This window comes from Halichoeres trimaculatus, unplaced genomic scaffold (genome assembly GCF_033239565.1).
Source record: "Halichoeres trimaculatus isolate MK-OKI-2021-1 unplaced genomic scaffold, fHalTri1.1 fHalTri1_scaffold_4, whole genome shotgun sequence".
Lineage (NCBI taxonomy): Eukaryota > Metazoa > Chordata > Actinopteri > Labriformes > Labridae > Halichoeres > Halichoeres trimaculatus.
In genome coordinates this window covers 24,846,081-24,916,334 of record NW_027437182.1, presented here as the reverse complement: position 1 = coordinate 24,916,334, position 70,254 = coordinate 24,846,081, and the positions used below count along the sequence as shown (strand labels likewise).

General features: G+C 39.3%; 6 protein-coding genes across 8 annotated transcripts; 1 reads left to right on the top strand and 5 right to left on the bottom strand.

The window, feature by feature from the left end:
• Positions 1-31,957: 31,957 nt before the first annotated feature.
• Positions 31,958-43,199, bottom strand: hsd11b1la (hydroxysteroid (11-beta) dehydrogenase 1-like a). 3 transcript variants are annotated; one of them, XM_074667727.1, is made up of 7 exons: positions 43,046-43,199; positions 40,858-41,114; positions 36,088-36,218; positions 35,727-35,930; positions 35,530-35,623; positions 35,003-35,168; positions 31,958-34,849 (listed from the first exon to the last, which is right to left on the bottom strand). In XM_074667727.1, the coding sequence occupies exons 2-7, from the start codon at positions 40,940-40,942 to the stop codon at positions 34,666-34,668; spliced, it is 864 nt and encodes a 287-aa protein (XP_074523828.1). In that variant the 5' UTR covers positions 40,943-41,114; positions 43,046-43,199; the 3' UTR covers positions 31,958-34,665. The 3 variants fall into 3 exon arrangements, with proteins under 3 accessions (XP_074523828.1, XP_074523827.1, XP_074523829.1); XM_074667726.1 differs by lacking the exon at positions 43,046-43,199 and adding an exon at positions 41,513-41,685; XM_074667728.1 differs by lacking the exon at positions 43,046-43,199 and adding an exon at positions 41,513-41,685 and having other exon boundaries at positions 40,858-41,091.
• micos13 (mitochondrial contact site and cristae organizing system subunit 13) lies at positions 42,351-44,714 on the top strand. Its single transcript, XM_074667730.1, has 4 exons — positions 42,351-42,768; positions 43,208-43,364; positions 43,916-43,973; positions 44,212-44,714. Exons 1-4 carry the CDS (start codon positions 42,740-42,742, stop codon positions 44,307-44,309), a joined length of 342 nt encoding a protein of 113 aa, XP_074523831.1. The 5' UTR covers positions 42,351-42,739; the 3' UTR covers positions 44,310-44,714.
• Positions 44,715-44,801: 87 nt separating this feature from the next.
• LOC141788714 (spindlin-1-like) lies at positions 44,802-50,630 on the bottom strand. The gene is made up of 5 exons (XM_074667729.1): positions 50,452-50,630; positions 49,696-49,737; positions 49,217-49,464; positions 48,887-49,120; positions 44,802-47,224 (listed from the first exon to the last, which is right to left on the bottom strand). The coding sequence occupies exons 2-5, from the start codon at positions 49,713-49,715 to the stop codon at positions 47,019-47,021; spliced, it is 708 nt and encodes a 235-aa protein (XP_074523830.1). The 5' UTR covers positions 49,716-49,737; positions 50,452-50,630; the 3' UTR covers positions 44,802-47,018.
• Positions 50,631-51,765: 1,135 nt separating this feature from the next.
• On the bottom strand, positions 51,766-63,515 carry LOC141788831 (uncharacterized). The gene is made up of 11 exons (XM_074667919.1): positions 63,458-63,515; positions 63,221-63,365; positions 63,000-63,132; positions 62,184-62,447; positions 61,923-62,079; positions 54,390-54,440; positions 53,831-53,878; positions 53,576-53,729; positions 52,880-53,009; positions 52,521-52,766; positions 51,766-52,155 (listed from the first exon to the last, which is right to left on the bottom strand). The coding sequence occupies exons 1-11, from the start codon at positions 63,513-63,515 to the stop codon at positions 52,003-52,005; spliced, it is 1,539 nt and encodes a 512-aa protein (XP_074524020.1). The 3' UTR covers positions 51,766-52,002.
• On the bottom strand, positions 58,049-59,975 carry LOC141788995 (granzyme B(G,H)-like). Its single transcript, XM_074668232.1, has 5 exons — positions 59,915-59,975; positions 59,687-59,837; positions 59,436-59,571; positions 58,309-58,575; positions 58,049-58,210 (listed from the first exon to the last, which is right to left on the bottom strand). The coding sequence occupies exons 1-5, from the start codon at positions 59,973-59,975 to the stop codon at positions 58,049-58,051; spliced, it is 777 nt and encodes a 258-aa protein (XP_074524333.1).
• Positions 63,516-65,783: 2,268 nt separating the features above from the next.
• On the bottom strand, positions 65,784-67,110 carry LOC141789362 (mast cell protease 2-like). Its single transcript, XM_074668751.1, has 5 exons — positions 67,053-67,110; positions 66,820-66,967; positions 66,575-66,734; positions 66,030-66,263; positions 65,784-65,945 (listed from the first exon to the last, which is right to left on the bottom strand). Exons 1-5 carry the CDS (start codon positions 67,108-67,110, stop codon positions 65,784-65,786), a joined length of 762 nt encoding a protein of 253 aa, XP_074524852.1.
• Between the last annotated feature and the right edge of the window lie 3,144 nt (positions 67,111-70,254).

The following is a 70,254-nucleotide window of genomic DNA, read 5'->3' as shown; positions in this document are numbered from 1 at the left end:
TCTTGTTCGCTAAATGTGATGTTCATGTCATGTTTGCCTGTTTGACATGTCTGTGAATAGCATGACGCTACTTTGCCCTCTGGTATTCACTCTAGTGCTGAGTTAGCACCACTAGCTAGTTCATACTGGAGATAGATCTTACATTCCCTTTAATGATGGGTGGAGCGACAGGTCGATGTCATCTTTTCTTAGCTCACATAGCAGTACCAGCATATCGTCATCACCTTCTTCTCCTCAGCCAACAGGGAACATTGGGCCTAACACCGGTTAGCATCCACATGCTGCAGGATGCTAACAGCTAAAATCTTGTGTCTAAACAATGCGACCATGGTTACACTTAAGCTGCGTTTCCACCAAGCGGTACGGGTCGGTTCAGTACGGTTTGGGACGGTTTGGGACAGTAAAGTCTCATCCTGTTTGCGTTTCCACAGCAAACTGTGCCCTCTCGTGGTGGGCGGCGTGTAAGACGGATGCCGGAAGCCACAGCTGGTAAATAATAGCGCGAAGCTGTAGCAGCTTACCCCGCGATTAAATCCAACAAAGAAGAAAACGCGACACAGTAAACAAAGAGCACGGATGGAAGACATGCAGCATTTTGTCCTCTCTGTGATTTTCATGTAACTCTCTGTTACAAAGTGCAATCAGGCTTCGTTTCAGAGAAGTTTGTGTGCCGCCAGGAGAAATGCAGCCGCTGTCGGGGTGAGTGACGATTCTTTTGACCAATCAACCATCTGCAGTGTTGTTGCTCCACCTCCCGAGAGCGGATCAGTTCAGTCTGGCACCCATACGAAAGGGTCCCAAAAAAGTGGGACGGCTCGTCTCGGTTTTTAGGGATCCGTCCCGGGATGAGTCTGTGGAAACGCCACTAAAAGCGCACCGTACCGAGATGAACCGACCCGGACTGCTTGGTGGAAACGCGGCTTTAGGCTCTCTGGACACACACAGGAACAAGACAAGTAAAAACCTCACTTCAGAGTTAAGCAATTTGGTGTCTATGGCCAGTAAAGGAGCCATAAAAAGTAATGACAGGCTCCAAATATGAGGAGAACTGATGTAGAACAAGAGAAGAAAAGAACAATAAAGAGAGAGCTGCTGTAACAAGCTGCCACTCGAGTGGCAATTAGCAATGGAAAAAAAAATACTGACAACTTTTGAGAAACTCAAATTTAACGGAATATAAATGTTTTCCTAAACCGCTCTTCAGTAATCGCCAGTAACCATCACACAAGAAACTCAAAACTTCAAAATTATTTTGATCGATTTGGATAAGATGTTTTTTTTTTTTTTTTTTTTTTTTTACATTTTACTTTAGGTTAGTTATATGTTCTCTTAGATGGTAAAAGCTCATACTCAGTAAAGAAGATGTGAGATTTGTCAGAAAGTGCGCAGATAGTGCTTGCCACAGGACCAATTGTGAGTGTGTTGACGGAAGGTTTCATTCCTCTTCTTGAACTTCATGGCAGATAGATGAGCTTAGATCTTGACCTAGCTTTAATATTGTGCTTAACTTTGCCACATTACTGTCTCACTTTTACCGTGTCACTCCTGAGGTCTATTGTCGATCATTATCTCCACAAAGATCTCGAGCCAAGTGGCAGATAGCTGGAGCCTAAACCTTTGGGTATGATAACCAATAAACTACAATCTGAAGGCAGAAAGGGGGAAAGTGAGTAGAGAGCAAGGAATTTAAGAAATCTGTTAAATCCTCCAGCTGCATGGAATGTTAAACTGAATCACAAACATTTGTCTCTCCAACAGAACAATCTTGTTTGTTTCATCATTGTTTTCTGCCACAATAGCTGTACTGTCTTCATCTGTTAAACAGATAAGAGTCGCTCTCTTGAAGTTGAGACAGAGCATTGTGTGAATAATCTTTAAACCCCTTAAATTTGTGGTTTGTTAGTAAGCCATTCATTAGTTATGTCAGTTGTATCATTTTTTCAGTGATGAGAAGAAAAATAGAAACCTGAGGGATCACTCACACAAATGTGAATCACTAATATCTTCTCTACATCTTATTGCATGAGTTTTAAATTAATGCCTGTCCTGCTTGTGGTGTTATGCGTTCACATTCTGCATCAAGATTTGTCATTTTTTCAATGCTAAAATGGCAGACAGTCTTCAGAAAGTATGTGTTAGTAATTTGGAAACTTAGTTGTGGGGGTTACGGTGTCATATCCCACAATGCACCGCGGAATTCCTTTAACATGTGGTGAGTCAGGAAAGGGGTGGTTGACCTATGCCTTCCCATGAGCCCCTTGGGAGCAGCTTTGCTCTGTTGCTCAAGAAATCTCGGATCACAGCACAAACTGCTGCGAAAGATGTGACTGGAATTTTAATCACTATATTCTCCTTCCTCCCTTCCACACGAAACTCACATTTCTGCTTCCCTCTTCGCATTTGAATCTAACACTACACAATCCTTTATTTGTGCCTCTTTTTCTCCCTTGTGTCTGTTGTATTCTTTTAGTATTCAGAACAACACCAGCTCCACATGTGCAATCCATTATGTGAGGTAAAAAGAAAGGGGAAGTGCAGGAAGCTGAAGGTGAAACTTGTTTCTGTACTTTTTTCTGTTTCCCTTTTGAATGTATTTCTAGTTTTTTTTTCTCTTTTTTCCACAGACAGGAGATTTTGTCATGTGAGTCTCTTTTTTTTACTCCCATCAAACTAGGATATCACAAAGTTAGTGTTATAGTAACCTAAAATTTCTGTAAGTTTCATGCCATCTCAGTTTTTCTGTCCTAAAAGCCTCTAAAACACAGTTTTAAACCTAAATTTTTCAAGAAAGCATTAAAAAAAATCACACTAAAACCTACTTTAAAATTTGAGGCCAGTCTTTGTCTTTATAATTCCATTGTGGAAAGAGAAAAAAAGACACAAATGTATTCCTGTAGCGAGGAATAGTTAAAAAATTTTGAAAAAATCTTGATTTGGACATGAGAGCAGAAATTTCCTCCCACTGAGACAGGCCTTTTAAAGCAGGAGTTAACCAAGATAGCTTTAAAGTGACAAGTTTTATAACTTAATATTGAGGAGTACAGTAAACACTCTACAGATACCCTGCTTCAATCATGGTTTTCTTTTCAAAAAGACAACATTTAAAAGCCTCTGTTTGTAAAAGTTATTTTGTGGTTGTGCTCCAAAGCAGCTGTCAGTTGGTCCACCACCTTTCACAGCTTGGCACCCTAAGGTTCAGTTACATATAATGAAATGGGCCTGAAATAAGACATTGAGGTGATTAATATGAGAAGTGTTGAATAATATGTTTAGAAAGTAAAAAACACCATCATGCCTTCAGTTCCTTAGTATTATTTTGGAGAAACACTACAAGGAAGAGTGTTATCCAACCAATATGCCAAGTACTTGAATGTCATACTCTTTTAGGTTAAGCCCCTTTCGTTGAGAGGATGAACATTAAGGCTTCCAGGGCCGGAGACAAAGTGTAAGTTCATTGACAGTCAGAGTGACGAGACAAAACAGTGTGTTGAAACATAGAACAATAAATCTACGGTTCAATGGCAGTTGTAGCCTGGTGGTAGAGTTGGTGGTCTCTTGACGTTAACACGACAACATTTCATCTGAAAACACTGATACACAGTGAAAAAAATCTGCGTTTACACCACAGACTGTATAAAACATGGACGTAGTCTCGCCGACGTCACCCAGCTGTTTCTGAAACCGAAAATGAAGCACATTGGCTATAGCGGCCATATTGGTAGTGGCAATGGCTTTCCGTACAGCCATAAGGCGCCTGTCGATCACGTGACCCTCAGCTGTGCCTCTTATTAGGGGAGCTTGCGATCTTAATATCCTCTGAACTGCCGAGTTAGAAAAAAATTCACCCCCGTACAGTGGGGTAGTAAAATTAGCTACTCAGACAGGAGACGATTTTGAACCAGGCTGTAAATAGGTTAATTTCTGCTTTGAAAATGGTTTATTTTTGGCTTGGTGTGTATGTGACTCCAGCTACTTCCGGAGCCAGCCTCAAGTGAACACTTGAGAAACAGCAGATTTAAGCACTTCTGCATTGTCTCATGTTCCCAGACCGGAGGTTGCCACTTGGTTTACACGGGGAACGCCAAGGAACTGAAAGCGCTGTAGTAAGCATTCCAGGCCTGCAGTCGGCGCTATATCTGCCTTGTCCAGAAGCCGCTTTTGGGAAATCTCCACCGAAGTAAAGATGAGCTGATCATCTGGTATATTGGGGAATACTGAGCACAAAAGTGGAGCAACAGATGCACATTTTGTATGAAGACAGTCAGCAGATTCAGCAGCACAAGCACAACACGGTAGTTGTGACGATCGTAACAACGGTACTGTTGTCCTGTTGTATGTGCTCACGTAAAGCAGAGTGTGACGTCAGCGTTTCCACTGAAAATGCCGGCTTACTGTTTACGCGGCAACGGTGTCGGCAGCGTTTTAGAAAAATCCCACTCTGGAGGCCGTTTTCAAAAGTTTGCGTTTAAGGTCGGCTGAAACGCCATTTCCATGAACGGGAAGCTGAAATGCAATAAAACTTTTGCCTTTCACCCTAAAACCGTTGTTGTGTTAACGACCCTTTATGGTAGGGGCTCCTGCAGTCACATACTGAAGTGTCCTTGAGCAAGACACTGAACTTCAGATTGCTAAGGCCTAAGGAGACCTGAAGGAGCTCTGGTTCAGGGTCATGAGTAGCATGTGTCTATATGACTTTACCATGGTAGTGCAAGGGGCTGTGTTATTGGGGATGAGAAGCGACTCAGCTTTTCTCCAATGCCACTGATGACTGGGGAAACTGTTGGAGGAGACGCAGCTTGTGGGGAGCAGAGATGGGAGAATGGGACGTAGACAGCTGCACAGGGGTGAATAGGAGGTCCCTTTGTGTCCTGCCAACAAAAATCTGTGACCAATTATCTGTGTCTGTTCCTCAAGGGGGAATTCTCCAACACTTTGGGTGGGTGAACGGAGAGGATACATGAGGGGCAGTTGTTAGTCAGGGGGAGCTTGGGTGCACTGGTTGTTTGGTGGTTACAGACTGGGTGTAGCATTTGTCATTTTCAGATCTCATCTTTTCTAGAAACTTTTTTAGAGGGATTAAGGAAACATAAAGCTTTTGTTTAAGCTCCTACCAAGCAAACTGGAGCACAAATAGCCAGTTACATGAAATGCAGTGCATGCAGACTAAATAGACTCAGTAAGAACTTCATTTTGCATCTCCTGTGTGCCTATTTTAAGCACAGGAAAACAATAATTTGTCCCACAACTACTGAATTACTCCTGCCTGAGCCTAACCCCCACCCCACAGAGAGAGCTTCCTATTTGTGTGGTTAGATTTCCAGCTATGTGAAAAGTGTGTCCTACAGAGTGAGGGAGAAAGTGGTTGCAAGAAGGGAAGTTGGGTCCATGGATGGCTTGTAGGCCATGTGTTAGACATTAAAGGGCTAATTACAGTTTTAAAAGCCCCGTGTTTACCACTGAGAAAAGCCTTGTTAGGTATATTTTACTGTCTCCCCTGAAATTATTCATCCTTGACAGGCTCAATTGACATTATCATAATTACAAATGCGATTGCTGCTTAATCGCTCCACCCGGTGTTTCCCCGTTTTAACTGTCTGCAGCAGAAGTCAGCGAGGCTCAACTGCTGCCTCCATGACCATTCATCAAAAAACAGGATGCAGGATACAGGAAAGTTGTCTCCTCAAAATGCCATGCTTAAATGAGGCACTTACACACTATTTAACACAAGTATGCACCCATTCATCATTTCTCATTGGCATGGTTCCTCATCAGGTAAATAAGCATGTGTCTTATTTATTGTTGCATAGGAGCTGAACCGATGGATGCTGCAATGTGTTTGCAGGAAGAGGATAAATCTACATCGTGAACTCTGCCCTCACCTGTTGTGTTATTGCACAGGTATGGATTATCTCTGCTGCCGCTGACCCCGCTCCAACCTCTTCCACCTCTTTCCCACAGATCCCATCCTGCTGCCAATAGATGTGACTCCGGCTGCTGATCTTCACCTGTCAAAGCAAAACTCTGACTAAAGACTTGCAGCTTGGGGAGAGGAAAGCAAAACAAGAAGAGAAGAACAAACAAGCCAATAACCTGCTCTGTTTGACCCGGGGAGGATTGTGTTTGCATTTATCGCTTATGTTTACACTCACTAGTGCTGATTTACAAAAGCAGAATATTGTGGATATTTAGGAATTGCATGAAAAAGCATCTTACTTTTAAAAAAGATTTTCAGTCTTAATTACTGAGTTTAAGCATTGCCTTTTGTATTTGAACTTTTTGAACTTAAATTCATTAGCTTTAGCTTACAAAAGTATAAACATACCAGTTTAACACTCCCCATCATTGGCCAGCTGTAATGGAGTGTACATCAGTGTTTGAAAAATGCACAAATGATTTTAATGTATTGTATTTTAACTTACTTTCCTTAAAGAGTTGTTAAGTATTGAAATAAACTCTAAATCCCATTTAAAGTCATTTTACTCCTTTTTGCAAGGTCCTGGTTTTGACTTCTGCTGTCCGAAACAATGCTTGGACATAAAATGTACATTTATTTGGACAATCCTACTCAAGTATCATCCATAAGTACGAAAAAGAGCAAAAGAAAACATATTTAAAGGTCCCATATTATGCAAAAATCACTTTATAAAGTCTTTTAGTGAAATTTGTGGGTCTTTGGCTTTCCTCCCAGCCCACAAAATGTGATATTTAATGACAAAACCTGTACTAAGTAGTGCTTGTGAAAGTAAAATCCTGACCTAAAACGAGCCGTTTGGATTTGGGGGATTTGCTGATGTCAGCAATTCCCTTTTTTGACCAATCAGGAGCAAGTCTGACCTGATTGGTCCACCGGAGCAGATACCCCCGGTATCACCCAAGATTTCTCTCCAGTGGGCATGGAGGAGAATGCCAAAGTTGAAGAGCCATCACTGCTCTGTTTTTGGCTGTAAACAGCCACATAGTTCCATGCACAAGCTTCCCATCTCGGAAGAAGACAAGACTAAGTGGTTGGAGTTCATTTATTAAGGAAATGTGCCAGCTACACTCAGTAAAACTGTGCATGTGTGTGCTAGTCACTTCACGGCCGACTGCTTTTCCAACTTTGAACAGTACAACAGAGGGCTAGTGAATAGACTGGTCCTGAATCCAAGCGCATTACCAACCATCCACCAACAAACCTCAGACCCTGGAAATGTGAGTATTTTAAATGCTGTGTGCTGTGGAGCAGATGTAAGAGCTTTTTTCAGTGTCCCCCTGTCTCTGTGTTAGCTTCAGGATGCTAACTTCAGCTGCGGTTAGCCTGTTGTTTTAGCCTGTAGTATTACAGTAAACGAGCTTTGCTGTTTTCTCAACATTGTGCACTCAGAGCTCATGGCGCCGCTCTCAGTGACGTGGAAGAGCAGGGCGGTATCAGCGGTGGTTCATTTACATATGGAGGTCATGCCCACTAAATCAGACCGTTCTGAACAGAGGGGCTATGAGAGCCTGGAAACAATGCTGCTGTGCTTGATTTATTGGCTTTTTGGACCAAAACATGTAACTACCATTTCATGAAGACATCAATGACCCATATTAAACTGCAGAAAAGGAGCAAAATATGGGACCTTTAAATTCTCCTTCCGCTTGCCTACTTACTTGTCGTTGACAGACAACAGTTTTAAACAGAGACACAAACCCAAACACAGTTCAAATTCATTATAAAGAAATGACATATCACTTTACAGATCTTTTTAAGCTGTAAAGATGCATGAGAACAAGAGTGAGACTATTTCAAAATCAGTTAAAAACTCCTTACAGTTTAGGATCTGCCCATCAGGCTAGCCACATTGGTGCTCTGCTGGGTGATGATGTTGTGGAAGCAGAAAATGCCAAATGTAATGATAAACAAGGCAATCTTCACACCCACACGTACACACGTTGCTGATCTCTCCTGCCGACTCTGCCTTTTATACACATGTCCTTTCACAAGCATGCCTTTACAAGTGCCTCTGATGTGAGCTCAATGAGGAGACGACTTCATCACATCATCCCACCTTTGTAACTTTAACTCAGGAGGCATGACAGTGGCATACACGTTCTTGAACCAGCTGTGTGAAAGGGGGTACATGGTCTGGCTCAGAACAAGAAAAAATCAACAACACAAAGAAGAAAGTGTCATAAATGTGAAAATATTAGTTGATATAGTTTGTATTGTAAATAGTATGAAAAAGTTGTAGATTCCAAGAAAATCTTGTGGATTTTCAAAGCTTTAATGTCTGAAGGTGAATTAAGACAAAGATTTGTTCCTTCCATACCTTCAGCCCATTGAAAAGAAGAGAAATGCGACAAGTCTCCATCAATCAATCGTCAGGCAGCAGGAGGCCGGGATTGTTTTGCATTTCTTCAGTTTGTTTCTTCCTGGGATTTTTCTTCTCTTGACAGGAGGTGCCGCGAGCATACCAACAGTTGAAAGAGGAGCCACATTCTTTCAGCACAGATTCCTCCATCCCTCCTTTGTTCAGAGTTTGTGTTTGTTTTTGAGGGGCTTTCCTCACCTTGAACTCTTTTAAGATAACCAACCACAGACAGGGTGAGGCTTGGTAACAGCCGCCTCGTTGGCATCTGATGCACAATGTGTAACACTTTGGTTTGATTCATGTTATCAGAGAAAACCTCAGTGTTACTGAGTTACAGATGATTGGCAGGAGTCGCTTGTTTTAATTTAGTTATGATTTGTGGTCACATTGTGCTGTCATAATGTTAGGCCAGTATTAGCATGTGGGCTGTTTTATTGGTTTTTCACAATTACTCCAGTCATGTGGTTTCTGTCTGAGTGAAAGTACAATGAAAACTTTCCGTGTTTAAAGGAGGAACAATACTCAGGAAACTTGATTGAAGTAGTCAGACTTTAAGAGAGAAGCCTCCTCGTAAAATTCCACTAAATCCTCAGTTCTTCTTGGCTCACTACCAACCCCCCTACCCCTAAACTCTCAGAGAGATGGGAGTCAAACATTCCAGTCAGCCAGTCCCCCCTCCCTGGCAATCTTTTTAGAATTAAAAGACAAATTTGGCCCCGGATCCTTTCCCTGGGAGCTCTATTTGTCTTGTATCAGGGTTAAGAAAATAACCTCATGCCTTTACCTCAGCGTTGGTCGGGGTCAGGGAAGGGGAGGGGGGGCTGGAAGCTTTGCATTCAACCAGGGGTCATTGTTACAGTAGAAAGCAGCATGGGATGATCACAAAAGAGCTGCAGGCTGAACGGACTCCCCTCTCCTCCTCTGTGGGTTTGTTCGCAGTGAGAGATCTACAGAATGCCTTCCTTTTTTGACAAAGTGGCGAGCATTGAATGTGGAAATGGAGGCTACCTGTTGCATGAAACAGCTCAGGCATTATGCATGCTGCCGGCCTGCCACCCTCGGGGGAAGGAGAGGGCAGGCTGCTGATGGAGACTTGGCTGTGGAGCTGAAAAGCACATCTGGTACAGGTTGTGTGGACTTTAACTTTTTTCCCCCTTACAAGTGCAGATGGAAATGCTTTTTTAAAGTTCTCTCCTAAAAATAATCAAAAGAAAAAAAGAACTTGGGGGAATTCTGACTTTCTCTGGAAGGATTTGTTCTCTCTGGTTCGTTTCTGAAGAATAGAAAACTTTCTAAAAGCGAACAGTGATACAACTGCAAAGTTACCAATATATGCAGCAGGATGAAAAAACATTTGTGTTCTTGAAAGGTTATGTAATGGGACCTGAGGTGGTGTATGTGTGGGCAGAAAAACTAACCTGCAACCCAGCTCCTGTTGATTTTGGCCAGTCAGTGTCTGCTGGACCAGACATGGGCCTGTTTTTTCATACATCTGTCTCATTCTTAAGAACAAAACTTCTTAAAACTTGCCCAAACTTTTGGGTGAGCTGCATGAATATATACAAACAGATGGAAATTTCAACCCAGCTAATTCCTGACGGCCCCTTAGTAACATCTGAATGAAGTCAAGGTGAAGTCCATGTGAGGATACAGCAAGAAATACTGGGAAGAACTCTCCAAAAAAGGGTTTGATGGCATGTATATGCCATGTCAGTGGTGCAAAACCCTAAAGAATGACTACTGAGGTAAACAAACACCCAAGGTTGATAACCATGAGTCATTTGATATGAGAACACAACCATTCATTTGCCTGTATTGTTGTTATAAATGCAACAACTGCCATCACAGTGGAGGTCTTAGTTACATTTCAATTAGTAATAAAACACAATGATACATCACAACCTGTCAGCCTCTGCTATTGATTTGTGCCAGTATTTCTTGACCAAGCACCAGAACCAGAACCCAATGTGGTGACTGATGTTAGCTCAGTTAGCCATGTCTGTAATTAGCATGATGCTACTCTGCCCTCTGGTATTGCCTCTGTTGCTGGGTTAGCACAGCTAGCTTGTCCATCTTATTGGAGATAGATCTTACGTTCCCAATAACGATGGATGAAAGGACAGGTCCATGTCGTCACTTCTTAGCTCACACCTGAGAACCAGCACATCATCCTCACCTCCTTCTCCTCACCTTGTGGGAAGACATCAGGCCTTACACCAGTTAGCATTAACATGCTACAGGCTGCTATCAGCTGAGTTCACTTGTAAACAATGCAGCCATGATTACATGTAGGATCTCCAGAAAAACACAGGTGAAAAAGTAGTAAAAATATCACTGAAGCCACAAAAAGTTTGGTGTCCATGACCAACAAATGAGCCAAACAAAGTAATGATCCACTCCAAAAACAAAGATTACAAAAAGAGACTTAAAATTACAAGAAATGGACAAAGAAGAGAGAGCTGCTGCAAAAGGCAGCCATAGCTAACAGGGCGGCGCCTAGCAACAAAACATCATCCCTGCTGACTGCCTGCTTGCAGTGAAATTTCCTGCTGTTTCCCAGATGATTTCACCACACTTTACCCTGAAATTCTAGTGGAGGAAATATGGAGACTTTTGGAGGGAGAGCTTTCAGAGATTTCCATAATATTTCAGGAGGGCATAATAAACGAATAAATTACACCAAAACTGAGCTTTGCATTATGCTCTGCTACATAAGAAGCTTGTAACACACACAACCAAAAATTGTGTGTTAATGTATCATTAATAAAAGAAATCACATGAAAAGCTGCAGAGCTTTGAAGCTAGAGTTAACAACCCTGACTAACTCGACTAGTCATTACCCCACACCACATGGTCCTTTTTTTGGCAGAGCCTGATGTCTGTTGACTCACCGAGGTGCTCCCTGCCAGCTATTCATACCTTCTTCCCACTCTCATTTCATTTCTCCAGCAGAACAGCCAGTTAGCCAGCTAACAAGGCCACCAGCAAGCCAGCAGTCCAGGCTGGAAATATGGGACTTTAACATGATGTTTGACTGCATAATGTACACATTGCAGACAGTTTTAATGCCAGAGGGAACTCTAGTTAATAATTTTGTATATAATTTTTATCTTTTTTTGATATTCTTTTAATTTGTCATCATGACTGACTGTTTTTAGGACACTATTTTATATCATTCTCACACTGGCAGAAAACACAGACTTCAGTTTGAAAATAAATAGTCTTTGTCCGTTCATCTCCAGGGAAGTATCACGAGACTCTATATTTAATTGACTTGAACACCCTCTATGGACTGTCAGCAGGTTAGGTCTCCGACTGCAAACCCTCATTTTTTCTTCTGATCCTCATATTTGTTGACCAATCACTGCTCTCAATCCAGTGCAGGTTACCTTGAAGTTTATCTGAGCTATCCTGTCCCCTGGATAGTGACTGCATAAATAAATATGACTGAATGGATGGATGGATGGATGGATGGATGGATGAATAGATGGATGGATGGATGGATGGATGACAAAAGATAGCCTCCCCTTAAAATCAACTACTTTATGCTCAGCCCGAAAACTCTGAACTAAAATTTGCCATTATTTATACAACAAAAATATGCTGATATAAATGATATACATACATGTAAAAAGTGAATGCTTTGGTTTATTTTTCCTCCTTGTTTACCAGGACACTTGAAACCTGAAGTCTTTGTTTTATGGCCCAGCACTCACAGCTCATGTGCTGTTACATTGTGGTCACTTACAGATTCGGAAGTGAAGGCCACGATGACGATGGTGATGATGGTCCTGCGGAATAAAGCTTTGTCAATCCGTCCCCCTTGGAGAACCATAGGGGAGCAAAGAAGCTCAAGGAACTGAAGACCCTATCTGGAGTGCAATCTGCTTGCCATCTGCAGGCCTCCACAGCTCTGTTTGATATTCAAACAAACACCTGTCAAAAGTCCATGTCTCATCTCACACAGCTCTTGGAAATTGGCAGAAATCTCGACTTCTTCCTCGCACCAAAAGCAGAGGGGAAGAGGGGCGAATGTGGCTTTTATTCCAACCATCTGTGCGTGTGTTAAATATAGATTTTTATGGAAGGCTCAAAGGACTAGTTCTACTTTCCACTAAAATGTCAAAGAATAATAGGCCAGTCAAGGTGCTGCACACTGAGGTGTTTGCACTATAAATTATTTCAAATTCAATTTGTTTTTTTTTCTCCCTAGCATCAGCTGGCACCGCTGATTGAACCGTGGGTGTGCAGTCACAGTGAAACGATGCCAAGAGCTTTGCAGGATGTTCTCAGATGGAGGAATAGTCATGGGGCTTTTGTAAAAATCTATCCGTGTCCCCCTTTTCCTCCCCCTGCTCCCTGCTGCACACCATATCTCTCCCTTCTTTCTGCCTCACTCATATTAAGATGAAGGGTCTACTGTTGGATGACGGGATGCTGCTTGGCAGCCATCCAGGCTCCACATCTGCCTGACTGCTGTTCCCCGCTTTCTTTTTTCTCCCCAAACAGCCCCCAACAGTATTGGTTCAGTTGTTGGCCCATTTCAGGGTCTGTCTCAAGGTCTGCAGATGTGTTTCTCAGAGCAGCAATGATGGACTCTCACAGAGATCTCCAGTGTGAGTGACTAATGGTGCGGAGACATCTCCGAAGGCATTGAGGAATGGATTTATCCAGTGTCATTTATCACAGCGCCTGTCAGTGCCAATATAGATGCCTGATGGAAAGCACACACTCACCTTTGAAACTGACACAAACCTGTGGAAAAATCTGGAGCGGATCACCGGATAAAGTATGTGTCCAACATCTGAGGGAGAACGATTTGTACCTTTTTTTTATATTGGAAATAAATTAAGATGACAGAGTCATATTGAAGAACATACTCCTGATAAACTCTGGGAGAAAAAAAAAGTTCACATAAAGAATTCACATTTTATAAAAAGGCATAAACTGAATTTGTACTAGAAACTGACAGCTTCAAGGCTGCCTGCTTTTTCTTTGCCAGTGGCTTTAGTTCATACAGTCTATGTGTGGAGGCTGCTCTAGTCCTCCTCATCTTTTCTCTTTGATGGATTTTATGACTTCTTGTGTTTGCTATCAGTGAGGCTGAGAATCCTGTATCTTTGCTGTCTCCACAACTGTCTGTCTTTGTGGACGACCTTGACTTATGATCGTGTTCAGGTGGATCAGCAAAAGGAATGTCAAATTGCATTCTTCAATTATCCATTTTCGGTTAATAAAAGCTTTCTTGCTCTTTAATTTTACCTTTCTCTGTCTGTGAAATAATAATAATAAAAAAAAGTGATAGTGAAAACATGTTCCTAACACCCGATGGCAGAACACTGAAGGTGACACAGGTGAAATTTTAGAGAGGGGATCTCATTGCAAGATGTCCCATTTTTTCTTTGCTTTGAGGGAAAAATAAATGTGATATATCTGTTATTAATATATTTAAGAAAACCCCAATTATTATTATTATTATTTTACAATAAACACAGTGCATTGTTTCAGAAAAGATGCTCTAACTGGTGAGGGGAGGGGGAGACAAAGGGGGGAGAGAAAGGTAAAAAGGAACAAGGAACTGACAATTAGGGACAACTAATCACCAAGTGTGTAGCCAAGCGCATCCCCCCACGCTGGTGCCAGCGCTTGCACTGTGCTTGAACCTGTGCTGAATGCCAACGGCAGATAATTATAAACCCGCAGGGCAGGCCTCCTCTGTGCAGAGGGAGGGATGGAGCCTCAGCCAAGCCTGAACTCTTGACCTTCTTCACACACCAAGCGTCTGTTGTGGGCTCCGGGAGGTGCAAGATGGGTCACAGCAAGCCGTGAGGCAACAGGGAGAGCAAGAGGGAGGGAGAGGGCTTCAGGAGAAGGGGGAGCAGGCTGGAGGAGAGGGGGGATGGGGGTGGGACACAGATCAGGGAGGGAGAGGTGGGGGATGGATGTGCTCACTGGAGGGTCACTTTTTTGTTGGCATTCTTTGGTGAGGGCTCCTGACCAATCAGAGGCGGGAAGAACTACTTGACGAATCAGAGAAAAACCCTGAGTGAGAGAAATCCCTTTTGTCATGCCTGTTTGGTTATCTCCTTTTCACTTTATCAGCATTCATTAGGTGGGAAATGTGCTCTGCTCCTTTCTTTTGTTGATGGAGAGAAGCCTTTGTTTGAGCTTGACCATCTTTCTAAGCCTCCTTAAATCCCTATAACATTGATACATATGATCAACAGTTAATTATTTAAATACCCAGTTATAAAAGCTTTTTAAGTCCTAATCTTTCTTGCTGTTGCATTCTTAAACAATTAAGCCAGTAGAAATATTACAAATTAAAGTCGTGTCATATCTCCTACATAATTTTACAGACAGAAAACACAATACTTGAAGTTAACTTTAAAGACAGTCGATAATTTTGTTGACTTTAAGTTCAACAAATTTACGTGTATGATTCTTTTTTTTTTTTTTTTTTTTAATTCAACCACCATTCAGACATGTTTCTAAAGCCAACCTAGCTGAATTGTTGTTGGTGAAAAAAGACAATACATACTTTCATTACTATAACTGCTTTTATTTCTTATCTGGTTTTTGCATGGCAAATGACTGATACCAACAGCCACAGATGGTAGATATAGTCATCAAAACCTGCATTAAGAGACAGATTTCTACAACAGTTCTCGTTACCTTCATTTCTAAAGTCTCTTTAGTTGATTTTGCTGACTTGAAGACATTAGCATACATCTTCTTCTTAGCATTGTTTTTTTTTTTTTCAATCTGTGACCATATAAGAGGTGAGCAGTGATCTGCCAAGCACCTAAAAAAGCATTGTTGACTATATCCAACCCACATTTCTCTTGGGTTTAATTTCAAGACAGCTTTTATGCTTTTCTTACAACTGACAACAAAAGGTGTCCTTAAATGAACAAAGGTCACACGTTTCTGGATCATTGTTTGTTTCCTGTTTCTACCCACAGATGCATCTAGTGTCTATATGTTCCTGATACACTGAAATAGAATAGAAAATAAAATATTTTATTTATCCCTGAGGAGAAATTCAAGAGTCACAGAAGCAATCAAGAAAAAGTTAATTAAAGAAAGTGCAAAAAAGGTCTATAAGAAAATAGATGATGACAGCTTATCTATCATTGTCCAGTTCAGCCAGCCTCCACCTCCACAGGGTCCAGGACTGAACTTCTTCATCAGTCTGTTCAGTCTCTGTCTCCTGGATCCTGTCTGCTCACAGCAGGTGAAGCTCTTCCAATGTGGCGTTGGTGTCTGGTGTTACCTCAGTTATAGGTCTGTGAATGGCATGATGCCATGATGTCGTCACATCTTAGCTCACACCTGAGAACCAGCACATCATCCTCACCTCCTTCTCCTCACCTTGCGGGAAGACATCCGGCCTTACACCAGTTAGCATTGACATGCTACAGGCTGCTAACAGCTGAGTTCACATGTAAACAATGCAGCCGTGGTTACATGTAGGATCTCCAGACAAACACAGGAGAAAAAACAGTAAAAACATCACTGGCGACATAGCCAGTTTAGTGTCCGTGACCAACAAATGAGCCATACAAAGTAATGATCCACTTCAAATACAAAGATGACGAAAAAGAGACAAAAAAAAAATTACAAGAAATGGACAAAGAAGAGAGAGCTGCTGTAACAGGCAGCAACCAACAGGGCGACCCCTAGCAACAATATAGAAATTAAGTGAAGCGAATTGTCGGATGGAGCCATATTGGATATGACGCGGGCTTTGGGGTTCCTTTCCAACAGCTGAAGGGTGCCCGTCAGTCACGTGAGATGAAATTTCATTGGACAAACTTGTGATCCTAATTTCTTCCAAACCACTGAATTAGAAAAAAAATCACCCCCCAATACAATGTTTGCTGATAGCGAAATAAGCATTTCAGACCCAAGCTGGTTTTTCAACCATGATCTTAATAGGGATTGTGATGCCATGAAAGTTGATTTTTTGGCTTGGTAAATATGTGGTTCCTGGTCTCTTTGCAGCTAGCCTCATGCAAATTCTCAATAAGCAGCGGCTTTCAGCACTCTGAACTGGTTGTTGCCCCTTGGGAAATACATATATAACCACTGTGAAAAGTGGAAAAACAGAGTCTGAAGCCATATTTTTTTGTTTGTTTGTTGCTTTTACTACAGTTGTATGTGAAATCAGATGTAACCACAGGATACTAAGAAGACTGGACAGCAGCACTCATGTGCATAGTACTCACAGTATGAAATGTCACCTGTTGTAAAGTGGATGCATGATGCAAGCATCACCACACCTGGATTTCCCTGGCTTTAACCCACTGCTCTTACACATCAGCTGGCACTGACTACACATGGTTTTAGTAGAAGTCTGGTGAGAAAATTGTTTGTTTTCAGACACAGATTTCACTCCACAACTTTATGTAAGTTTGAAGTGATGAGTATGAGGCAACCATTTTTCTGCAATGTCTGACTTGTGGTGTGGCTTCTCAGTTTCGCTGTTTGTTTTATGTAATCATTTTATGATTGTTTCTGCTAAAAAAAAATACATCAATGCATTGTGGTAGCTAATTTAAAAATGTCATTTTAAGGTAGATGTCACTGTGAAGTGAGGGAAAGGAAAAGGGAAAACATCTTACTATCTTCATTTCTCTGTTGTCTCTGAAGTCAGAAATGTCAGAGGACCACCTCAGCTCATCTGGCCTCCTGCTCTCATCATGAAGATCTCTTGCTATGCACTTTGCCAATTTCCCATGATTGAATGTAATTGGGACCAGATAACCACCACCCCCCACCCTCTCCCCTCCTCTGTAGCCTTTGATCACTTCTGACCTGGCACAGGCTCAACTCTCACACACACAGGCAACTATTTCTTGGGTGGCTTGTGATTGCTCACAGACAGTAAGATTCACCGAGTATTGATGTCTGAGCTTCAAAATCCAGCGTTCTGTGGTGAACATTACGGCTTCATTCTCTGGGATTGAGAAGAGTCTGCTTTTCTCTCTTGCAGCACACCTTGCAGGAGAAAAGTGTGTGTTATCTTTGTGCAGTTTGTTGATCATGTGTGCACGCATTTCTTCAGTTATTGTCTTCAGGGAACTGAACAAAATGTGCGTAAAGATTCCCAAATTTGATTCAGGAGATTTGTAAATCCTGTGCAAATTGCCGTTGCCTCCTTCTTCTCTGTTCGCCATACTTGTCTTTGAAAGTCATCCTCTGAGGCAATCGCTCCCAGATGGAGGATATTAGACGTAATCACTTCCATTTGCCGGCTCTTTTACTCTCACTGCGAGGTGACATGTCTTCTCCCTCTGACATCTCCTCACAATGGACAATTACCCAGTACTCATCAATCACTTTCAGAAGAGCGCTTTGACACACAAAATCTGGTTGAAATAATTTCATTTGATAACCTTGGGATCTCAGTTAGTCTGCTTATACATAGGTTTACCATATTGTCCACACTATGTGAAAGTGTCTCAATCAGGGCCACTCTGATGCATTTCAAACCTATAAAGTGCATTAATATAACTTTAGAGAGAGATTTGATTAAAAAGTAGACCATGAACAAACTGGGAAAGCTGGATTTGATCCAATGGTTGATTAACCTATCAAACTTTTGGCTTAGTGTTACACTGTAAAACTAAAAACTTAAAACTGATGGCCAGAAAATTATTTTATAGTGAGGAAAAGAAAAAAAAAGGTTTTTTGTGCTGCATGAATGTGACTTAAAAGTGGCGTAATTGTAGTATGCAGGTCAGAAAGCCGAGAAAAATGCTAGAAAAGTACCGATCCATTTACCATTACTGGTTTATGAAGCTTTAGTAGTTTGTTTTTCCTGCAACCATGGTATCAACAGTACTGTTGTACTGTAAAATGCGCATGCACAAAACAGAGTGTGACGTCTGCATTGAAAACTCCAACTCCAGCTCGCTGTTTACAAGGCAATGGTGGCTGTGGCATTTCAGGAAAATTTCCCTTTGGAGGTCGTTTTCAAAACTTTCGTTCAGGCCAGCTGTAACACCATTTCTGTGTAAAGGAGTGGCCAAAATGCTACATGACTTTTATGTTTCATTGTAAAACTATTGTCATGTTAACAGTCCCTTAGACTTAGCTATTACAATTAAGCTAGAGCAGGGGTAGGCAACATGGCACAGGTGCCTAAACTGGCATGAGAAGCTATTCATGTTGGCACGCGGACAATAATTACAATGAGGCAGAAGACAAAATAACAAATAAATACTTAAATAAATAAACATATTGTGTTGTATTCTGTTTAACTCTTCACAATAAATAGAGCACACTATAAATGGTCTTATGCAAAAATTCAACAAACAACGTTTGGGAATAAATTTAAATAATGACGTTACAACTGAGAGAATGTGTCTTGCAAGTGCATCACTGCAAATCTCTTGGGAGGTCAGTCTGCTAGCTTGGAATTGCATCCATTTAGTGGTGTAATCACGGCAAACAAACCAAGTTCCAATCGTTTTTCCAGCATAGTTGAACAAGGGAGAATGAATTTACTGCCAGAGATGTCCAGAGATCTGTGAAGGTGTGGTATGTTAGGACATAAAGTGTGCAGTGTCTTTTTGAGACCAAACACAAAAACAGTGTTAACAAATACTGTGAAACAGAGCAACACATTCAAAACATTCTGCACTGTTTAAGATCAGGCAGCTAAAACAACACTAGCTGAATAAGGAAAACCATTAAAGTAGACTTCCTATCAACTGCCGATGATTTTATGAAAGAAAAAAAGTACTGGCACTTTGGGCACGAGTGGATTTTAAATTGATTCTAGTCATGGAAAAGGTTGTCTACCCCTGAGCTAGAGGCTAATACATCAGCTAGCTGCCTTGCAAGTGTGGGACTCAATATATATATATATATATATATATATATATATATATATATATATATATATATATATATATATATATATATATATATACAAAGAGTACAATTTCTGAACAAAAATAACAATGCAACATTTTGAAATTTGTAGTGTGCAGCACTCTAAACTTCAAGTTACATTATATATGAATTATAAGTTATCTTAACAAAAACTTATAAGTTAGTTCAGATAAAACTTTTATTGACATCAAAACTTGAAAATCCAGTGTGGACAATTTCCTTACAATTTTGAGTTAATACAACTTTCTCATTTTTACAGTGTACATGTGTTTAAACTGTCAGTTGTCTCAGTCCGTATGGAAATACTGAAAATTGAAGACAAAAAGACTGACATCAGCAATTAAAGACTTCAACCAGTCTCATTGAGTTTACATATTTTTTCCTTATATCTTTCATCTTTCATTTACAATCCTTATCTTTTTATACATTCCTCTGTCTCCTTGGTCATCTCTTTCCCTACCCAAACACCATCCTATCTCCTCTCCCACCATCCCTCTCTTTTCTCCCTCTTCCCCCTCTATCCTTCATTCTACGAGACAGACAATAAAGCAAGCTTTTCCATGGCTGACCTGCCGTTCACCCCTACCTCCACACCATCCCAAACCACAGACAGAGGGTGAGTTACAGCCTGAGATCCACTGTGGTGCAGAACGACCCTGGATCCTGAGCCAGATCTGGGTCCCACAGGGCTCTCGGCCCCTGTGGCTGGTCTGCTCTGTCCTGCTTTCTGTGGATGGGGTCACACAGACTCCAGACATACACTCACCAATCACATCACGACCCCATCTGAGGAAATTCCTCTGGGTTTCAGGAGGAATAAGGGATGCAAGGTTAACCGGGAAAAGAGAGGAATGTTGAAATGAAGCAAAGAGGAAATCCTGTTTCTCTGAGAGAGACCTGCAGTTGCACTTTTCACCGAATGATTCGTCTCACGTGTCTCTATTACTGAGAAAGAAGCACAGTGATTTCTGACATTCATCTGATTCTCTGAAAGGCAAGTGCTCCTCCCTGCATTTCTCATGACCCTCACTTGACACAACCACAACACTGACCTTTGGATCTGTCATTGGGCAAGCAGAAATTATAGTTCATGTGAATCAGATGTCACAGAGAGGAAACTGAGTGCTCCCTGGCTGGCTGGAGGAGGCTCACCACCTGTTTTCCTATAAATCTTCAGATAAAAATGATATACTGTTGTTTGATAGTATGCCTTGATAGGTGGAAATCCAATTCCTTGCAGACACGTTTTTCCTTCTTCGTCTTACTCCCACATGAATTTTTCATCTAAGACCCCAAGTTACAAGTGCTCATTTCGCACTCCCCTTAAGTAAAGCCCAACATTCAGGATTTAAAGCCGAGGCCAGAGAGTCACATGTCTCTGCAGCCGCCTCCATCCTAGAGAGGCCACAGAGCATTTTGACCTCGAGGTCCCAGGGTTGAAGTTGAGGCCCAGACAGCCCTAACTGGTGGAACCATGAACCGTGTCAGGTCATCTCAGCTCTCTGCTCAGCTCCCCTTACTCGAATGTAAATAAAGCCAGTCTGCCTTGGTTCCACCCCGCCAGAGCAACTTGGCCTCATTTGTGGGTGTGAAGGAAGACATCTTAGAACAGGAAGGCACTTGCTTTTACGGCTTAAGGAAATGGGGTTACCACTATTCTCATCCAAAAACTATTAAGTCAAGAGCTGCCACTGTGGCCACAGACAGTCATGAGTATGATAAATACTTGTGTTGTTTAAACACTGTGTAACTGTAGAGCATCTTGTGAAGTTAGCCCAGAGTCAAACTTTTATGACAACAACAAACTCAAAAAAAACACAAAAAAAACATGGCAGCTGTGGAGGAGGTAATGCAGATGTACCGCTTGTGTAAAAGACAAAAAAGGAGGCAGCGTTGTAGGAGACACTGCCACTGCCAAGTTCTGCCATTATTTCGTCTTCGTGTCTCACTAAAACTACATTGCAGCAGCACTGTTCCCACAGTTACCAGCAGTACTGCTCTATTTCGCCCGTATCTATAAGCTTTATGGAAAAGTGTAGAAATACAGATAAAATTAAAGCAGAGCATGGTCGGAAGGCTTCGTCAGTTTCCGAATCCGTAGTTAACATTGAGCATGAATGGGCCTTTAGAAGTTAGCCATAGTATACAATTAGCTCTTCTTTCTGATAAAATTACATCATAATTCTCATAACATTGCGGCTTTTTTGGGATTAAGTTTTGTACATAATCACTGTTTTCAAAATTTTGTCGTTAAACTCTTAAGACCCAGCGTCAGCAACTTTGCATTTCTGCCTCCCAGACGCATGATACTTCTTTTTTTTTTTTTTTTTTTTAATTTTTACCAATTAGCCACATTTAAGGTCACTGCCCATTATCTGTTGGTGAAATCACAACATTACACTAATTTAGTGAAAAAAAATGTGTATTTAAGTACAATAACACTGACAACAAACTACTAACAGAGAACTCATAACACAAATAATCAAACTTCCCGTACAAAGACCAGGTTTAGTTATTATACTTATTAGGTCTTACTTGTCCCAAATAGCAAGGTGAATCAAAATAATGCACTCCAGACAAAAGCTTGGGTCTAAAGAGGTTGAACTGAGGCTGTAGTTAGTGTAACATCTTTCTTCATTAACAACCTACCTTTTAACTATGACTGAAATGAACCAAAGTAAGAGAATCTTCTGCTATTTTTGACAGCTTTTCAGTAGCATAGACAGTAAGGGATAAGGTTGTCTGCTAAAAGAATAAAGAGTGATAATTTGTCAAATTAGCACTTTCTTTTTACAGAATAGCAACTATTATATTGTTTATCAGCTGCCCTGTTTTCCAATCTGTGAGTCTTTTACTTACAGAATCCAGTTTTACTTCCCCCAAAGAACTACTTGTTACAATAAGGGACCTCAGCTCAAAGTGAAGGAAAAGCAGAGACTTTGTCCCAGGAGGTCATAAATTGTCCAGGCAGAGTTCGGTCAGGGAATTGAGTGCAGGCAGAAGCTCCCTTAAAGAGTCTTGTGCTCTCTGTTTCTCCCAGAGTTTAACCCTCTCACCTTTGCTCATTGGTCGCTCTTTTATTCAGCGCCCTGATTTATTGGAGTTCACAGAAGAAAAAACAAGCATGGCACAGCCATCAGAGCTGCCTGTGATAAATGACCCATGCTGCTATCCTCATCTCAAGTGGGACTTGCATTTCCAGTGGATAAGAGAGGACCAGGAGTGTTCACTTGTGGTCTCATGTTTTCATTATTTTATTATTTTTTACACACATTTTACTAGAGATAGAGAAAAGAAGCAGAGCCCTAAGGGGCAGCCCGTCTGCTCTAGAAATCTAAATCAAATGGGATGAAATTCTTCCTCTGGTTTTAAAATGGCACTGTATGTTTGACAAAAGATGATGTAAACTTTGTTTGATGAAAATCTTTTCCCTGTCTTTGAGTAATGCGTTATGGTTTTCTCTCCTTCTCTGCCTTGCACTGGTCCCCCCCACCCTATCTCTGGCCCTGCCCCTGGCTGCCCCAATGCAACACAGCCCCTCTTCTCCCCAAATGAAATTCTTTGGAAAGTCATTTTATATCACCCTTTGACTGTGCATTGAACTGTAAAACCACCCCATTGGAAACAAAATAAAAGGATAGGAGAGGGAGAGAAGGGGGGATGGGGCAAGGAGGAGAATTATAATTCTTTGCAGGCCTTTGGTATTAACCCAAACACCAGAGCTGTCAGCAGTTCAGAGAGGGAGGTGCGAGGGGCAAACATTCAGTGTTAATTGGCACTTTGTAAGCTCTGAGCCTTCCTTTTGTGAGGGAAGTGGAAGGGAGAGTGAGTGAGCAAGAGGGGGGAGGAAAGAGGTGGGGGGGGAGTGGTCAGCAGAGGGGGTTAGAGGGAGAGAGGGAGCTCTGTTCTTGTAGGTTTGTTGGGCCTTGTTGAGGGTGTTTACGGTTCACTTCTTATCCTTTGTTAATTGGGCTTTCTCTCCCCCAATGAAAAAAAGAAGAATTCATGTAACCCCCAGCCTGCCACCCATGCTCCCTGTGACTCCCCCAACAGTCTGATCAGCAAGAGAGCGCGATACATGACAAAAAGATAACGAAAGGATTGTCCTGTAGGCGTCATTAAACCTTGTACATGAACCCTGGAGTTAATAGTCTTTGATGCCACTGAAACTGTTTTGGTTCTGTTGTAAAAATAAAAAGCTTGTTTGTGATCGCTGGTTAATTGGGTTAAATTAATCGTTCCTCTGATAAATAATCAGAAGAGAAAGCAGTTTATTTAGTACAAAACATGAAAACTCACCCTTAGCCCAACCCAGTGCCCCCTGTGTTAATGGTGGTACAGAAGAGCAATGTCAGACCATTAGGTACAGGATGTAAAAACACGCCGTCTCATCCTTCCGCTGATGTGTTTGGAGTTATCTGAAATAATTAAAGGGGAAGAGGCTGGCAGACAGAGAGAGGGAGAGGAGGATAGAAGGGCACCTGTCTTTGAAAGGGAGAGGGGAAGAGAGGGTGTTGTAGGCATGAGGCTGGTGCGCTCTGCTTCACAGCACCTCTGGCCTCTTTCTGTCTTTCTCTCCCTCTCCCACTGACTGATGTAAATAATAATAGTGCCAGTACTGAAAGGACACAGGTGTCAACCATTGTCCTGCTCTGAATGGACCTGGGGGAAAGAGGTCAGGGGTCACAGGGCCACCTCAGCCACCTCTCATACCCACAGTTTTTATTCACACTGATGCTCCCTTTCATAGGTTTTCACCCCCCCTCGCCTCTCGCGCTCACTCTCTCCTTTTGTTATCATAGCTCAATGTTTTGTGAAAACTTTTCAGAGGTCATGCACAAGCTTGGTATTTAGAGGGCTTAACATTCTTTTCAAAATTAATCAGCTTATACAACAACATAGATCAATGGATGGTTTCAAAAGCTGATAAAAAAGAAATTGGATTTTTAGACAAAAGTAATGCTGAAATTAGTAACAAAAATTATCATAGGAGTCTTCTACTGGAGCAAACAAGTCTTTCCCACAGCGGACTAGCATTGTTTCATGTATGTTTTTAGTAGCCCAAGCCACTGAAGTCTACCTACCAATCATTCAGTATCTCAAAGTTATCTCAAGTTTTTGCCTTTATAAAATAAAAAATTATAAAAAAATTGATATTATTTTTTATTATTAAATTATTATTTTGCTAGGCGCCGCCCTGTTGGCTATGGCTGCCTTTTGCAGCAGCTCTCTCTTCTTTGTCCATTTTTTGTAACTTCTTTGTTTCTTTTTAGTAATCTTTGTATTTGGAGTGGATCATTACTTTGTATGGCTCATTTGTTGGTCATAGACACCAAACTTTTTGTGGCTTCAGTGATATTTTTACTACTTTTTCTCCTGTGTTTGTATGGAGATCCTACATGTTACCACGGTTGCATTGTTTACAAGTGAACTCAGCTGTTAGCAGCCTGTAGCATGTCAATGCTGACTGGTGCAAGGCCTAATGTTTTCCCACAAGGTGAGGAGAAGGAGGTGAGGACGACGTGCTGGTTTTCGGGTGTGAGCTAAGAAGTGACGACATGGACCTGTCCTTCCATCCATCGTTATTGGGAACGTAAGATCTATCTCCAATAAGATGGACAAGCTAGCTGTGCTAACCCAGTAACAGAGGGCGGAGTAGCATCATGCTATTCACAGACATGGCTAACGGAGCTAACATCAGACACCAACGCCACATTGGAAGAGCTTCACCTGCTGTGAGCAGACAGGATCCAAGAGACAGAGATGGAGCATGACTGAAGAAGCTCAGTCCTGGACCCTGTGGAGGTGGAGGCTGAACTGGAGAATGATGGACAAGCTGTCAGCATCTTTTTTTTTATAATGGACCTTTTTGCACTTTCTATACACTTTTTTTTACTTTTGTTTACTTGATTGCCGCAGTGACTTCAATTTTGTTGTACTTGTTGCAATGACAATAAAGTTCTATTCTATTCCAAAATGATTAAAAAGTTTAGTTTAAATTACAGGCTAACACTCCTTGCAAAGGAATAAATGAGTTTAAAACTTCTTTCATGTCTGATTTATATACGAATATCTTTGGTACAGTGTCTGTATATGCTAGGCTAAGCTAAGCTAGCTTTTAACAGTCTTCTCATGTAAGGCTCCCAAAGCTAAGCAGGTTGTTTTCATTTTAGCAAAGACTTGTTTTATGAAAACAAAATCAAAACAAAAAACAAAAAATGGAGCTAGTGTCAAAAACAGTGTTTTTAGAACACTGTTTGAAAGGTTAGCGTTAAAATTCACTTTTAACTCCCCCCCATTGGAGATCTTTCTAGAAAAAACCTCACCCTGTGCTACTCTCACCTCCACCTTCATATCCAAAGCTCCTGAGTCCCATTCTCACCAGTTGATCATTCATTATCAGGCTGTGGGTGATAAATGTTACACTCACATATACTTGACAGATCCTATGTATACATCAAGTCCGCTCTTTCTTTCATTTCCAAAGTAACTGATGATGAAGCTGTACAGAGATTTGTGGAGCAGTGTCCTTTGTGCTCAAAGAAGCAAGAAAAAAACGAATCATAAGCTGGGACAGGCGAATGATAGTTGAGCCGAAGCATACTATTGCCACGGATAGGTGACTGTTATGGTTTGAAAAGGACATTTCTGCAGCATCAGCGAGAGCTGTGCAAACATAAAACCAAAGACATACTGTTAGTCACATGGGAAAAGATAAAAGAGTTTCATCATCCCGTTTCATTTTATTACTGAAGCACATACAGATTGTCTTCAGCTGTCTGTTGACACACATGTAATAACATACTGTGTCAGAGATTTTTCACCACCTTTGAGAAGCTTTTAGCAGATAATGACAGATTAACAGATTAACAACAGAATCTGTAAGTGCTATAAAGCAAACCAGACTATCATCTATAAGATTGACTCTTACCATGCAGTAATATTTTACACTGCAACTTGGTAAATACCAAATGAATAGAATATGTTTGAGACATTTTTCAACATGCTGATGAGAGTGTTTGTTGTGTGAGACATTTAATAGCGACGATGCACATGGATGTCATCCTCGGTTCAAAGTGAGGTCGCCAAAAAACCGGCTCCCCCTGAATACTGGATGCAGGTGAAAACTCTGTCTCCCCAGTTCAATTGAATGGGGCGGTGGTCAAACTTTAAAAAATAAATACACCTAGTAGAAATGTTTCTCAAATCTGTACACTGTGGTGAAGTTATTATTAGGCTGCATTGTGTTCAAGTCCTCTTTCGTCTTAAAATTCTTTTTCATGAGTTATTAAAGGTTAAAAACAGAGGTTTACATCACTCTTGGCAGCTGCCATTCTTCGGGATTTCTTGGGAATAGTAAGATATGTTGGAAAACAGAGCCAAGAAGAAATTAAGCTTTCAAAAAAAAAAAAAAAAGGGAATTAGATTTTTGTTTCTTACCCCAGCTATACACAGATTTTTTTTTCAAAGGTGCAGGCTCTTTCAGCATTGGAGATGGGTATTGATAAGATTTTGTCAAAACCAATTCCCCTTTCGATTCTGCTTATAGATCTATTTCTTGATTGATTGCCTGTGAGGTTAATGTACTGTGTTGTAATGTTTTAATAATTCAAGTAAGCCATCTAGTGTCTGAAAGTGGTTATAGCAATGGTATAAGTTGTTTGGAACCTTTCCGTAGTTATGAAGTCAGCCATGAGCCTTTCAATAGCCTGTTAGCTCTTGACATTTGAAATTCTCAGTTTTTTTTTTTTTACAAAGAGTTGATGTGATATGTTTCTGCGATGAAAGTTGAAATTCTATTCTGAAGCTTAAGTTATACTGATGTATGCTAACTGCTAGCATATCAATGCAGTTTCCCATATATGTTAGCATCGAGCTTGGGCTATTTTGTTATTTTGGTAAATAAGGTGATTTATGCCATTTCGAATGTACTGAATATGAATCTCCATAGAGAGAGTAATGTACATTTCTTTATGAAGTCAGTTCTTCAGTTAAAGTTCAAGCTGAAAATCCTGAATCAGAGTTTTTCTTGGGAAATGTTATTGAACTGCTAAGCTAAGATAGCTGCAGCAGACTGGTCGGCGTAAGGCCCGGTGGCTCCGGCACAATTGATAAGAATTAGATAAGGGAATCGTTAAGCACAAAGGCTAACGATATCCATGGATTGAAACATTTCTTATCAATAGATTGTTGTTGGTAGATGAGCTCTAGTTGGATTTGCTAACATTACACGTTACAGACATGTCTCGGAGCACCGGGCTGTGAGTAGCACTCCATAGATTGTCTAGTCACCTTAGAAAGTGAGTTTAAAAAGTTTGCTTGTTCATGGTTCTACACAACCTTTTCACTTTGCATCCTGCAGACAGGCGTGATGAATAAAGTAAAAAAGTGTTAAAAAGTGTTAAAATACTATCGATTCTGTCAGACTGTCATTGCAATTGATGCCAAACAGATAGTCCTCAAAGAGCCTTCACTACAGTTTCATCAATAAGTCTGTGATAAATTAAACACTCAAAACAATGCTCCCCTGGCTTCTGTGATGTTGACTACTGGCATGAGTGTGATCAGTTGCTAGTATATGTGTCTCTAAGGTGGCAGAGTTTCTTAAAGTTTAAAAGCTCTGCGTTGTAGTTTTTCACCTTGGTGTCATAAAAAAAGACACTGTGGCGGCATAACTAAGTTCAGAAAGTCCTACTGACATATGAACAGGCAGCGATAAAGAGTACTACACCAAAAGCAAAAATCAACACAAGTGAAAAGTTTTAACAGCAGCTTAAAAGAAATCATCTGTTACAAACCTCTCTAAGAAAAGACCAATCAACTTTTTTTTTAAGAATCCAATATGCTGTCAGACTAGAGCCTGGCCTCTGCTTTGGTCTTGGGCTAGGCTATGTGCAGCCATACTTGAAAGGTTTGATCTTGATTTAGTGTCTCAGTCAAACCCAGGGGAACACTCTCTGGGTGTGGAGCCAAACAGGTTTGTTTTTTTTTTCTATAGAATTGTTTGCTAATTCAAATTGTGTCTTCATGAGGCTTACAGTGAGGGTTGTGGGTGGATGCTCCTCAACCTATAAGATCCATGCATGCTTGGTGGAGATGGGGATGCTATAGGGTGAGAGGATTTATTACCTAGCATTAGGAGCACTAATCTGTTGCAGGTGTTTCTGGCTGTTCTCCCAGGCACGGCCTGCTCTCCTCCCAGGGAGGCCCCACCACATTTGAGTGTGTGCGACAGAGAAACAGACAGGAGTGAGAGGAAGGGAGAAATTTTTCCTCTCTTAAGCAGAATCTGCAGGGGGATTATACCATCTCCAAATTCCTCTCAAATCATCAAGAGTGTCAAGATAAGGACAGAGAGAACATGTATTCCAGTCACGTTTCACCGTCATTCATATCAATCAAAAGACCACAAGACATCAGCACAAAGAAAAAACAAAAAACAAAAAACTCTGCAAACTTTTCACATCACATATTCAAGGCCACTGCTCCAGGAGACTCAAAGTGATTTTCTTTGTGTTTCTTAACTTTTCAAATGTAATTTTTTTTTTGCAAAGTATTTTGTGTTTGACAAAGATAACTCACACTGGGTATACAGTAGAAAACACTCTATCAGCAGGGTTCAACCTCTGGGGTGTATTACAATAAAGAAAAGACCACCAGAATGGATTGAGCCAACAGCTTCACAGGAAGCCTGTGGTGCTTTTTGGGGAATGATGAACAAAGACACAAAGGAACCCACTGAGAAAGTCCTGCTCTGTAGGAAGTCTGCAACGCCTACTGTGGCCAGCATTGGAAAGGAGAAACCAAATGAAATAGAGAAGAATGGGGATGGAGAGAAACCAAGGGGGGTGAGGGAAAAACAGAGGGAATAGGAAGAGGAACAGCAAGGGCAAGGATTGATATGGTGATGGAGGTTTTTACAAATCTCATGTTCTAGTTTAGTCTGAACACATGGTGACAAGGTCATTTCTCAACAAAATAGTCCCTTATTTTACTTAAAATAGAAAAAAAAAATGCTTTATCGAAATCAGACACACAATGCTCTATAATTGTGTACTGTTAGCAAAGAAGGACTTCACTCTTTTTTACTGACAGGATGAAGTTGTTACTGCACTACTTTGACACTACTGCCCCCATGTGGATAATAAAAATATTGCATTTCTTTTTGCATTAAAGCCTCATTTATGTCAGGTCAAATATTTGCCATGCATTTGAGAACTAAAAGCATTTATGGGCAAGTTTATTAATGAGAGTCATTTCAAAATTATAACTTAGAAAATCTAAAGTGTTGATTTATTGATGTGTCAAACATACATTTATATTCTAAGCCAGCACTGGGCTGACAAGACACCAAGGATATGAACAGTCCAGAACGTGAACAAGGTTGTTGTGCTCATAATGTCTAAGTATTCAGGAGTGACAGGGTTGAGTGCTGTTCTTCCTGTGTGTGTGTGTGTGTGTGTGTGTGTGTGTGTGTGTGTGTGTGTGTGTGTGTGTGTGTGTGTGTGTGTGTGTGTGTGTGTCAATAGACAGGAAGTTGAACGAAATCGTTTAAAGCAAGATGACCTTTCTGTCAGACGTTTTAATTACTCTGAACCTTAACCCCTTTTATTCATTTACCCTTCTCACTGTCCCACCTCCAATAGACTCATTTTTATTCTTCATCCATTCTGCACACTGTATCTTTTCCCCACTGTCACTCCAATCTGCTGATCATGACATTTAGTTTTTTTTTTTTTCAGCAGTAATCAGCCACATTTTGCCCAGAACTTCCCCAGACAACTATATTGCTGCTGTCATTAGTCCTGTTCTCCTCTCTGCTGCTGTCAGCTGTCATGGGAGAACTTTGCAAATGTCAAACATTGGGTTACCATTTCAGTTTCAGTTGGTAAAAGTAAGCTATGTCTGAGATTGGATAAAAAATACCAGTATACCTTTATTACCTGCTGACAGTGCTACTCTGACTTTATTCACTGTGTACTCGTCATTATTAGTGCTCGTCCTCTTCTGCTGTTATTTGTTTTTATCTATTATGGTGTCATCTTTTGTGCTGCTCTTATACACCAGTATCGAAAGATGAGGTTTTGTTTTGTATAACAAAGCTAAATTAATTATATTATCTTCTAGTCTATTCTGAATACTCTGTTAGGAAAGCAGTTCCTTTCAATTCCCTCCATAAGATAGAAATTAAAGCTTTTGATTTGGTCACCCTGCAAGTGGTTCATGACTCATCCTCGTGGTGAAAAAGGAGAAAATGTTCAGTGCCATGTTTTCTGCCTCATACCATCCCCAGTGTTTTGCAACTGCAACTAGGTGTATAAATTAAGACAAACCTTATCATCAGGAGAAAAGACATTTATATTCTAATGTCATATCTCAAAAAATGTGTTGAGGGTTTGTACTCACCTTTCTCAGGCAATGTGGGTCAGGCTGCCTTTTCATCACCGTTGTGGGTTAAAAGGTGCTTATTTAGCCGAAGTGCTTCATTGATTTTCTTCCCAGCATCCATCTGCCTGATGAGGAAACTAATACTGCAAGGTGTTTAATATGTGTTGTGCTCAACTACATCCACTAACGAGGAGAACAGCCACTGTGCATTTGATAATAACGGCCAGATCTTGATTTACGGAACCAAAGAGCAACAAGAGAATCATGGGCTGGAGAGACTTAGGGGCTATTTACACAACAACGGTTTTAAGGTGAAACGCTAAAGTTTTGTTGCGTTTTAGCCTAGCGTTTACACAGAAACGGCGTTTCAGCCGACCTTAAACGCAAACTTTTGGGCCATGTCCACACGTTGCCGGGTATTTTCAAAAATGAATATCCCCCCTCGTTCGTTTTTAAAAATACTTCCGTCCACACGCAGCAGGTAAATCCGCCAGTGAGTGCGGCTCGAGGCATGCCAAACCCATAATGGGCAGTATTTTCCAGACGTAGAACCCGTGTCAGCCAACCAGAATGAGCCCCCGTCATTCAGCTGTGACGTTTAAGAACCGAAAACTCTGTTTAACAACGTGAATCCATGAAACCAGAGTTTTCAAAAATCTTCACTTTAGCCGGACTTTTTAGAAAACATTGTTTTCTGTGACGTTAAACTGCAGTTTCATGTGGACGACAGGCGTAAACGTATAAAAATATATGCGTTTTCCTGAATACCCGGCTACGTGTGGACATGGCCTTAAAACGGCCTCCAAAGTGGGATTTTTCTGAAACGCTGCCGACACTGCTGCCGTGTAAACAGTAAGCCGGCGTTTTCAGTGGAAACGATGACGTCGCATTCCGCTTCGTGCTGTACGCATACAACAGGACAACATTACTGTTGTTACGATCGTAGCGAACTACCATGTTGTGCGTGTGCTGCTAAATCTGCTGTATCTGCTTACTGTCTTTACAAAATGTGCATCTGTTACTCCACTCTTGAACTTAGTATTCCCCAATACACCTGATGACCGGCTCAACTCTACTTTAGTGGAGATCTCCCAAAAGCAGCTTCTGAACAAGACACTTATAGCACCACCTACAGGCCTGGTATGCTTACTACAGCGTTTTCTGTCCATCAGCGTTTCGCTGACCAAATGAGTACTAAGATAATATTAATAAACAAATATAACAATAATAGTACTGAAGACTTAAGACAGACAAGTGTTTCTTTTTTATTGTTGAGAATTTCAAAAAATGACAATATACAGGAAACAAAACTAAAAATGTATTATTCGGGAATTTCCTCATACAACACTATATTTTTGCATTTACAATTTACATTTGGACTGGGGTGGTAAGAGTTGTTTTATGCTGTATATGTATTTTTCACAATATTTTTGTCCTAACAAATGAAAACGGCAAAAAACAGGATAATTTCAAAATGTTCCCAAATTATGGTGTGTATTCATTGATTTAACCAATAGATATGTCATAAGGTATGTTTTGACTTGCCAGTATATTGCAATGCATTCCTCCATCACAGTTGATTCAGCCTGATTTTCAAATGTCATGGTATGAGGCAAACTCAGGAATGTAGCTTGCCATGGTTCTCTGATACATAATGCATATCACTCAGGTTATGTTTTTGTTTCACATCTACCCCATGTTCACTGTTCCCTTCAGATTTATTTTCCTGTTATTTCCAACCATTGCTGACCTTGGCATTTCATTTATGCAGCCATATAAACAATTCATTTCAGCAGCAGTATAACATACTGGGTCATTACAAAACCCTGTTAGAACCTAGTTTAAATATGTATTCAATGTTAATATCCATCATATAAATTGCTTATTGCATTTGTGCCATGCTGTATGTCATATTTTCCAAATACCCCTTTCTTTCAATGCTTTTTTCAGTTTGCTGCTTGCTCTTACAAATGTGTTTTGTTCTTTTTACAATTCTGGTAGGCCTTCTACAATGCTTTCTTTTGAGAATTGCATCTTGTATATTCTACACATTTTTTATTTGTGAATGTTTCATCATTGCTGACTCTGTATCGGTCAAGTTGTCACACATCTCTTAAATCTACTTTCTGTCCATTTTACTGGAGCTCATGGTTACTTGATGGTGGTCACAGAATTGGTGTAATTTATTCCTCTGAGTGGCCATGACCCCCTCCTTGTAACATCCATATGAGAACATAGAGACTACACATATATTCAGGCATTCAATGGGATTTTTAAACGACTTCAGACTTTGAGTCAATGGGTCTGAAATCCAAAGTTCAACTTGATGTCATGTTGCACATGCCAAATATTTTACTAGGGTCAACTTGACCTTAAGTTCACACAAGTTAACCCAACCTCAGTCATAACTTGTGTTCATATTGACCTCATTCATTCTGGACGTAACTGCAATAAATGTAACTTTCAACATAACAAAGAAAGGCAAACAGACAGGGAGCTGTAGAAAGTGGCATTTGATTCATGTGAGGTGGTTGGATTCAATCTTAATGAAAAAAAACATAGTATTAGTTTTGAACTCTGACATGAAATATCTTTTTTTTTTATCAAACTCTTTGGGCACCTTTCAGATTAAACATGAGCTTTTCATTTTGATAACATGTTGTTATTTTATCCATCCAGCAGAGGTATGTCAATGTCAATGTGTTCATTTGACCTTTAACTGAATCTTTAAACCAAAGGTGCCCAAGGTAATAGACATCACTGGCTGTTCCACTGCAGTGGGACATAGCCAATTTTTTACCCTTTGGACTCTCATGACTCTTCCAAAAAAAAAAAGAGTGGGAAAAAGGACAAGGAGCAGCTTGTAGTTCTTCACTAAATGAGAGCATCATTAGTTCAGCTGTAATGGAATTATATTTTCCACTTGGGAAGTTTATAACTTAGACAAAAGTTTGACTGGAATAGATTCTCCAGGCAATTTGTGTTTTACGTCCTGTTGGATAATATGATGTAACACACAGCAAGCCCACAGAACCATCATGCCAAGTATCTCCAAATGAGACGGGTATGATGTTACAACTCTGAAAACAAACATTTATAGCTCTGCTATAATAACAATTTCCAAGAAGTTGACGCTTTTAAAAATGTTGATTAGTATTAGTAAAACAGATTGATAGTTTACAAAGCGTGTTCACTAGCCCAAAGATAACATAAATTGAAACTGAAAAAAGGCCGTTAAGTTTCCACAAAAATAATAAATGCTCATCTTAAATTTGAAACCAGCAACAATTTTCAGTGAAGTTGAGATCACGAGAGGAAATGTATTCTTTTAAAAAAAAAACGTTAATATCTTCACTTCCAACATTCTTATAAAAATAATATGATAAAAGGACACAGCATGCAAACCTTAAGAGAACTGAGGTTGTACTACAGGTCTATCTTAGTAAATTAGGAAACTGTTTCTTCTGTACCAGAGACAATGTCAGATGCGTCTTACAAAGGCTAAAGAGAGAAATAACTAGACTAATGCTCAGTGGTCTAAAGTCAAATTTCCAGATGAAAGTAGTATTTGCATTACATTTGGGAATCTGGAAGAAGACTGGAAAGGCACAGTATTTGAGTGTCTTGAAGTCCAGAGTAAAGTTTCTACAGTGATGGTTTTCTGCTGCTGTTGGTCCACTATTTTTATTCTAAAATCCAGAGTCATCACAGCAATTTCCCAAGACATTTTAGAGCACTTCATGCTTCTGACAGGCTTCATGGAGATTCCTGCATTAACAAACCTTTTTAGTTGGTCTTATGCAATATTCTATTTATTTTGTAGATACTGAATGTTGGGTTTTCATTAACTGTAAACAAAACCATTAGAATAAAAAAGAAATAAGTTTTCAAAATATTTTATTCTCAGTGTACTAAATCTTTATAACACATAAGTTTCACTTTTTGAATTCAAAAACTGAAATAAATGATTTTTAGAAAATATTTATTTATTGAGACCTGTATATTAACCTGTATATGATGCTACTACTGATGAAGTATGTCATGGGTTGTAGTTGTAGGAGTTCTGGATTATGTAGTTTGTAATAGATGGGAACCAGTCTTTGCTGAGAGCCACATACTGGGTGAACCAAGGGTAGAACAAATCTGTCTGTCTTGTTGCTCCTGTAATGATGATGTTCAAGGCTGCTTCTGCAGCTGGGTAGGCTGGTACATTCGTGACACCCCTAGATGTAAAAAACAAAAATATGATGTGCTTAATGACTATAGACAAAAGTTCTAAACAATATGTGGAGAATAAAAGCACATTGAAATTATGCATGTGTAAGATACACAGCATCTTCACTTAAGTGAGAAAAATCATTGGACACTAGACTTACCTAACTTTGTTCATGGCTGATTCAGTATCAATGAGCCCCAGTGTGCACACAGAGATGGAAACATTGCTATTCTTCATGGCCAGCTCATGATGAAGGGCTCCAAAGAAACCATTCAGTGCAAATTTTGTCGAGGTATACGGTGCAACAAAGGGGCTGGCCATTTTACCTGTGCAAAAGTAATGTTTATTAGAATTAGGTTCTCAAACAAGAAACTGCTAGATATAGAACACATGAAAGTTTGGGCTGGGTAAAAGTTAAACACAAATCAGACTGCCATGTTGTTGGCAAATCAAAAAGGGGTTAAAAGATTAATGCCAAGTGAGCAAAAAGAAAAGGAAAGAATGTATTTCCCTATTTGATTTACACACTGTTAAGGCTTGCATGAACTTGGAGGAGGCTGTGGTTATTCTGAATAACTGGTTAGAAAAACACAATCTTAAATCAAACCTGACTGAACAACTGCCTTGTTGTTCATTTTTTATACTCATGTTTTAAAGTTTTATTTGAAAACAATGCTGCAAACTTACCAAGAAGTGAAGAAACAATCACCAAGGAGCCTTTACTTTGCTCTAGGGAGGCCAAAGCTTTCCAAGCCATCTCAACATAACTGAAGAAATTGACCTTTGAAAAAATAAAACAGACACATAGAGACACACATACACATCAGCACATAGTTGTCCTTTTACTTGCTATATGTTTTACTTGCTCACAAGTCTTGCGCTACCTGCATCAGCCACCTGGTGTGCTCTACATCTCCCTCCCACATGCTGAAGGGGCTGGGGCCAATGTGGTTGAGAATCACATAATCCAACCCTCCAAGCTTCTCCACAGCAAAATCTACCACCTTCTCAGGGTCAGACACACTGGCCATATCTGCTGCTATGTATATAGCTTTCTGGGCCCCCAGACTCTGGCACTTCTCTGCCACCTGTAAGCACAGACCAGGAAAGAAGCAGAGCATGTTTGTTATCACCCTACAGCAAGGACAAAAACTCTTTGGGCTGTTGACATAACTAAAAGCACCCATTTGATCAAATATTTACTGTCTCTGGAATTGAGTCTATTTACCTGTTATGTTTACTGACCTGCTGTAACACTTTCTCCCTCCTTGCAGTAATTACGATCTGTGCACCAAAGCGGGCGTAGTGATATGCTAGTTGTTCTCCGATACCTGTACTGGCTCCAGTGACCAATACTCTGGCCCCTCTGAGAGATTCTGAGAGATACAGAAGGTGGACAAGAACAAAAAGTCAGCTTTGATTGCAACACAAACAAGTATTTGAATGCTGTTAACACAGTAACACATAAGACAAGGGACAGAACTATGAGTATCCAGAGTGGACCCAAAAGTTTTAGTGCTCCCCCTGGTGGGCAGCTGCTGTATATCTATCCCAAAGTCCACCTCCATTATAACAGAAAGAACATGGTTGAAACTGTTTCAGAATCAGCTGATCTACTGGAATTTTCATGCACAACCATCTCTAGGGTTTACAGAGAAAGGTCCCACAAAGAGAAAATATCCAGTGAGCGTCAGTTCTGTGGGCCAAAATGCCTTGTTGATGCCAGAGGTCAGAGGAGAATGGACAGACTGGTTGGAGCTGATAGAAAGACAACAGTAACTCAAATAACCACTTGTTACAACCAAGGTCTACAGAAGAACATCTCTGAATGCACAACACGTCTAACCTTGAGGCAGATGGGCTACAGCAGCAGAAGACCACACTGGGTGACCCTCCTGTCAGCTAAGAACAGGAAACTGAGGCTACAATTCACACAGGCTCACCAAAACTGGACAATATAAGATTGGAACAACGTTGTGTGGTCTGATGAGTCTGGATTTCTGCTGCCACATTCAGATGGTAGGGTCAGAATTTGGCGTCAACAACATGAAAGCATGGATCCATCCTGCCTTGTATCAACGGTTCAGGCTGGTGGTGGTGGTGTAAAGGTGTGGGGGAAATTTTCTTGGCACACTTTGGGCCCCTTAGTACCAACTGAGCCTGGTTGAAAGTCTACAGCCTACCTGAGTCTTGTTGCTGACCATGTCCATCCCTTTATGAGCACAGTGTATCCATCTTCTGATGGCTACTTCCAGCAGGATAACGCTCCATGTCATAAAGCTGGAATCATCTCAGACTGGTTTCTTGAACATGACAATGAGTTCCCTGTACTCAAATGGCCTCCGCAGTCACCAGATCTCAATCCAATAGAGCACCTTTGGTTGTGGTGGGATGGGAAATTGGCATTGTGCATGTTCAGGCGACAAATCTGCAGCAACTGTGTGATACTGTCATGTCAATATGGACCAAACTCTCTGAGGAATGTTTCCAGTACCTTGTTGAATCTATGCCACAAAGGATTAAGGCAGTTCTGAAGGCAAACCCGTTACTAGCAAGGTGTACCTAATGAAGTGGCCGGTGAGTGTAGATGCTCAAGTAATCTTTCATGTTAAAATAAGAACAAATGAGACATGATTTGACTAAACTTCCAAATAAAACTGACCAACCAGGACATTTGTAACAAACTGCGTGTCTACAAAGGCAGAGTGCATAAACCAAGTTAAATTAATTTCCTTTTTTTAAAATGGCATAAATGTAATTTTCTTCAAGCTCCAATATGAACCAAAGCAGCTCATCTGGCTCAATGTCACTGTTGTTAGGACCAGACCATGTCATGGAGTTTATCATGGAAAATCATGCGCACACTGCACCCTCACAAAATGAATTTCCAGGCTTTCCTCACTCACTGTTCTCTGGATTACAAGCGTGAAGCCGGCCCAGTTATCACTGATTACTTGCTCAGTTTGTGCCTTATTTCCTTCATTTCCCCAGGGGAGCATTAAACTTTCATCATCAAACTGTACTCATTTTGTGCCGTGCAAACTACGTAAATGATGAGGTTAAGGGAGCTCAAATTCAGGAGTGGACCAAAGAGGAGCTGCCTTGAGGACCATAATGTAGCATGGAGCTTGAAAATCTTTGAATAGTGAATGGGCAACAGAAAGTAGCTGCTTACCAAAGATACAGTAAATAAAATAAAATTGCATGGAAACTTCTTGTAACCTTTGAAAAGTATATTTGTAACAATATGTGCCATAAAACAGTAAAATGTGAAGTCAAAAAGTGAACTTGTGGTGTGGATTCACAGGAATTGGCTGCTTTTTGGATAAGGTTTCAGTGGCTGCCTATCAAGCATCTGATCCAAATATTTCCTCTTTCAAAGAATTGCTTCCAAGTGTAAGCCACAGTTATGCGTCTTGGTGCCCTGAGATCTATTGTGAAATTAGTGGTGAAATTTGTAATATTGGTTTATGTTTACTGTTCCATTTCATGTGCAGCTTAAGAGTATGATGTCTACATACAGGTTTGTCAGAGGTTCAGGAGGAGCTGTTACCTTTAAGCTGCTAGACTCCGACTGGGTTCATACAAATTATATACTTGTACACTATAGTGCACTTTGCCCCTGAACCTACACTCCTGCAACTGTCTACTCTTGTAGACTCATACAACCTTACTTGTGTCAACCGAGCAAAGCACAGCTTGCTCATTCAGGATCCCAGAGCCTTTGAACCCTTCATAGTTCTTAAGCTGGGCTGAGAAAATCAATCATACTCAAATTAAATCTACAGGGCAGGTTTTCACCCCTGACCCTGACCTTCAACACAAGTTCCCAGAACACAGTTTACACATCGTCTTTTCATGGCAGTGGTTATTGGTCTTCAAAAAATGCTTTTGTGTGGGACCTCCTAGTCTTATAAACTTCTTCAGTCACCAATGGACCGTGTACCTATTACACATGAGTCAAAAACTCTACCTTTTTCCTGTTTTATATGAAGGTATGTTACATTAAACTGAGATTAGGACCTTTTAGCTAGTCACATCCATATTGTGATATAACATTTGCATGTCACTCCTCACCCTTGATTTAGTGATTAAGAGTGGGGAGTGATATGCTGGAAAAGAGTGGCAGACTGAAATCAGACTCAAGCTACTCACTTGAAGACGATAACCTCCATGAATTGAACATGCAACTTAATCACAGGGCCAAACCAGTGTCCCTAAAGCACCTATCTTATTTCAAGACCAATAGTTCTTTTCCTTTTTTCTTAATCTGGTATTTCCGTGTATTCCCACTAATTTGCAATCTAATCCAAAAGTACACACATTTTGAAAGGCTTAAATGCTGTTATGTTGTAATGATAGATTGTATAATGAACAGATGTAGTCTCTGTGATATTACCTGTCTGTTCCTTACGCAAAGTAATGAAGCCAATCATTTGTTGCTGACTCAAGAGGTGGGCTTTGAGCCTCATCACAACAGCTACAGGGTGCCAAACCTGTCTGTCACGTGAGCTGTGCCTCTGATTAGACAAACTGAGTCAGAAAAAAATCCACCCACAGTGCTGTGTGTGTTTATAGTAAAATTAGCTATTCAGACACAAGCTGTTTTTTAAACCTGGCTGTAAATAGGTTCTTAATGCCATAAAAGTCCATTTTTGGGCTAGGTGTGGTTTCTGGTCTTTCTACAGCCTCAAGCAGACAGTCAACAAAAAGTAACTCTTAGCATTTCCACATGGGCTTCATTTTTTTTAAACTGGATGTTACCCCTTGGTTGTGACGCTATATTGCAGGTGGCAAGTCAAATCTGACAACAGTTTCCCTGTTTCTCATTAGGTCAGCATTTTCAAAGACAATTGAAGGAAAATTTTCACCACAACAAAAACATAAACTTAACTGACTACAGTGTTGCAGGTGGGACACTTTTGACAGCGAAGACTGGGGTTCAGTTTTTGTTGTATTTAAGATTATCAAGGGGACAGTGTGAGTCCAGTGTTGGCATTATTTCTTTGAGGCAAGAAAATTGTGCTTTTGCTCTGAGATATGCACATTGTAACTTTCCATCCATAGGTAACTTAAAAACAGTCTTATAATATTAAAGAATGTCTCTTTTAAGTCAAGGGATGTTCACATCCTTGAACTTAAAACTAACCCAGCAGGATCAAAGTCTGAACTTCTGACTTTAACAGCCTGTGCACACATCACTGTTTATTGATGAGATGTGTCTGTGGCTCTTACTCTCTGCATTAAGTTCACATTCTTAAAGCAGGATTTGAATCGATGGTATTCATAATGTCAATTTCTTGATCCACTCAACCAATGTACCAATGAAAAATCAATTTACTATGGTTTCCCTGTTTCCCAGAGGAATTTTGAGTTACCCAACTAATGACTACAATATGGTAACTGTTACATCATTAGACTGCTTGTGTAAAAACTAAGTTGCATGCATTTACTAGCTGAGGACCTTACATACAAACCACTTATAATGACACAAAACGTTTTAAATCTGAGATGTGGCTACTCCTACAGGATTATAAACACATTATTTGATCTTGTGTCAACGATTAATTCTGCTCAAAGACAATATACCATCCAAAAGCTTCAGTTCTTGTTTACAATTACAGACAGTATGAGCGTTATTTATTAATCACAATGCATCAGTTGATTATAGACATACTAACGTATTTTTTTCCGAGTACCAAGAACAGGTAGCAGCTTGTTATGTAGAAACTACAGCAGCACCAGCACAGCCGGTTAATCCACCTTGACCAGGTAATCTGTGGTGCACGAGTCTGTTGCAGTTCGAGGTCAACAGCTAAAAAGCACAGGGGCACCACTTATTTACGTCGTAAATTGATCCTTCAGTAATTTCGGAAATCAAAAGCCCACATCAACATAGTCGTTGTACGATCATCGAGACCCACACACTATGAACAGATGCATAAAAAGCCAAGAAAATAATCTTTGCCTATCAGGATCACAATGATTTCGATGTTGTAGTTTGGTCTGTCTTACCTGCATCAAAGCCCGGTGAGTACCACTTGACAGCGAAGAAAGCGGCACATAGAGCAACTATCACGGCTTTTTTAAAAGTCCCCATCTTATAAACTTAAATGCAGAGGAGTATCAGAGTCAACGCAGTCCCCCACAGTTCCAGACCACAGGACTGTCTTGCACAATAGATGAGGGAAAGTGACTGCCATTTATATAATCGGCTCGCTCGCTCGCTCGCTGGCTTTCTCCTCACATCTGTGGTGAAAGGACGCCTTTTACTGCCAGTCCAATAACAACAACAACAAATGAAAGAGAGAAAAAAAAAGAATCATCGGTAGAAACTTTATCAAAATAATGCATACGTTGACCCTAAATATTTATTTTATGCACACACTTGAATGATTAAAAACGAATGTTTAAATATAAAACTAACTTGACACTTATATTTCAAGGATCCCCTGGATATGTTTTAAGTGGTTTATAATAATGTTAAGTAACTAGCTGCATCAATGTTGTTCTTTCTTCCAGTTTTCAAAATCATTAAGATATTGTGATTTTTAAATCAGATACTGCAGTTGATAAACTCATATGAAGTACACTGGGTACACTCTGTACTTACGAGCAGTGCACCCCTTTTAAAGTTTCCTCATATCAAACACTGCTGCTTCACACTTACCAGAAATGATTGTCATTTTCACACCAACTTTTCGCAAGTGTTCTTCTGCTATTCATTTATTTCAACTGTCATACACTTTTTTGATCCTTTTCCAACCCTACCACTATGTAGCCAAGACAAGACTGTTATCACCAGTCTTTTTCTGAAATGGAGTTTTGAAACAAATCACCAGTTGGGCCATAGCCTATTGGAAATAATGTGGGCTTTCAGTCTCCTCATTAACAGTCAAAGGTGCCTGCCCATCAATCAGTTGGGTTGTGCCTCTGATTGGGCAAACTTGTGGTCTTCATATCAACATGTTGAGTTACATATATATATATATATATATATATATATATATATATATATATATATATATATATATATATATATATATATATATATATATAAACCCCCTAAATAGTGTCCTGTGAGAGCACTTTAGAGCAGGGATTTCAAACCCGTGCCATGGAGGGCCAAGAGGCTGCAGGTTTTCTTTCCAACCAAAAAGTCCACCAGCTGATTCCACTGATTACCTCACCTTCAAGCAGAGAGCAGGGACTAATTGGTTAAATCAGCTGGTGGAGTTCTTTGTTAGAAGGATAACCGGCAGCCTCTTGGCCCTCAGTTATTGAGAGTTATTGGGGGGAAATTTTTGTGCAGACTGTAAACATGTTTATTTATGTGTGATTTGACCCTTTTTGTGTAAATGCATTGATATTATTAAGAATTAGAAACAATTATTTATGAAAAAGAATCTACATTATTATTATTATTATTATTATTATTATTATTATTATTATTATTATTATTATTATTATTATTATTTCTCTAAATGTTTGTATCTGGCATCATAAGGTCTCCACACTAGAGAGTGTTCATTAAGGTATGGAGCTGTTAGGCCTGGTTTTCTAACAAAAGCAAAAACAAAAAAAACACTTAAAAAAACAGCTTTTGGTTGTTTAAGTAAATGAACAAGATAGTACTTGAAAAATACGCTTTATTACTATTTTGACGATTTATTAAAATAAACTCAACGGAACGAATCTTAGACTGGAACGAATGTGCCACTCAGAAATACAGCCTGCGCAGCTTTTTTGAAGGTGTAGCTTTATTGACAAATCCCTTGAGGACAAGGAACAAGCAGGGGTGTCCTTCAGTGGGGATATCTTGGTAGCTTCCTTCAACCTTAATTGTTGTTATTCCTGGGATAGCAGTACTCAGAAGTAAATCACTCTGCTGTGGAAAATGGCGGCAAAGATTTTGCCCGTTGTGAAGTGAGTGGTCGTATTTTCAATTCTGATATCTAAAGAGTTAATTCTACTGCAGGGGCTAGCTACTAGCCGGTTAGCTCGTTAGCCTACTAAGGCTAAGCTAACTGTCAGTCTGCCCGAGACTTTTTGCAACTGTCAACTCTCACCATTCCACTTTGATGTTTGACAGTGAGCTTCTCGTCTGTACTGAAAGGGTATTAAGTAAGGTAATTGAACTTCTGCGACGGCACGGTCTTTTCTTTTGCTAACGTTAGCTAGAAATGTTTTGTAAATACCCTACCTTTAGATCCAGCCCGTCATTCAAAATTATATCTCTTCGCATCGTTGGACACGTTACTTTTTTAACAACATTGCGTTTGTAGTCAGTTTCACGTGTCGTGTATTGGACACGGGGTAGTCAGTCTTTGTTGAAAGCGTCACTGTCTTTGTACTCCATTCTCAGACTGGCCACCAAGGTGACCATCGCAGGAGGAGCCCTGTATGTCGCCTGTGACTCTGGCCTGTTGGGGAGCAGTGAGCAGGGCTCAGAGGCTTTGGGGAAGGCTAAGTCAGCAATACCTCCTGCCATAGAGGAATGGATGAAGTACTTTGGCCTGCAGGTAAAGATGACTTCACTGGTAAAGTGTATCAGTCATTCTAAATGTGCACCAGTGGGCAACTTGGTGAAGAAGTAAACATGAACATTAAACAAATACTGTTAGTTTTATGTCTTTGTATTTGAAGAGGTGTCCTGATATTATAAATGCATTGCAGTAAAAGTATGACAGTGCACTTTTTCCAGCAATGACACACTTGATATGAGGGCTCTATGACTGCATAAAGTAATGGCAATAATTGCCCAGCCCATCCATACTGTTTTTAGCATATTCATCCGAGGTCTTGCCATGTTTAAAACACATATAAGAGTTCACAAACTAAAAAAGTAGGATGAATGGGCACAATGTCCTCTCTGAAAGAAGCATGTTTCATTTACTTGTCTACATATATGACACACAGTTCAGATGATCAGTCAATATTCTCTCTTAAACATTTCTTCTGTTATTTCACATTTGACCAATCTGGGAGTGTTGCTCCATTAAAAGGAAGTTGAATGCAGAGTACCATAACAATAAAGCATTTCTATATTCTAATAGATATCTCCTCTCCTCAGGCTCAGCTTCCCACAATGCCAAAGATAGAGTTTTCTCCAGTGCAAGCATGGAATTCTGGTAAGAGCCGAAACAATTGTTTTCTTTTTCCATCAAAGCGACTACACCATCATTTTGACAATGTTTAAGCATTAAGATTTTACATGGCAGTGTAGAGATCAAGTGGTATTGAGGGCATTTTTTTCTCATAACTTTAAAATCCACGAGGTTTGTATTTTTTTCATGTGTTAACACTCAAACAATATCTTTTTTGTATTTCTATCACAACCATGCCATTGCTCCCTGTGCTCTTTTTCAGGAGTGAGGTGGACTATTTCAAGTCTTTCAGAAGCACCATCAAAAGCCAGTGACTACACAAATCAGGGATTGCAGTATGTTAAAGACCTCACCAAATGAGCTGGAACTGTCTGGACAACCTGAAGTTTATTTGTATTTGAGTTTTGCACTTGAGAAATGACATCACTTCCTGGACAGTTGTAGCCCTTTACTCCCCAAACAGGAAAGAAGAAACAACATAAAAGAAAATCAATAGATGAAAAGAACTTGTGACAGTAGTCCTCTGAAATGGTACTGTGGTTCTCTAAATGGCAACGGCATTTGTTGAGTGTTGTGTATATGATGCTAAGATGCATTTTGGGAAAGTTTTTCATTTTGTGTATAATACCAAACTTAATTTTCAATTTTTAACTGACAAATATTTTCCCTCCCTTTTCTTTCAACCAACCAGATGTTATAAAGAGAATGTCTCTTGTATATATACTTTGTGTATTTGTAGTTCCATTTGTGACTAAATAATACACCAATCCTTACAACTCATGCAGTCTTTAGTTTGATTTATTTACACTGAATATTACCAGTTGATGACCATGTGTTAGAACAAAAAGACCCAACAAATGTGCAAAATTCTTTATTTCTTCTGAAAGCATAATAATGACACCAGTGGTCTGTTGATGTCGCTACAACTTCTGAGTAGGTGATCAAAAGAATGAAGAGGAGCACATGAAATCTGTTGAAACTGCACTGTACACAACACTGAAACACTCCACTGCACCATTAATGGTGACGTAAAGTTGAAACCTTTTTTCCTGTTTAAGATGGGTTTGACAAACAGTGCTGATTCTGCCACACATTGGCACTTCCCTATTGTTAAATTTAATGTTTTCAAATCTCCAGGCACTCTGTGCAAATGAAACATGCAGAGTTTTGAAGGCTAAAATATAACAACAAAGCCCATGACAATTTGAAAATTTGAGGGATGGACAACACACTAGAAGCATACTTTTGCAAGACAAAGGTATAATGACTAAAACTATAGTGGGTAAGATACTGTAAACACACTAGTTCGTCAGCTGATTACATCTGTTAAATATTCAGTTTATAAGTTATGTATATTTATGAACCTTTAATTAAACGCTGGTGGTGATTTCATGAGAAATTCCCATAAATGACAAGTCACAACAGGCAACATACATGGCATTATACACAAGTTGTACATATTAAATAGTGTTTTTTTTTCTTTCATTCTCCATGCGTGTTTGACAGGACATTTATTCTGTCACAATTGCTCTCACAAAAAAAAAGCATTCATGGGAAGCAATGCAGAGTACCATAACTTAACCATAACATGTAAACTTTATACAGTAAAGTGCTCCCCACAATATCAACAGTGAGATTACAGAACCAATGATAATGTGTGTTATATTTAAAGATATATTCATACTGCTTTAAGCGGAAAACACAGCACTGAAAGAAACTTTTGTTTAAAAATCTTACCTAAAGCTGTCATTGTCACCATCTCTTAATAAATAGCAAATAGGAGTTTTCATACACAACAGCATAATGAGTGCGTAGCTAGTCTAAAACCAAGTATATACAATATTGCAACCTAGCAAGCCGGAAGGCACTTCATGATTTTTGTGTGATCAAATCTTAGATTGGAATTTAGGAAAGTGCGTCTTTATCATCAGATAATAGATCTGATTTTACACAAGGCATGGTGCAAGGTAAATTTCCTCTGTGGAGGAGTGAATTCAACACTAATTTGATAGAATGGTTAGATTAATACAGCACACATTTCTATCTGCACTTATAATTGAAAGATACCTCTGCAGAGGGCATCCATCAAAAACCGAGGATTGTGTTAGTGTCCTAGTTCAGCTGAGTCCAAACGCACGCAGATAAGGTTCACTTTTTAGAAATAGCTTTTTCTTTGTGTTTGGGACTTTTGCTAAAATTACAAATTGGGCTTTTGGAAAACTCAGAAGTTGAAGATTTTAATCAATAATTCTGCTTTCAGGAGACTATGACAAATTAATGCATTGTCAAATACATTTTTTTCTTTGGGTAAAAAAGAGCATCTCAGAAGCCAATAAACAGAGAAAACAAGTTTGTCCATGTTTGACTACGGATGCCTTAATCAGGCAAGTTTGAAAAATAAGAAAACAAAATTAAACAGAACTGTTATAGTTTTAAGTTACCATGCAGTCCAGTTGAAGAAAATAAGATCACATGACATACTGAAATGCTCTCCATTGCAACATGTTTGTGTGTTCACAACCAGTAATTTTCCTCATATTGATACACATTTTGTTAAAATGAGGCTGCATATGAACAAAACTATTTTTCAAATATTTTTGTTAATAAAAGGATTTATAAGGAATTTCTATGCTAATGACATGAGCTTAGCTTAACCACTCTGCTGGCAAACAGAAAAAGTGTCTTCAAAAGGATATTTTCAGCTTCTTTTTGGTCTTACAGGGATTTTGATTAGAATTAACACTTAAAGAACAGATCAGTAAGTATCTCAGGGACAACAATGCAAATGCAGTAACAACTGCTCTTTGCAGCTGTTGGGCAGTGCAATTTTGGACTGTCCTAAGTACAAAGTAAGAGCAGCAACAATTAAAACAAGTCCCTCTCCGGGAAATGGCCAAGAATAGCTGTGCTACAGTTCTGCTGTGTCTATGAAAAGCAGATTGCACTTTTTTTTGAACAATAAAGCATATAAACTCAACAACCAAGGCATGGCTTTGTAGGAATATAACAATGGGTGGAACAGAAGCACAGGGACGGAGGCTGGAGAGTGAAATAAAATGTCCCCCATCTCTAGGTGGTTTTGACCAGGTCATAGACATGGATATGAAAGTCATCATCATATTTGATGTAGTAGACAGAGGGCTTGGCCGGCACCTGGTAGATTACCAGGCCTGTTCTCTTAACACCCTTGTCGGTAACATACTCTACTTGTTTTCCCACCAGGCTCTCTGTCTCTTCCCCTGGCTTCCTGTCTGCAGGCAACAGGTGCTTATTCTCTGAGGAGGGAAAAAATTGTAACATTAGAATTATATCACACTTTAGTCAGGTTCTCTATTCATTTCCTTAATAATTCAGTCTTATTATGAACACAAAGCTTGTACAGACCCACAAAATGAGTTTAAGGAAACTCTAGCTTCTCTGTAGATAAAAAATGTCACTCTTTACAGAATACAGTACCACCCTTTGAAATTTCCTGCTACATGGTTTAAATCAAATCGAAACGGACTAATCTATCTAAAATGGTCTTTTATAGTTTTTATATCAATAATGTCGCATAACAAATCACTTTAAGAAATGCTCAGAGCAATGGGAAAGGAATAAAACTAAGAATATGCGATGCAACAGTGAATAAAGCGTCTTTAAAAACAGAATCTGATGGTTTTGAAGCCTATAGGTATTTGGAAATAGCACAAAAACATTGTATAAATGTTGAAAATGAAAATAGATTGTAGTGTAATTTTTTTCAACTAGTGACATGTCGTTATTGCATGAGGGCTAGTTTAGCATCCAGACATCTCTACTATAAAGCCATGCTGTAAAAATACCTGCCAAATGTAGTTTCTCACCATCATGCTGTATTATGCGAGGCCTTTGCTGAAAATGGCATTGCCGGGACAGCAACATATGTTGCTTTAAAATCTGTAAAGCCCATCATTACTGGAGCCTTTCCAAATCTAAGCTAGCCATGCAAGGGGCAGTTGCACATCCCCATACCTTCCAGAAATCAGCCAAGATTCAGAGAAGTCCCTGGCATTTCTAGATAATGTTTAAGGTTTCAGTATGGTTCCTGAGAGACCAGACTTCATTGTAGTGCCCTGATAATATAACTAACTTTCTTTTTGCTTTATAATGTTCTTCAGGTTTCAACATTTGATACGTCTTTGCTCTATTTTTGATTAAATAAAAGCTTTCCTTTTTTATTTATCAAAATTTCACACAGCACCTAATCATTTAAGGGGTGGGGCTGTAAAATAATACAAGAACTTAGCATCAGAATATGTGTGTATATTTAGCAAAAAGGTTCTGTTTCTGTTTAATTAATACCTATGAACTGCTGGAACTCAAGTCAATTCAAAGAGCTATTCCTAAAACTTTAAAATCAGAACAGGTCAGGTTAACAAAGGCACTTGTAGATTGAATTGTGGACATATTAACTGAACTCATCACAGATTGACAAATAACATTTTTTTCAGACGCCAATCGCAACCAACTTACTGGTTAAAAAAATCTAGGCTCACTTACACATGGATAAAGACTTAAAAATACTTTTTGTCGTCTAATCGTATTATTATATCAATTTATAACAACCATTTGAAGAAAATATATAAAAGTTCCAAATCATAGTAAATTTCAGAATACTCTCTTTCAAAGTCCACAATACGTGCTTTCCTTGAATAACACAACTATGCTTGTTGCCTGATGATACTGTGGGGATTACAGACTCCCACAAAAACCATAACCATGCTGACCTTACATGGTATTCATGCTGATACATGCTGATAGGCTGATACAAACTGAATGACCTTTGTGAGTGGAAAACTGATTTAAGACATGGAAAAATTCCTCTTTGTGGCCCTTTTTCATAAAGTCACAGGACAAGATAACCAGCAGTTTTGTAATGAATCAATCTGTCTGTTTTACATCCAAATTGTTAGTACCTGCTTCAGGCAAAATTCTGAGGTCTCCGTCAGCATAGTCGTCCCACAGCTGGTACATATAAAGAACGGGATCCTTTTCATAAGTGATGTAATACCAGTTGGTCATTATTGGAGCTCTTGAGAGGACCATGCCTCTCCACTCATTCTTCTCTCCATCCTCCTTTTCAAACAAATGCTCCACAGCTTTGCCCACCAGCTCCTCTGCGCCAGGAGGAATCTTTAGCTTGTTGTTAACTATGGAGACAAAGCTGTGAGTGAGAAATGTGGCAATCTATAGCTCCAACTTTTGCAAGACACAATGCATATTAGAAAAGTGGTTCACTAACTCACCAACTTTTTCAGCCAGAACTTGTAGATTTGACACCCTGTCGTCCTTGAATAACTCAATTCCATACACACAGTCAAAGCCGTCGTACTTCACCATGAAGAGAGAAGGGTTCACACTCAGCCTATCAAGGACTGTCCCTTTCCATTTGCTTTGGTTCCCCTTCTCACGCCAGTTATGTTGGATGCGGACTCCCAGGATGCTGTTAGGATCTGGGGCCAGTGTATCACTCAGCTCCCCACTACTCCGCTTTCTGGGAAAAGGGAATGAATTCTCTGTTCTGGTGACTGTGGTTAAGGTTTAAAACAAAGTGTTAAGTAGAAAACAACTTTAATACCAAAAGTTTTAATGATGTAAAATTTCTAAATAACTTTATCGGTAACATAGTGTCAGTGACACTATTATTTTACAATTACATTAAACTCCAAAACAACATTTAGTTGTACTACGGGGCGGCATAGACAGTAGCTTTGTTTTAACGTACCTGCCCCTCTTCTTGGACATGCCTCCTGAAATTCAAAGGTAACTAATAAAGAGAGAGAAAAGGGGGACACGTTTAGTTATAATGTGAGTGAATATGGCAGCTGCCAAACTTCACATGTACTGCACAGTACTACATAAGGAAGGCCTATTCTCCAGCTGAGAGGCTGGCCCTGTTCCCACAGACCCGTGACAGGCTGCAGCCTGCTCAGCAGAGACTGACAACTTCAACAGCCAATAGATTACTATGATGAAATAACTTCCTGTGTATTTACTTTAACTGCAGCTATGGAGGTCACTACAGCGAGACAATCTGCTTGTCTTATTTGGTATCTAATGCACACATTTCGTCCAAGTTAAGGAGTACAAAACCAATATGATCCTGTTAACAATACGTGAAATGAATACGTCAGCAATCTCGGTGTCAGAAGCGAAATGCAGTATGAATATGACCGAAAACTATTTATTTTATAACATTCGCAACCAGTATTAGGTTCAGGGCAGGCCAATCAGCTACGGTAGAGTACGTGCCATTTGATACCTGTCCTGGACTGAATCCAGCACACCTACACCTCACGCTGTAGGTTATCAGTAACACACGTATGTCCTAGCTCTACCTCAATGCAGATGTTAACGTTACCGTCAGAGAACTGGACGCGGTTAGCTATATCCGCTCCGGTGTCCCTGATGACAGGCAACAAACACAAGAGCCAACTGAGCGTAACAGCCTTATTCTAGCTTTGGAATATCTTTATGTTACCTTTACGCAGTTTTCATATCAGTATTGTTCAGTTCGTCTGGCAGAGAAATGTTGCCACACACCATCTGCCTCTGAAAATCTCGCGAAACCTGTGGCAAATGAGAGATGGGAAAGTAGACTCGAGTTCCCAGCGAGCCTGTGGTTGCCATGGCCGCAGAGGAGGACATGAACGCGCCCGCAATGGACATTGGGAGTTGATGTTTTAATAACAATACTGTTGAATTTTAACCACCACAATTGGAAGTGTTACAGTGGTGCTGCATGCTGTTTTCGGGTTTTGCTCCGCAGAATTGAAACAGATAAAAACAGACCATAAAGACGGATGAATGGCAACCGATAAAGTGACGTAAATCTCGAGTGACGCAGGCTACACTAGGTATGGCTTAAAGGCACAGGCAGCATTAAAAATGTGTCTCGAGCTGGTCTCGAGCTTTACACTGCATCATTTAGCCCTCTGAAAGTTTTACTACAACTCATTAATACTTACGTTTTTAAGGCCATGTAAGTACAGCTCCCACACTAGATCTTTCTATCTATAATGACCCCTCACGTCTGACTTTGCTATGCCTTCCTCTTCCTTTTGGATTGTTTTGAGTATTTTTACATGAGGCTGTTTTGCTATATTGTCTCATGTCATATTGTCTCATGTTGGGGGAAACGAGGCTTATAGTTAAAGTTTATTTTTAGCAGTCTGAGATCTGTGGTAGATACATGAAGAAATCAACTTCATTGATACTGAAGAAAATTTAAATGTCCTATGTAGCAATGTTTAATCTTTACATTAAATTCACATGGTGTAGTTTTGTTTGTTTGTTTGTTTGTTTTTTGGGGGGGTATTTCTGACTTGTTAAAAAAAAATCAGAACAAGATGAATTTATATAATAAGTATGATTCAAAATGCAGTTACAGGTTCAAGCAAGGGTAATTAAAGAATATTGACCAAACTTGAAAAATATCTTGAAGTATTGACTGCATAACAGAGTTACCAAAAATCCAGAACACAGTATACCTGTTATTTGTCACAACTTTTAGGGTCTGTGAGGCAAGAATTCAAAAATCTATCACACCAATTCCAGGCCAAACCTTGCAGTGTTTTTTTCCCATTTTATTTACTTTTTAATTTATTTATTTAATCTTTTATTTAATTTATTTTTCTAGGAATGACATTCCTTCAACAGACAATACTCTGATGTCATTATGACAAGCAAACTAAGTATATTAGAGTTGCATATACCTTTAAATACAACAAATTATCATTCATGATCAAGTCATCTTTATTAAAAAGAAATGTGAACATGTTTTTTTTGTCCCTGAAACAGTATTTACTACACAACTCTAATTCTATTTATTTATTTAACATTTTCTTTATACTGTGTCATTAACGCAATATACCTTTAAAATACCGAATACAATTTTGCCTGAACCAAATACAGGTAAAAAGTAGAAAAAAAGACTAATATCTAGAGGCATGAAAATGATGATAATAATAATATCAAAAGAATGTATTCAAATTAGTTTTCAGTCAGAGCCTAATTGTTGCGCAACACGTTTCTAATTGTTGCGCAACACGTTTCTAATCCAGCCCCTGAAAGATGAAACACGTGTGTAGACATCAGGGGTTGCAGGGTCACCACATCGCCGGCCAGAGAAGGAGACGACACCTGCTGCTGCTCCTTCACAAACCAATGGACCACCTGAATCACCCTAGAACAGAGGAGATATTTAGTGTGTAATTGGTCAGAAATAATTTACGTATTTCTGTGTGCTTAATTTTGATTCCTTACTGCAAAGCATAAACATTTATCATTTTGCACAGGAAAATATCCATGTAAGCAAAGTCAAAGTTTTTAGACTGCAGGAGAAAGCCAGATTACCCTGAAAGAACTCTGACATGCATAAGCTTATTTTACAAAGATATGACAGTTCCCTTAATTTCTTCTGTAAAATATGAGTAGTGTCTTGCCAGCTTTACACACTTAAGACTCCTTAAAGTGTAAATGTGTGTTGTCTGATCGAAATCTAGCCACTGGTTTTTTATTTTGTTTGTTTTGTTCTGTTTTCCAACTTACAGAACAGAAGCCTTGTTGGACATGGTCCCCAGTGCCACAAACCATTGACCTGGTGATGGGAACATTTCCCCATCTCCTCCGGCATGTCCTCAGAGTCAGGAGTGTAACATTGACCTCCTGAAGCCTGGTCGCTAAGGTGTTGTTGTCCCCTATGTCCCCCCAGCCAGCTGTGGTACACTCCCCCAGTCTGCCTCTTTTGGGGGGGATCAGCTGCACTGCATCAGTCAGGCTGGCGTTTCCACTGAGCTGAGAAAAAGAAAGTAAACAAAAAAGCTCAAAATACAAACAATCATACTACAAATGAACATAAGGAGAATTTCTTATTTTTTTAACCTGATACCAGCTTACACAATCCTCACCTTCAGGAGCATGATGTCATTCTCATGGCCATCATAGTTGGGATGTGGAATGGATCTGACCACTCTGAACTCCTGCTTTGTAGACTCATTACCAGACAAAGTGTCGATTCCAACCACAACTGTAACTGGTCTGGAAGTCACAGTCAGACAATGAGCACATATTATTTACTATCCTGAGTAGAAGGGGGGGGGGTGTCTTAAATCAAAAATATGTAAATTATAGCACAAAAAACATTATCCATTACCTTTAAACCACCTGAATGATGTTTAGGTTTTATTCAAATGCAAAATCATAAACTGCAACTCTCCAGACTTCAAACACATACTTCAAAATTAACAGTTTTACTGTCCTTGTTTGCCTGAGTGAACAAAATCTTTAAAGTTGTCCCTGCTTGTATGGAGGATTACAGTGGTGGATAACTTTTACCTAGGTCTTTACAATCTGAAGAGCTCTGCAAGGAAATTTTCATTCTAAGTTAACAAGGAATGAAATAGAATGGGCTGCAAGGACAGACATTTATAAAAATGTATTCATGATAAGTACAAATCATCAATTTTCAGAAGAGTCCCAAACACTGAAGATGTAAAAAAAAATGTAAGAGAGTCATATGACTTCAGGGTTTCTGTTTCAGCTTATTAACTTCTTCGTCTTAATGAAAAGCTAACATAAAGATTGTTCTGTTTTTGTGTTCTTACCTGTTCAGTAAGCAGTGCGCTGCTGTGAGAACAAAGTCCTCTTTCACCAGGGCTCCCCCGCAGAAGTGCTGACCTCTTATTTGCAAGGATGCCATGTAGGGACGTGAATGGGGACTAGCATCTCGGCCTCCGACAATTCGCGTGCTGTCAGCCCCTGAAACACAAAGTACCCATTTACACTTTCCTTTTGTTTGAACATAGAAAAGGTTTATAGTGAATTTAGTTTTTTTTTTATTCTTCATCTATGTATCTTACTGTTCAGGACAAAGACCAGCAGCAGTACCAAGATGGTGCCCATGGTCTCTTGTGGAATCATCTACCACTCTTAGGCTGTACATATTGCTTCTGTGCAGTCTGTGTTGCCCCAGGAAGTTTGCTAACATGTTTCAAGGAGTTCTTTTGTAATTTTTATGGTGAGATTACAAAAGCAGTGGTTGGAACTTTGAGGAACGAGGTTTCATCATTGATGTCAACAAAAAAATCTGAGTTATATCAGCTCTTAACTTTGTTCACTCTTTCATATCATTTTTCATTAAGCTTTTGAGATGGATGTTAGTGTGAGTCATGTGGACTAAGAAACAAATACTGTGATGATTTAAACGTAGCAAACAGAAAAAATGCACTGTAGCATGTTTGTTTTGCATGGAGTACTCTGTTACAGATATGACTGAAATCTTGCAAAGTGAAGAACTGTTATTACATTTTCTTCTTGGTGTTTGGTTGCATCAGGTTTGTGTTCACATGTTTTTTAAGAAAGAATGTGGTTTTGTGTGAAACAGGAGGCTTATGACAGAATAATGAGCCAATGCAGTACTTGTCTCATCATCTCTATAACCATCCTTGTTCCACACTTTGTGTTTCAGGTCTTAAAGGGTTTACAAACTGCATGTCATGAATCATTTTTCCTTGGTATGCAGCTATGATTTCTTCACTATATAGACACCCAAATCAAAAACATGTATTCAATGCACAAGAGTACTGTTGTGCAGTTATATGCCACAAAAAGATAGATAACTTGACAGGACAAAGGGCATTTTTACCATCACTGAAAACCTTTTAAATGTCATTTATATGGTAGTTTTTCTTTTGGTGGAGCTTAACAGGAACATTGCTCTTATCACTGTTTTGTTTATCCCCCTGTCCTTCTGGCACACACAAAATGCTGCTGACAACTTTCTGTGCAAATGAGCTGATAAGTGATTTCCTAATATGTATTTCTATCTAGTGCTTGGTGTTAAACAGGTTAATTATTAAACAAGCTGCTCTATGCAAGGTCAAAATGAAATAAGGGCAAAACACTTAACCCCAAACTACCGTTGGCGTGAATGGATTAGTTGATAGTGATGGTGCTTACATAGCAGCCTCTGTCATCAGTATATGAATGTGGTGTGAATGGGTAAATGTGACCCCTTCTCTTTAAGTGGTTTGAAGACTAGTCAAGTCAAGTGCTATACAGACACAGTTTATTTGACATTTAAAGACATTTTGTTGTTGAATATATATTTTTTTAATATCTTAAAATGGTCAGCAAAGTGTATGTACAGAATGTTAAGGATTGCGCAGTGCTGCAGTGGTTCTGCTGTCTCACATTCATAAGGTTCATGAGTTTAATCTCTGGCCCGGCAGTTTACTTTCTGTGTATAGTCTGCACGTTATCCATCATCATGCCAAGTGTTCTCTTTGCTGCGCTTCAGCTCCTTTACTTGTTTGTAAATATATAAATCTCTTCCTGATTCATTTTTAAGCTCAAAGATATTACTAAACATTAATTGTTGCCATGGAAAAGTAAAAGCAAAGAAAAAAAAACTTTTTCTATTGATTATAAACCAACTCATTTCTCAATTAACTCCCATAGACTTCTGGCATTAAATAAGAGATGGAAATTGTGATTTGCTCTGCCAATGATCTGGTTTGCTTTTGTGGGTCATAAAAAGGCAGCAGTGTCAATTTTCTGTAGCTTTCATAACCAGTTTAAAAACTCATCAAAGAAGCAAAACGGAAATTCTTAGACCAAAGGTTTGAAGTTAGTGCTTGGAGCGTCATGCAGTTATGAGGTCTAAAGGTTCCAGGCTTATCTTACGAGCTGGGACTTAGATTGTATTAATTTAGATAAGAACTGGACATGATAAGATACCACTGTATGTAACTAAAACTGAGAGCTGCTTATACACACTGTTGTGCTGTGTGTCTGCTTCTTAGTCTTATGTAAACAGATTTTCTTGTCATGGTTTTAAATGGTGGACAGTATCTGCAAATGTGTAAACACCGGAACCCAATGTGGTATCAGCCCTTGTATTGAGGTAAAAGGTGATGCGATGACGTCTGTGTTTGGTTTGCATTTCTAGTGTTCTAGTATCACACAGCAGCTGTGTTGAGTTTAGTAATGATGGATTTTAAAACTGTTAGGTTTGATAAAGCAAGTTAATTGTGTCTTTAATTGCTGATATATAGACTATGGCAGCATGTGCCATCTGCTTAGCAATGCAAGTCTTTGAATGTAGAAAGTTACTGAGATATAAAAAGCAGTAAGTCTCTTTGGAACAGTTAAGTTTTCATTAAGCTTGGACTTAACTGGTTGTGAAGCCACACAGTGGCAGTCTGATGTATCTAATGTTTTATCAGCAGGTTATGATTTGGCACTCAGTCTCAGACCTTGTTCCTATTATCAGAGATAACCCTGCTGTTGTTAAGTGGTGCAGAGCTCCCTCCTGTGTAAGATTGCTTTATACACCATTTCTGGCTTTTACCCATGGTGATAGTTTTTAGCAACAGTGATTGATAAGTTGGACAGGAAAAATAAATTGTTATATATCAACCATCCAAATTATACATAATGATAAAAACAATCATCATTTTATGTGGTATTACAGCATAGGATTGTAGCCATATTAATGAAAGTATTGTCAAAAGGGCAGAGGTGTCAACCTTAATTCAGTGAAAATTTGGGGTATCTTTACTGTACTTGAGTATCTATTTTTTTAGCCAACTTTTTACCCCTACTCCTTACATTTTCAGGAAAATATCTGTACTTTCTACTCCGCACTTTTTAAAAATAGCTTCGCTACCCCTGTTTCATTCCAGCTTGTCATCATTCAAAAAGACACACACCGAAAAAAAATAAAAACCCATTCTAAAATTGCTGAAGTTGCGCCATCCAGAAAGAGTGAATTTGATTGTGGATGGATGAGATGCACAAACTAACACCCTATTGGTTTTTACATGATCCATCACACCAGCACATGACACAAATCAGGCCACACTTCAGCAAGGACATAATAGACGTATGTAACATGGTATGAAGATGCCCGTGGCAGAAACTCAGTGGGGGGTGGACTATATATGAAAAATTAGAAACGCACAGCCATGTTCAGATATTCACATCTATACACTTACTGTTAGCTATGCCACTGTAAGCTTGGTTTAGTGTCTTTCCAACAGACACCTTAGCATGTCAGCCCATGAGCTGATATTAGATCCCAAACCTTCCACTTGGGAAAGGGTGAACTTTACAACTCAGCCTTAGCTGGTATGTCTTTAGTTATTATTGAGAAGAAGAGAAGACAGAGATGAAATTATATTTTCATGCCATGTTCCTACTGTGGCCAGCAGAGGGAGATAAACTTTCGTCAGTATCTGTATTCCTGCACTTACTATGATAGTGAAAGAGTGATTGGCTGTACTAAAAAACAATTATAAGAGTGACAGCAGACTGCTTCATAGACTGCTGTAGTTTTTTTTTTTGCATAATGTGTGTGTGTGTGTGTGTGTGTGTGTGTGTGTGTGTGTGTGTGTGTGTGTGTGTGTGTGTGTGTGTGTGTGTGTGTGTGTGTGTGTGTGTGTGTGTGTGTGTGTGTGCAGACTGTCAGGGAGAGACTGTCGACAGTAGAAGACCCAGCAAAAAATGAATTGTGCAGGTAATAAAATGAATTTTGACGAAACAAACCTGGACTTCATACCAAATTCTCTCTTCTGCTTGCACAGACCATTGAAACATTCATGTTAAGTCAACAACAAACTTAAATAAGCCAAAGAAACCACAGTCTCCGGAGGAGGGTTGGAGCTTGAATGTTCTCACAGTCACAGTTACCAAAAGTTTTCTCTGGTTAGACTCTGTTTATTATACTGTGCACGGCCTTTTAAGAGCAGCCAGTATGAGAAGCAGTCTGCTTCAAACTTACCTGTTGAAATTTCATGAATACCTCTAAAAGAACTCATTATAACTATAGAAAGTAAATTCCAGGTCTTTGTCTGTGTTTTAGATAAGGAGCAAATCAGGAAATAAATTAAAACAGTAATACATCCACAATGACAATACATACACACATGTTACAGCCTTGAAAGCAAAAGATTCTTTATTAAAATCCTTTAAAAGCTGCCAAAAAGTAGAAGACTAGGTTACTACAAGACAACATGAAGAAAAAGAGTTAAAAAAAAAAAAAAAAAACACAGCACATTTCTGATGAACTATTTCATTTAACATTTGCGTTGCTTCAGTATCTTTTTGATCCAGTCAAGGTATTTGGATACATCTGTGTAGATGTTGGGAACATTTGGGTAGTTGCAGTTTTTGTATTTGTTGAAAGACACGATACCAACAGCCTTCCCGTTACACACTAGAGGACCCCCAGAATCCCCCTGTGAGAAAAGAGAAGCAGCGTTTTAATTCAGTTTCTAAGATTACAAACCATTTGACCCAGGAAAAGCACTTTGATATAAACAAACATGACACATACCTGACAGAAGCCATTCTTTGTCTCATATCCACCGGCACAAAGAACATTTGCAGGGAGTTTAGGTATGTCTTTCTTCCATTTTTCTTGACAAATCTTCAGGTTGACAACATTCACGCCCACTTCTTGAAGCACATTAACATTTGGACCAAAGCTTTTTGTGGAACCCCATCCAGCCACTGTACACTTTGTGTTGTCTTTTAATTTAATCGTAGATTTTGGAATTGGAACCAGTTTCACGCCTTTCCCCAGACGAGGTTTCTTCAACAGCTGCAGACACAAGAAGTCATGAAAGGAAAAAATATATATATAGACATCAACAGACATACCTGAAAGTTTTGTTTCGGTCTTGACCTCTGTGAGGAAATTACTGCAAATGTGAGAATTAGATTGTGCCCTTTAATTCACTTGAAGGCACATAAGTGCTGTTTGTTTTTCTCTTGTGCGGCACTGTTATAACACCAACACTAAGAGACAGGTGAACAGTGGGATGACACTAACTTAGAGTTATCTTTTAAATCTCTTCTTAAAACCTGCATTTATGATATTGTGTTTTATTGACCGTTCAATTCTTTTACCTTTTTTTACGAACTATTTTAAATGTGTTTTCTTAATTGTATCTTTGTTTTAAAAGGTGCTATATAAATAAAGCTGGATTTGATAAATATTCACAAAAGTAACAATTAGATTGATCATTGATATAAATACTGTGACAGAGACCTGCTGTTTGGACACACAGTTTCCCACTTTACATAGTATAAAGATAAACTGCACGCTTCTTCATGCTGCACTCCTGACCTCTCATGTTAACATGAATTAGCCTAGTGGTGTATTTCATATCTATTTGTCAACAAAAGGATTTTCTATGTGTTCTTTATATGTTGATGGGGGTAAAAGTTCACTTGGTCTAATTAAGGAAAAGTTGTGGAGCACCTTGTTTGTATAGTTGCCAAAGAGGTGCAGCATCACAACTTCCTGTTGGGACTTTGTTGTCATTTTGCGCACCACAGTTTTATACAATTGCATGAAAAAAGAGCTGTGATGACAACATGTCTATTTGTTTTTTTGCATTTAAGGAAAAAAAAAAAGATATCATAAAAACTACATTGACCACAAAATGATCTACTTACTTTGAGGAGCATGATGTCATTTCCAGTTTCCACAGAATTATAATATCCATGCTTGCATTCCCTTATTTCGAATCTCATTGTTTTATTGTCAACCTTCTTGAGGTTGTGGGTGCCCAAGACAACGCTTGTGGCATTCCTGAGAAAAGAAGCATCGTTTTCAACTATGTGAAGTTGTGCATGAAAAAATAACACAATGAATGGAAATGCATAGCATGGTTTAGTTCAATTATAGATTATTTGAAATAACTCACTTTTTTTTACAGTGCGCAGCAGTAAGGACGAAGTCTTTACGTATTAGAAACCCTCCACACACATGATCACCTGCAGCATTCTGCAAGGAGGCCATAAACTGCATTGAGTTCTCAGGGACCTCTTTACCATGAATGATTTCACTCCCAAGAGCTGTGAGGGGGAAAAGAAGATAAGTTCATGGAGTATTTGTGCATCAGAGACAAATTAGCTGGATTCAGAAATCTTACCATCATGTCCAAGACATGTCAGGAGACAAAGAAGGAGACAGTTTTGCAGAGCGTGCATCATGCAAGCAGCAAGATTAACCTCCTGTTTTTGGGGTCTCAACTTGGCCTTTATATAGCAGGTTTGAGTTCATGGCCTCGTGGTTTACAATCCCCCCCATCAGCTGAATTAGTCACATCCTCTGTGACTCAGTGCAACCTTAAATTGTCTTACCGTGGGGGGAGCATGTGGTCAGTCAGCATATGAGGTGCTGTGCAGAAGGAGGTGGTGTTACGATAAGCATAAAGCCAGCATTTCTGCTGCCTGACCCAGAACACGTATTTTCATTATGTGATCTTTGTCAACACATCTACATTTCATCCCTACAGTGTTTTTATTTTATTTGTATCTATTTTTAATCAATACCAGTCTCTCTGTCATTACTTTCTGTCAGCTTCTAGTATTTATAACTTGAGCCCTCACTCTTTTGATATGACTGAAAACCTATGTTTTGAGTACTTTGAGAAATTTAGAGGAAAAACTTTGTGGGGGGTGGTGGGGTTTTGGTTTGACTTTGAGTTATGACTCTGCAGTGTTGCTGAATTTTGTTATTTCCATCTAACCCCAAAACCTGTGAAAACCAGATGACTAGGTTTAACAGGCGTCAGTGGAACATGTTGATAAGTGATGCACATTTTGCGCATCACAATTATCTGAAACACTCAGGAAACTACTCTTTACTTTTTATGATACTTGGGGAACTATTCGAAGAAAAGGCATGACTTAACAGTTCAGTATGAGTAAAGTTTTCATGCTTCAGGAGCACACAAGAAGAGTTCTGCAGGTTTGAAGAGGTAGCATGCAAAGAAGAGGGTGGAAATAGATTGCTTTAGTGGTGTGGTTGCATAAGTGAAATGTGAAATCTGCAAACACTTAAAAAAAAGAGCCTTCAGTGCTGTGCTTGATTGAGGGTAACCAAAAGTAGATACACAAGGAACAACAGTTTTCACTCTTCTGCACTGGCTTAGTGTTGTAGTGCTTAAGTTTCTACATCAACACAGCAAATTCAGTCACTGATGCATTTATCTAAGTGCAATACCAGTAACCTATGCATGCAAAGAGCTAGGTTTAACACTTCTGTGCAAAAATCATCACAAACAAGACACACTAGATGTAGAGCACATGATAAAGTCTGCTGAAACAGATAATTAAAAAAAGGTGTAACATCCCTTTATGTGCCACAGTAGGAATCAAAGACATAACAGACATGACAGATTGATCAGTGTTTCTAAAATATAAAATGTACTTATTTATATTTCTGAAATATATATATATATATATATATATATATATATATATATATATATATATATATATATATATATATATATATATATATATATATATACATATATATGTGTGTGTGTGTGTGTGTGTGTGTGTGTGTGTGTGTGTGTGTGTGTGTGTGTGTGTGTGTGTGTATATAATCAATTTTTGGTTAAAAAAAACTGTTTAAACCTCTGGCAGAATTAATGTGTAAGACCCATGCACGGTATCAGATGTCTTACCAGCAAATTGACATGTCACAACCCACAAACCAAGACATGGGTTTTTAACATGTGGAACAATCTTACACCACATGGACCACAGTTTGCATTTTCTCACAAGAGCAGTGATGTTCCCACAGTTGCATGAATAAAAGTGTCATTGTGCAACAGACAGCAGTCGAAACATGTGTCATGAGTCTGTTGATTTCACACTTGACAATGATTTAATTGAATAAATAACACAATCTGTAATCATTGTTACTTTAACTTCATCAAAGGTTATTTGGGAGTGCAAGAATGAGAACTCAACATGGTTATTTCAAATCATGACAGATTGTGTGATTGTTTTATTGAATGAAAAACTTTAAATTGGTTTCCACTGCTGAAAGAAGTTTCAAGCATTTCAATTTTACTTTTCCACAGTACATGCAAATATCACAAAGGCCACCATGATAAAACCATCAGTCACACTGTTACACTCAGCAGTCCTTTTTCTTGAGAATCTCCTTAATCCAGGGCAGAAATTTGGAGATGTCTGTGTAGACATTGGGGAAGTCTGGGTATTTACAAGTATAATTATTGTTAAAGGAAACAATCCCCACTGCCTTCTTGTCACACACCAAAGGACCACCAGAGTCACCCTGAGAGAAGGAGAAAGTTTCAGTTTTTGTTAGATCTAAAGGTTTTTTTTATCATCCTTTTTATATATTTTACATAACTTTCATAAAATGGACAGAAAACCCACCTGACAGAAACCATTTCCTGTGCGGTATCCACCTGCACAAATGACCTTAGCAGGAAGTTTGTCTTGCCACAGCTTCTGACAGTTCTTCAAGTCAATTACAGGAACTTCCACATCTCGCAGCTCATTCTCAAGATAACCGTTGTTTCTTGTCAGCCCCCATCCAGCTACATGGCACTTTTTGTGTGCCTTCAGTTTAGTGTTAGGGCTTGAAAGTTTGATTGACTTAAATCTGCTCTTTTTACTGGGGCGGGCTTTTCGCGACAGCTAAAAGAAAAAGAAAGTAAAGATCACAGGGAGGCAAACCATTGTGTGGCTACAAACTTTCAGTCTTGTTTTCAGTCTTTTCAGCATTTGATGTTTGTAGAATATGGCAGTGTAAAAACAGCTAAATGAATTAAAGCTAAGTGGCAGCCATTTTTAATCTGAATTATCCTGATTATTCAGTACAAACCAACAAAGAGTGACAGCAGGTCTGTGCTGTGTTGAAGTTTGTGTGTTTAAGCATTCAACATGTTTTTTTTTTTTTTTTTTTCAGCTAAAATCTGTTCCGTTAAACCATGCCATTTTTTTTGTCTTGTTTACCCTTTAAAACTGTATTATTCCCATCCTAACCACTTCTTTGGTAAAATTAAGGGGTTCCCCCAAAGCCTGAGCTGGCCAAAGTGGCAGACATTATAATTTCTTTGCAGTTAAAAGCGCTATAAAGTGCTATTTTTATTTGACTTGAAACCTAATGTTGATGTGAAAAAAAATTGAAATAGAAAAATACAATAAATCACTTGAGACAAACTTCTGGGTTAACAGATGTCAGCTTACTTTGAGAAGCATGATGTCGTTGCCAGATTCAACCTTCTTAAAAGATCGATGTTTGCACTTCTTTACAGGGTATATCTGTGCATCATTGACGTTACTGAGATCATGTGTGCCAAGAACAACTTTTGTAGGATTCCTGCATTAAACCAAATTATGGAAAAAGTCACAGAATCACAAACATTTAGATTAAGCAAAAATTGCTTTGGTGAAAGGTGACCTACCACTGATCACAGTGTGCTGCGGTGAGCACAAAGTCTTCACTGATGAGGAATCCTCCACATACGTGTTGCTGGTCGTTCTGCACTGAGGCCATGTACAGCATGGAATTCTCCCTGGTCTTTGTGCCATTTATGATTTTACTCCCCAAGGCTAAAAAAAAAAAAAAAAAAAAGTAAGGAACATCTTAACATGAAACCAACGTAATTGTGAAGGAAAAGAATAATCAGATTTGGTAATCTTACCATAATCCCCCAGACCTGTCAGAACACAAAATAGGAAGAGCTTGTGAAGAGCTTGCATGATGGCAGCAGCACCCAGTCTGTAGTCTAAAGATTGTAAGGGACCCTTTTAAATACCATTTGGATCTTGAAGAGACCCTGTGGTTATCACCTTTATGGGCCTGACATCCGTTACATCCTGCCTTTGTTTGTGTTACTTCAACTGAAGACAGGCAGTATGAACACAGGCACTTTCTCCATCACCCGCTTTTGATCTTATTTAGGTTAAAGTTATGGTTTGCGATCTGAGTTTGCGGCCTTTTTCTCTCACGGTCTTGATACTATAGGGGAATTTGATTAAGGGGTGAAGTAAAAGTTAGAGTCAAGTCAATTTCTGGTTCTGAATTACTGCTTTGGGCACATTTGAAAACCTTGATTAACAGAAAGCTCAGATCTTTACACAAGGACATTGATAGACTACAACAACTCACTTAAGTGTCTTTATTCACTACTGTACAGCAGTAGGCGGAAAAACATAATCTCTTTTATACCTTTTGTCCGATATGTGACGTTATAAGAGGCCTTTTTTAGAAGGTGTTCCCATCAGTACATGAATGAATATGATGATTGCTTTAGTTCCCAATGAGCAGCAGGGTGCTTTGAGTAAATCTTCATATTTTGGCAATTAGTCTTTTTTGCTCTTGAAGAGGAGTCATTTGTCTGCCATATCTTCACTTGAATGCAAACATGCAGGTATTTCATGGCACACAGTCCACTCAGACGTACTGTTACGATGCTCAGTACCACATGATATCCAGCAGAGTGTGCCAAAGTGAAGAGTAGGCTTCAAACACTGCTTTGCTTGGTTGGCTTTAATGTTCTCTATAAGTTAAAAGTCATGTTAACTCACAAACTGAGCGGTCTAAAACAAGGAATCCAAAGCAGAAAACACACCAGAAAATACTGATTCTTAACCACTAAGGGTACAGCTGCTGCCAGATAGCCAGGAAGTGCAGGTGCAATCCTTCAGCAGTTGGATACATTCTGCAGAAATACTGACGTACCAACAACTTGGAAGTCAAACCAAAATCTGGGCATCCAAGGGTTTTTTTCAGCAACAAATGAACACATCTTGATCTGCATGAGCAAGGAAAATCGCTTAAAGTCCTATAAGGCTTTGAAGAAGCCCCTGATTGATAAGAGACATAGGATAGCCAGTGTTGCTGGGCCCAAGCACACAAGAACTGGAAACCCCAGAGTTGTGGGGAGATTCTGTGGTCAGATGAGTCCAGGATCCAGATTTATCTTCCTCCTGCTAATGCGAGAGATTCACAGAAGACCAGGCAAAGCATTATCTCCAGCATGCACAGCACCTACTGTCAGCATAGTAAAGGCAGGATCATGGTTTGGGGACGCATAAGTGCTGTTGGTGTTAGTCATCTCACTCACTTGTGTGGAGGTCAAAGCAGAGTGTTTCAACAAGATAATGCCACTTGTAACACATCCAGGGTCAGTAGATCTTGGCTGTAGGAGCTCAAGCCCCAAGACTCTGTGTCCACCTATTGCAGCCATACCTTTTAAAACATAAGAAATGATTTTTTTCCCTTCACAAATATTTCACAATATTTGAGATTGTGTAAAATTTTAAGGATATTTGAGACTTTTTTTTATTTTATTTATTTATTTATTTATTTATTTATTTATTTATTTATTTATTTACCACTATTAAGTCTGACTCCTTTCTGTAAATTACTGGAACAATAAAGAATAATATTGACTGTTGTTTCTGTAACTGTGTGTCTTGTGCTTTTTGATGCTTGTAACCACTGGCAATATTAGAGTGTAAGACACATGCACAGCACCAGATGTCTTTACAGCAGTTCTTCTTGTCACAACTCACAACTCAAGTGCATCAGTTTTACACCACAGGGACCACAGTTTGCAGTTGCACATAAGAGCTGTGATGTTCCCACAGTTACATGAAAAAAAAGTGTCATTGTGCAACAGACAGCAATCTAAACAATCAAACATGTAACACAGTCTATTATCATGGTTAAAAAAAAAAAAAAAATCCTACCAGAGATGTTTTATGCATTTATGTTTTCTGGCGTTACACCTTAAACTGCAGGCAGATGTCATAAAAAACACTTAAGATGTTAGAAAAAATGAAAACTCCACACGGTTACTTCAAATCATGAGAAATTGTTTGAATGTTTTATTAGAAAGAAACTTTTAATTGGTTTCCACTGCTGAAAGAAGTTACAAGATTTTCACTTTTACTTTTCCACAGTACAGGCAAATATCGCAAAGATACGATATGATGATAAAACCATCAGTAACACTGTTACACTCAGCAGTCCTTTTTCTTAAGAATCTCCTTAATCCAGGGCAGGTATTTGGAGACATCGGTATAGACGTTGGGTACGTCCTGGTAATCACATTTCTTTCCACTGTAAAAGGAAACAATCCCCACTGCCTTCTTGTCACACACCAAAGGACCACCAGAGTCACCCTGAGGGAAGGAAAAAGTTTCAGTTTTTCTTAAATCTTAAGGTTTTTTTATACTCTATTTTCATATAATGGACAGAAAACCCACCTGACAGAAACCACTTCCTGTGCCGTTTCCACCAGCACAGATGACCTTAGCAGGAAGTTTGCCCCTCCACTGCTTCTTACAGTCATCAGGGTCAATAACAGGAACTTCCACATCTCGCAGCTCATTCACAGCTCCACCATTGGACTTTGTCCCACCCCATCCAGCTACACGACACTTTTTGTTTGCCTTCAGTTTCATGTTAGGGCTTGAAAGTTTGATTGACTTAAATCTCCTCTTTTTACTGGGGCGGGCTTTCGTCAACAGCTGAAGATATCAAAAAAAGAAAACAAAAATTACAGAGAAGCAAACAATTGCGCAGCAAAGAATTTTGAGTGCATGATGTCTTGTTTTTTTCAGTATTTGATGTTGTAAAATATGATTGCATTCAGTGAAAGAGCAGCTAACCAAATCCTACTTGTTTAATTAAGTAAGTTATCTAAAAGTTAAGCTTAATGTAATAGTTTACCGGGTGATGGAGAGTGTTCAGGATTGATGAAGTAGAACGAAAAAAAAGTAAAAAGAGAATAACAAACAAAAACAACAACAAAAAAGGTTAATAAACGTCTGCTTACTTTGAGAAGCATGATGTCGTTGCCAGATACAACCTCCTTAAAAGATGGATGTTTGCACTTCTTCACAGAGTATATCTGTGCATCTTTGAGGTTGTTGAGATCATGTGTGCCAAGAACAACTCTTAAAGGATTCCTACATTGAAACAAACATTGGAAAAAGGCACACAATCACATAAATTAAGATAAATCAAAGACTGCTTTGGTGAAAGGTGACTCACCCATCGTCACAGTGTGCTGCTGTAAGCACAAAGTCTTTACTGATGAGGAATCCTCCACATACGTGTTGCTGGTCTCTCTGCACTGAGGCCATGTACATCATTGAATTCTTCTTGGTCTTTGAGCCATTTATGATTTTACTCCCCAAAGCTAAAAAAAAAAAGGGAGGAACATCTTAACATAAAATTTCTTTTAAACTTTGCTGAAAAAGAATAATCAGATTTGGTAATCTTACCATAATCCCCCAGACCTGTCAGAACACAAAATAGGAAGAGCTTGTGAAGAGCTTGCATGATGGTGGCAGCACCCAGTCTGTCGTCTTAAGATTGTAAGGGACCCTTTAGAAAGGCATTTAGATCATGAAGACCCTGTGGTTATCACCTTTATGAGAATGAAATCAGTCACATCCTGCCTTTGTTTGTGTTACTTCAACTGAAGACAAACAGTGTGAATGCAGTCACTTTCTCTTTCGCCCTCTAATGATTCTATTTTAGAATAATGTTACAGTTTGAGATCTGAGTTTTTGGGCCTTCTCCTCACAGTCTTGATGAGGAAGTAAAGTAAAAGTCAGAATCAAGTCAAGTCAAGTCAAGTCAAGTTTCTGGTTGTGGATTAGATACAGCTCTGGGCACATTTATAAACCTTGAGAAACAGAAAGCTCAGACCAGGGCATTTGTAGAGTACAACAGTTCTCTTGAAAGGTCCCATATTGTGCAAAAATCACTTGATAAAGTATTTTAGTGAAATTTGTGGGTCTTTGGCTTTCCTCCCAGCCCACAAAATGTGATATTTAATGACCAAACCTGTACTTAGTAGTGCTTGTGAATTTAAAATCCTGACCTAAAACGAGCTGTTTGGATTTTGGGGGATTTGCAGACGTCAGCGATTCCCTTTTTTGACCAATTAGGAGCAAGTCTGACCTGATTGGTCCAATAGAGCAGATATCCCCCAACCTCCTACCTGCCCACTCCTCTCCCCACTGCTGGAGAGAGGAGTGTGGCTGATTTTGGCAGCAAACAGCCACACTCCTCTCTCCAGCAGTGCATCTCAGAAGAAGACAAGACTAAGTGGCTAGAGTTCATTTATCAAGGAAATGTGCCAGCTACACTCAGTAAAACTGTGCATGTGTGTGCTAGTTACTTCACCGCCGACTGCTTTCCAACTTTGGACAGTGCAACAGAGGGCTAGCAAACAGACTGGTCCTAAATCCTGGGGCATTACCAACCATCCCCCAACAAACCTCGGATCCTGGACATGTGAGTATTTTAAATGCTGTGTGCTGTGGAGCAGATGTAAGAGCTTTTCCTCAGTGTCCGCCTGTCTCTGTGTTAGCTACAGGATGCTAACTGTAGCTGCAGTTATCGCGGAAGAGCAGGGCAGTATCAGCGGTGAGTCATTTACATATGAAGGTCACGCCCACTAAATCAGACCGTTCTGAACAGAGGGGCTATGAGAGCCTGGAAACAATGCTGCTGTGCTTGATTTATTGGCTTTTTGGACCAAAACGTGTTACTACCATTTCATGAAGACATCAATGATCCATATTAAACTGCAGAAAAGGAGTGTAATATGGGACCTTTAAGTGTTTTTATTCACTACTGGACAGCAGTGAACAGGAAAACACAGTCTCTTTATGTCTGGTGCATCCTACATATGTGACATTACAAGAGGCCTTACTTTACATGTATGAAAAAGAAACGTCTACTTACAACATGTCTGAGCTGTGTTTCTTCAAACATGATTAGGCATAATTGAAGCATAGTTTTAACATCTGTACATAAAATGTGTTGGACAAAAAGTGTCAAGGTTTATCAAGGTAGAAGATGGCATATCCCACTCTTATTTGTGCAGGCCTATGTTATTGGCTTCCCCTGGAGGCTAAGTGGTACACCTAAAAACTGCTAACTCTGTGGTCATATTTTCATTTAAGATTACAGTATAACAATACATTAAACATTTTTTGTTTTTGCTCAAAGCCTTGTTTGTTTTCATAGAGGAATCCCTTTACATGACTTGTGTACAATCATCTCACTGGAGCTTTAAATTACAGTTTTGAAGAAAACTTTATGTTCAACTGAAAGATGAGGAGTGTTTGAGTGTATATTTTCCAACTATAACATGGTATACACTTAACTTAGACATTGTTACTGTGCTCAGTACTCCATGATATCCAGCAGAGTGTGCCAGAGTTAAGAGTAGGACTTCAAACGCTGCTCTGCTTTGTCACAGTTAGAGTGCGCTGTTTCTCTATTCATTAAAAGTCAGGTTAAGTCACAAATTGAGCCGTCTACCCATCAACTTTACTTCCAGCATCTATCTACCCTCTTGGTTGATTAGATATGTGTGTTGACCTATGATGAGTAATAACTTATAGTTTCTCTGTGGAACAGTCTACCTGTTGATATAAGAACAATTTAGAGGCCTAAATCTTACCCACCTTTCAGCAATGGCTTTTATTTCTGCTGGGCTTGACATCCTGATTTTTTTTAATCAACTTTCATTTATTTTTCTGTTTACTTTCTTTCTTCCTGTTTTCTCCTTTTTTTTCCCCTCCTTTTTATGATTATGCAGCAGTTGTTCGTATTGTTTTATGCTGGGTTGTTAATGTTTGTGAAGGTATACATGCAGAATTTTTTCTGAGCTTTATTTTGCTTGTGAAGGCCCATTTGTTTTAGCAATATCTAAATATATTGCTGAAATATCTTATTTTTTATTCTGCCTGCAGTGCGATGATTAGCTGATTTGTTCTGTGAAACTCAAAAAAAAAAAAAAAAAAAAGAAAGAAAGAAAAAACGTTGAAATAAAACCAAAACATTTTTTCTTTTTTAAGTTAAAGTCCCTGACAAACAGCAGCATTAATCCTCAGAATCCTCCCTGTTCCTGGATGAAACACAAGACCTCAGACCTCTGCACAAGATCAATGTCAGCTTTCCTTGCTGCAGCCTTTGAGTCTGGTGCTGAAGCTGCAAAATTGCAGGACATGAGAGGAGACATCAACAAACTTTAACAAATGGACTCTGTATTGTTTTGTCTGACTACTGTTTTAGTCATTGTTCATGTTTTTATATAAATGTCATGAAGTTTTATGATACTCTAAGTACATTAATCTCTCCATACTGATATGTTTCCCCTGAAAACATGAAGGACACAGGTGGAAGTTTGGAAAAGCATCAAAACACTGAATTCAATTTAAAAAAATAAAAAATAAAGAAAAATGTACTTTTGTGTTTTCTAAAAGTTGTATGTAGACATACAATTCCTCTGTGATTGATGGATGAACATAGACCCAAAACAAACAGAAATGATCATTACAACAGACGACGTTTGGTGCTGATGTCTGCTGTTAACTGTCAAAAGCCTTTGCCTTGAGGTGGAGAATCGAAACGGATGTTAGAAAGATGATCACTATTGTAGATGATGTAGCACTTGAAGCATAC

Coding starts and splice junctions, on each gene's coding strand:
- LOC141789362 (XM_074668751.1), bottom strand. CDS start 67,110: ATGCAAGCTCTTCACAAGCTCTTCCTATTTTGTGTTCTGACAGGTCTG. Junction 66,735..66,819: donor GCAGCACACTGTGACGATGG/GTGAGTCACCTT, acceptor GTTTCAATGTAG/GAATCCTTTAAGAGTTGTTC. Junction 66,264..66,574: donor GACGTTTATTAACCTTTTTT/GTTGTTGTTTTT, acceptor CCCAGTAAAAAG/AGGAGATTTAAGTCAATCAA.
- LOC141788831 (XM_074667919.1), bottom strand. CDS start 63,515: ATGCAAGCTCTTCACAAGCTCTTCCTATTTTGTGTTCTGACAGGTCTG. Junction 63,133..63,220: donor ACCGCAGCACACTGTGATCA/GTGGTAGGTCAC, acceptor GGTTTAATGCAG/GAATCCTACAAAAGTTGTTC. Junction 53,879..54,389: donor TTATAGAGATGATGAGACAA/GTACTGCATTGG, acceptor TGATTCCACAAG/AGACCATGGGCACCATCTTG.
- LOC141788995 (XM_074668232.1), bottom strand. CDS start 59,975: ATGATGCACGCTCTGCAAAACTGTCTCCTTCTTTGTCTCCTGACATGT. Junction 59,838..59,914: donor GACATGTCTTGGACATGATG/GTAAGATTTCTG, acceptor TCCCCCTCACAG/CTCTTGGGAGTGAAATCATT. Junction 59,572..59,686: donor GCTGCGCACTGTAAAAAAAA/GTGAGTTATTTC, acceptor TTCTTTTCTCAG/GAATGCCACAAGCGTTGTCT.
- LOC141788714 (XM_074667729.1), bottom strand. CDS start 49,715: ATGTCCAAGAAGAGGGGCAG. Junction 49,465..49,695: donor ATGTCCAAGAAGAGGGGCAG/GTACGTTAAAAC, acceptor CCCTTTTCCCAG/AAAGCGGAGTAGTGGGGAGC. Junction 49,121..49,216: donor AGTTCTGGCTGAAAAAGTTG/GTGAGTTAGTGA, acceptor TTGTCTCCATAG/TTAACAACAAGCTAAAGATT.
- micos13 (XM_074667730.1), top strand. CDS start 42,740: ATGGCGGCAAAGATTTTGCCCGTTGTGAA. Junction 43,365..43,915: donor TGAAGTACTTTGGCCTGCAG/GTAAAGATGACT, acceptor TCCTCTCCTCAG/GCTCAGCTTCCCACAATGCC. Junction 43,974..44,211: donor AGTGCAAGCATGGAATTCTG/GTAAGAGCCGAA, acceptor GCTCTTTTTCAG/GAGTGAGGTGGACTATTTCA.
- hsd11b1la (XM_074667727.1), bottom strand. CDS start 40,942: ATGGGGACTTTTAAAAAAGCCGTGATAGTTGCTCTATGTGCCGCTTTC. Junction 36,219..40,857: donor CTCACCGGGCTTTGATGCAG/GTAAGACAGACC, acceptor TGTATCTCTCAG/AATCTCTCAGAGGGGCCAGA. Junction 35,169..35,529: donor GATTGTTTCTTCACTTCTTG/GTAAGTTTGCAG, acceptor ACTTTTGCACAG/GTAAAATGGCCAGCCCCTTT.